Raw genomic sequence first — 52099 nt, forward strand, 5'->3', positions numbered from 1 at the left:
CTGATTGAGAGATTTCTGAAAAAATTAAAACGCACAGCTCTGCTATCACTTCAGACATAAATGAAGACAGAAAACTAAACAGTAGTCACGTTTGAAGTTTTACTTTAGTTGGGCTAGCTGGTATATAATGATGTGCTACGTGGTGGCTAGCTATACAGCTATGGTTAGCATAATATAAACACAGTGAAGCTGGAGGATGAACGCTAACTTAAGGGTTCCCAGTGGTTAGGGACAACCATGCTGTAAACGGACCAAACTTCAGTCAGGAGAACAACTGAGGTAATCCATCCACAATACAACGTTAGTCATTAATATACTGCTGCATGGGCTGGGCTGTAGTTACATCGTAAGGTTTTAAAAACTGAGCTTTAAAATGAACAGTGGTAATAAAAACCGAGAGAGGCCGACAGGGATCACTGACTGTTTTTAGGGGCTTGTTCAGATTAAAAATAGAACAAGATACAAAGCATTAAAACATGTTAAAAACACAACAGCCATATTAAACGCAGAGTAGTTTGGACCCAGAAGCAGGGCTCTTACGTCATCACTTAAAGACCGGATAAACATCATTACTGATCCCAAAAGATCACAACTTTAATGGCCACAATGTAAAAATAGTCTTTAAAAAGCAGCGTTTTCTATGCAGAATTTTGGCCCATTCTTTTTCACAATGTTGCTTTAGTTCATTGAGTTTCTCTAAAGGTCCCACCACTGGGTTTCACTCAGATCGATGTTGCTTGGGATCATTTGCATGTTGTATGACCTTATTTGGGCAAAGCCTCTGCTGTGAGACAGATGGCCTCATAGTCAACTCAATATACATCAACATTTTTGCTAATTGTGGTGCTGTGCATTATAGCCAAGCATCTCCACTTTTGTTTTTCCAAAGAAGATTGTTCATTGTGCATTCAATTAGCAGCACCTGGCTGCTACTTACCATCTTAAATCCTATACTTAGCTTTTTGCAGTACTGAATAGAGTCCTGTGAAAACTTTAACATGACTGTGCAGGCTCAGGAATCAACTATATATGGTGGTTCGAAACTTGTGAAGGCGTTTTACAATCCACTGTTAATTTTAGCTCTTTAAATAGCAAGTTTAAAACTCACCAACACAGTGATTAAAAGTACCCAGAACTTATATAACAACACAAAAATAAACTGAACATTTGTACATCAGTAGACTTAAAGGTTGGAACTTAAAGGACTAACAAAAGTAGCCATCTTCAGTGTCTTTCTTCATTAAGCTCTTTACAGTTAAAAAGAAAAATAAGCAGCTACGCAGTTCATTCTCTTTATTTATGTTCTTGTCTCCAAAGTCAGGACAAAGACCAGATATAAAGAACTGAAATTATGTGTTTTATTAAAAAGTGCACTGAATCAAGCATCCACCTGGACCTGAACAATCCCTTTATCTGGAATGTTTAAGACTCTGTCAGGATGTTGGAGAAATATGAATTATAGCCAACGACATAATGAAAATAAATCATAAAAATCATAGATTTTGTCTCCATGCAAAGTTTGTTTCAACAAACAAATCAAGAGAAATTAAGTTAAAATACCCATGTGAAGAAAAAGTATATCACGTCATGAAAAAACTTACACCTTAGAGTATCATGTATGACTGCTGATATGGGGCTGAACATGACTTTTCTCACACAATATACAGTAATCATGACAGAGATGGAAAGCAATCATATCTCGAGCAAAACAGGTTTAACAATACATTTTTCTCATTCTTGGAGTCCAGCATCCTCTTACTGTTCACAGATCAAAGGACATTTTTGCAGGATTTTAACCACCACCAAGATACTTCCCTAACTTTAAAGACTGAGTTACATGAGCATTTGTATTATACAAGAACAATAAACCCATGAAATTATTCTGATTTTACCCTTGATTTTAAATACATGTACTAAACTAAAAGTAAAGTAATAAAGGCGTGAATAAATAAATACTCTGGTATTAGCTTGTTGGTGTTTCTGTGAAACAGTCTCCTGCCTATAACTGACATCTCATATATATATTTTTTAATGGAAGGACTCAGAAGAGACTAAAATAGAACAAAAAGGTGAGTAAACATCCAACTTACATTTTAAAAAATGAATGTTCATGTTGTTTAGTTTCTGCTGGTGTTTAAATAGGCAAAGTGTTTGCTAGCATTATAGATTTATACTTCTGTGTTGAATCTCTGCAGAGCCTACAACTAAAGCATGATTTAGACTTCCGCGGGAAATCGACGTCCTAACGTCCGTAGTAACCGAAAACCCCTTTTATCCCTACTCTGCAACCTTCCATGCCAGTCAAGTCATTGCGTTATGCAGCAACCTGACGTGTAGTTACATACATGGATTGCTGTGAAGGGTTAAAACGGGGTTCCAAATATGGCGTAACTTATTTGGAACCCCATACAATTCACGTGTTTGTCATTGCCAGCATTTACACTTGTGGCAGGGTGCCTGCGTTACTCTGCAGCTTTGCTGCCAGAACACTAGTTGGACATTCTTGAGCCGATTAGAGTCGAAAAGAAGGCCAAGAATAGTTGTAGCAGGCTGCATTAACACAACATGTAATAGCAGTTCTAGGTAGGTCCACATCAGGTGCAAGTTCATAAAGTGTTTGCTGTTACAACGTAACAACAGCGTATATTTAACACAGAAGCATAAATACCACTTAAAGCAACACTTCTGTCCGCTCTGTTTTATTTTTTGTGGGGTCATCTGCGCACCCTGATGGCCAGAGAAAATTATTTTTATGGGTAATTTTGAATTCTTCTGTTCCCTTTTGGAGATCTAAAACTAATCCATTTATCTGCTCTTGTTGTACATAAATTATTTTTTCTGGGGTATAGCTAGTTCTGAAGTTTTCCCATTTTTTACACATATATTACACATGCACAACCTTTGGGAAATATGTCTTTTTTTATAGTGTATCGTTTGTTTCTTTGGCGATATTGTCCTGTAATCCCAAATGGTACATCGAGCTGGCAGAACCACACATTCTCATTTTATATCTATTTCTTTTCACAGCCTTTCATGATCTGGGAGTGTTTCGATAATTTTGGAGATTTTTTTCTTTCTTTTTTTTTTATTGAAGCCCCATACCTGTAGTCAAAGATAATAAAACAAGCTTTAAACTGTAACAGTACTATACAAGTGTGTTTTTGCATTGGCTTGGAAATAAAGAAAAAAAAGAGTTGAAAGACTCTTATATGAAGAAAGAAATCAAACGATAGTCAGTCCCTTTCACTCGAGACAAAAATATATACTGTTATATCAAGAAAGTGGGCATTACAGCAGAATTCAACACACTGAGAAGTGATCCGAAATCAAACGTGATTCTTAGTGATTATGTGTTTACTCTTCATTGGATCTGTATGTACAGCAGCCACGTAGTGAAACTGGAAACATACTTTGAAAGAAATATGCACTCTAATTAGAGTCATCGTACAATATATGTCACCATGAAACCATAAATATAAATATACATACACATTTACAAAAAGCCGGGCTCTTAAAAGTGCTGCAGACAGTGTAGAAAACAGGCGAAGATAGAGGGTCACACTGCAGTCCAGGGCTTCACTCTGCAAAGGTTTGTGTACATAGTTGCTGGAGGTATTTGATTCATTACTTAGACCCCAGACAAGAAGCTATCAAAATTGGTCTCTTAAACAGAGGGGACCATATTTGGTATAACGGGTTCTTTGTTTAAGTAGGTTGCCCAGTAGACGAGGTTGAAGATGCCAAAGAGAACAGGAAACAAAATCCGTGACAACCTGTCAATTTTGCTGACACTGTTGAAGGTCTTCTTGCTTTCTTGGGCCTTGCCATCCGCTTTGGGCTTGTTTGGGTCCGTTGCTCCGCCTTTGGCGATGGTGGGAAGAGTGCTGGAATCCTTGGTCACATTAGGCGCGTAGTTGGCTACTGCTACAGCGTAGGCGTTATTCTTCTTGACGATGGAGGCTCTCTCTTTCTTCTGTTGAGAGACCAAAAGGATTACCTGGAAAGGCAGCTTTACTTGTCACCATCTGCCCCTGAATTTCAAAATGCATTTACATGAAGAGAGCGGAAACGGTAATGGATCGAGCACATTTTGCAAAGTCAGAATGAAGACCACTTTTATTTTATCCAGGGATGTTCAGTTTGTGGCAGACTTATCCATGAACAGGAGGTCTAAATACTGTCTTCCATCACCCATCTTATATCCCACCTCGTGGTGAAAATTAAAACTTTATGAGGAGACAGGAAAATTACATTACAGTTGCAATTTCAAATGAATGATGAAAGATTTCTTTCACTGCATTTTAATGACTTTTCTTCAAACCTAGCCCTCTGATAATCTGCATTCTCCCTTTCAGGTTAAAGGAAATGATGGTTCATTGCTTCATTAAGCAGCTCCAGAAAAAATTCCTTTTGTTGTCTTTTTATGCTACCCGTCATGCTATATAAGATGAGCCTGCACTTATATGAGCCAGCAACTTTAATTACCACTCCTGTGGTAATTAATTGTTTAGCTAAGACAATCAAGTGCTTTTTATCTTTCTCGTTGTTTGCATGAAGGTATCATTTCTGTTGAGATTTTGTGCTTTCTCACTGTCCAGAACACGTCCTCTCTGTTTTTGTTTTCTCATTACGTTGAAATGATTTTATGCAAGATTTGCTTTCATTTCCCAAAAAAAAAAAAAAATGTCTGGATGTGCCTGGAAAAATGTTTATACCTAAATTTGATTTCTGGATTTTCCTTCTACCCTTGATATAATGTAATGTCGTACAACATGTTTATCAGAGTTTGTACTCTTAGACAGATTTTTCTGTGGTAGTTTGAGGGTTAAGCGCTCTGCTGAAGGGCAAGTCACTATGTAGTTAAATGAGACGAGTGGATTAATGGTACTTTATGTCACTGTCACCCTAGGCAGGGGTCAGCACCTCAGCTGTGGCTGCTGCAAAAAATAAATGAAACTTTATGGAAAAAAAAAACAACCCTAATATTACATCTGGCATCTGTCTGTCCGTCCACGTGTGTGGCTCTTTTTCTCCTGTTTGGTAGGAGGGGCTAAAATGGCTCTTTAGATGTTGAAGATTGCCGACCCCTGCCCTAGGGAAAACAATGGTTGGAGTCAGCGGCACAAGCAAAATTACTGTGCTATGATTTTGTGAACCTCTTGGCTTTGAAATGGCTATTTCAAAGATGGGGACCAGGCCCGCAACCACTCACACTCAGTTCCCATCTTAAAAGACACTTTGGCACATCAAGACAGCAATAAGATGGAGTCAGTCTGCTATTAGTTTGCAACTTTCAGGGTTCAGGTTGGCAGTTACATGCAATCTGTGATAAAAACAATTAGCATTAACTACTTACATTCATTAGTTACTTGGACTCTTGGACTCTAAAAGTAAGTAGCTGATGTGAATTTCAGTTTAATGTGAATTTCTATATATGTAGATGGTAACAGATACAAAGAAAGGCATTGCAGATGAGTTTTGCTAATTGGTGCAGACCAACTCAGATTGATTGCAACATTTTGTCAATCTGTCTGCAATTATAAATTAGACAGCAATTACTTACAAACCTCCACCAATCTGTCTGAGAGTGACTGCAGTCAGTCTGAATCAGATGGTGATTGGCTGGAGACAGATTGCCTCTCACCAGATGACCATACAATCAAAAATGGTTGCCCAAAGGTCGAAGGTGTTGCACATTCAACCTCTGGGGAATTGTAGTAGGTCTGTAGGACTGCCCTAATGTATGGTTTGAAGACAGTGGAACTGACAAAAAGATGGGGGGCCAAAATGCAGGTGACAGAGTTGAAGATATTGAAGATCCTGGGAGTGACCAGCATGGACACGATGAGAAATGAGCACAACGGCTCAGGCTGCAAGGAAGAAGTTCATGGAGAGCAAGCAGAGGGTTGGTGTGACAGCGGATGGACAGAGGATGTGAGGGATAGAGTGAGATGGAAGCAGATGATCCGCTGAACCCTGAAGGAAGCAGCCAAAAGAAAAAGAAAACACACAGACCCATCTTCTCATCACTAATAGAGCCTGTACTCGACAGACTGAATTTTAAAGAATCAGACACACTGCTCAGAATACTAACCAGCTATTTTTGCCTATTCCTATTATTTCTGTGGAGGTAAGCCACATTCGTCACATCCCAACATTTACAAATTTAAATCCCTTATCACTTTATGTTCTTAAAACATTTCTGCCCCCTGTTGATATAGGGATTGTAATTTGAATGTATGGTTTTGCTCGACTAAATGCTATAAAGGGTAAAAAACTGATTTTGTGGAATGACTGAGGGCTTCATGTTGGACCAAAGAGTATGTGAAAGGGCTCTCTGTGATTAAAGCGTGTCAAAAGAATTACACATTATCTGACCATTGATGGGATTCACCTTTCCTAGGCTGAGTTTGGCACCTATTAGCACCAGGGGGGATGAACACCTGACTGCACTTATATTCTTTATCGATATGCTGAGCCTCAGAGTGAGTGATTTTATTATTAGTTCTCAGTAGCTGCAGCATTCTGGCTCCACTCTTGGAAGGTTAAAGAGGCCATTACTGCTGTTTCCCTTTGCTTCCAACAAATGCCTTCAAAGCTCTCTGAGCTCTCTGAGCACTGCCTCCTTCAGCATACAGTACAATGCTAATGAATTCTCTTTGAAGGCGGAGCCTGTCAGAGGATGCGATTTCTTCTTCATTACCTTGTCAGTCACCACGCTTTTTCCATCCCAAGCCCAGCCGCGCTTTGTGAAGTAATTGACAGTAGCAAATTCAATCAAAGCGGAGAAGACGAAGGCGTAGCACACGGCAATGAACCAGTCCATGGCAGTGGCGTAGGCGACCTTAGGCAGGGAGTTCCTTGCACTGATACTCAAAGTTGTCATTGTGAGAACAGTAGTTACACCTGGAAACACACACAAGCAGATAGCCAATAATATGAGCTCTGGCAATGTTTATTAAGGTTTTTTCTACTGTAATACACATTCTGCTACACAATACTGTAATGAAGCAGGGGAACCAAGTGAGACATATGACAAGAAAATCATTTTATTTTTTCTTCTTTCGTATAACTTTTAATATTTCTTCTGGAGCTCAGGAGATTTGATGTTTTTATTTCTTTCTGTGAGCTAACCAGTGCTGAGTCACTAATATTACTTTCACTTGGCTTACAGTCAGGTCAAGCAGTAGCGTAGCCAACTGGATTTAAAAGCAGTGGGGCCTGTAAGAACTGCCCCCACCCCCTTCTCTTTATCTGTTTTCTTTTGCACAGAATTTCCCATCAGCTTCCAACAATTCCCTATATTCATCCTTCAACCTTACAGTGTTAATTTTTGACAAAACTAGGGGAAGGTCTTACTGCCATTGCAGCACACGCATAAAATCCAGCATCTACAACAGTCAGCTCAAATTAAACTGGTGCTAACAATCATCATATATGTCATATATGCTTACCAAACACAGTCCTAGCTGGCACTGATTCTCTATTCAGCCAGAAAGACACTTGGGAAAGGATGACTGTCATGATGCATGGGAGGTAAGTCTGGATAACAAAGTAGCCAATCTTCCTCTTCAGATGGAATTCAGCCGTCATCACTGTATATTCACCTGCAGACGAGAATCAGGTTTAATTACATGATGCAAAGAATTCAGCTTCTTGATTCACTCTGATTTCTTGCCATCAAACATATACTCTTACTGGCCACTTTTTAAGTACATCGTTTCAACTCCTCATTCAACTTGGTGCATTAGGCATCTAGACATAGTCAAGATGACTTACTGATCATCAGAATGGGGAAGAAAGGTAAGTTAAGCGACTTTCATCTCTTACTTTGGTAATTGGTTTATTATTCATAATGAAAACACTTTTCTTTAATCTATATATCTATCAGTGTAAAAATAGTAAAACCGGAGTGAGGGCCATGATGAATGAGTGTGTCAAGTGTTTTAACCCACACAACTGGAAACAATATCTTCTTACTCCAATTTAGCTATGCAAGTGCAAACCCACGCCTTCCTGTGCCTGTATATTCATGTAATTCACATTGTTAAAATATTATATTTATATCTCAAGCTTTAAGACAACAAAGCAGTATTAAACATAGATTAACTGTCAGCAGTGCACAGTGGATATACAGTAATAATCCATCAATACATGCAAAAGTAGGCAGTGAGAGTTCCCGGCCACCGAGCAAAGCCTAATAGCTGACAAGGCGGTCAAACCGTGCCAGCGCTGCAGTATCAGGCAGTCTTTCCAAACAGAAGATATCTCAAAGAGAAGCCAAGATTAGACATGGGAAGAAAAAGATGTGTTACCAATGGCAACAGAACAGAGAAACATAGCTCATTTGCTATGATTTTGAAATGAAGGCCTTGATATACGCTGCCACTTGGCAAGAGGAAAGTCTTTTTCAGCAGTGGGAAGGAGGGGGTAGAAGGGATGTCAATTCCACAGAATAATCCCCAAAGATGTTTTTTTGTAATATTCCCTCTCTTTCTTTAATAGCACTGTAGCTGTGCTGCTTGTGTTTCTAGCAGTTACGTGAAGACTTATTCTGTCTTTGACACAGGCATACATGCTAGCACAGGAATTTGGAGGAATCGAGTGCACTGTCAGTACTCTCTATGGAGCACTGTATCTTCTGTAATTTAATTTGCATGCCGGTCCGGTGCTTGTGTTGTGGAATGGGGGAAGGGGATGTACAAGCAAGGATATGGATGCTGATGAGTCTTCTCTGGAAAAGCTTGGGATCGCTTCACTTAGAGGGAAGACAATTATAGCATGAAGATAGTAATCCTGTCATGTTGCCCACTGAAGCACAAAACAAGTGTAGGAAACAAGGTTCCCTTCTAAATGGATGAGAACACCTCAGTCTCTGAGAACGTGCTATACAAAGGAAACTGAAGGAATATGTGTTATTTGGAAATGCTATAGAAATACTATTCAAACAACTGATGCTATACATTCATTATTTTTGTACACATCATAGCTCCTGTCATGTTGGTCAGACTGAATGGTTTTCCAGGCAAGGATAACATTTTGATAACATTTTATAATTCGGCCCACGACTAAGGCTGTAATTCCCCTGTAACTGAATGGAATTTCAGTATTTTTTTTATTACAAGATGTAATTATAGTTACCTACAATTAGATAAGTACATTAGAATAAAGGGATAGCAAATGATATTATTACAGGAAATAAAGAAATAATTAAACTGTAGGTGCAGCGTAAAAAAAAAAATTCAATGTAAGAAATGAGTAATGGGAAATATTGTTTGTTTTTCTGCAAAATTACCATGAAATTACACAATGTGCAGAAACAGTACATTATTGGCCAAATACTTCTGACTGACAGATTTTTACCCAGTGAGCATATCCTGGATATTCTCCCTTTTTTTCTAATAACCTTAAAATTAGCCTACTGTATTTGTCGGACCATAAGGCGCACCGGATTATAAGGCGCATGGATGCCTGGATGTTAAACTTAATTGTTACACCTGGTAAAGCAGCAGTTTTTACCTCTCAGTGATGTCGCAGTGTTCGTTTGACTTTGGGACCTGAAGCTGACGGAGTTTTGGACCCAGGTTACTCAGCGAGGCTCCTGACCAGTGTTGGGTAAGTTACTTTAAAAAAGTAATTAATTACTAATTACTTAGTCAATATTGTATTTAAAATACTTATCTAATTACTGTGTCAGAAAAGTAACTTAATTACTAAATAAGTAATTTAACTAAATACTTCTTAAAATCCCTATAAACCTTGAGTGGGCAAACAATAGAAATTAAACTCTATAAATAATAAACAATTTTTTTTAAAGACGGAGACTCTACAGTACGCAGCGGTAGCATCTTTTCCACAATGTAGCCTGCAAACATTTTTTAAGCTCACCTTCAGACACTTTCTGTGCTGCTGAAGTAAAATCAAGTTTTGTCAGCTTAGCAGGAGTTGCCGCGGTGTTATCCATGGATGATGAACAAGGATCACTCAGAAGTGTTCGTCTATGCTCTCGTGCTCTCGCTATTAACAGCGGCCGATAGCTTAAATATTACTGTAATATTCTTGTCTGCTTGTTTCAGAAAAGTGAAGAGACGGGAATATGTCCACTTCATAAAACAGCCACACGCTTCAGCCGAGTTCGACATCTTCCGCTTTAGAATACGACTATGCAGCAAACTGGCGCGAAATGACGTGCAGCTACACTACAGCGATGTTAAAGCGGCAGAGTTTACTTCTACGTTTAGAAGATAAATTATTGAAATTAAATAATGATATTCAGCGAGTTTAATTATTTTACAACTGTAATTAAAATACCTAAAAATGAACAGTAATTAGTTACTCTACTTTTTCAGTGGAAAAGTAATTTAATTACAGTAACGCGTTACTTAGTAATGCATTACACCCAACACTGCTCCTGACTACGTAATATCTCCGACAATCCATCAAGCGGTGCGGCTTCGTAGCTTACCAAAGTTGTACTAAAACCTTTTTTGACAGATTTTTGAGCGCCGTGTAGCACATAAAATCGGTTCGCGGTCAGTAAGCACAACCAGAATGCATGCTGTAACTAGTGAGTTACAAGGCATCTCACAATGCTACTGATTTAGTAGTGTTTTTGACAGCTGTATGCCTGCAGCTGGTATCAGCAGAGAAGCCACCATAAACTAAAAGCTGCCCAGCAACAAACCAACAAAATGATGAAGTTAGCACCTTGCTAATGAATATAGTGGAGTATTTAGCAGCTAAAGAGCCAGAAGTACCCCCCAGGAGACCCTTAAGAGCTAAGAGTATGTGATTTGCTAAATGTACAGAAACAACTCTAAATGAATGCTATTTTTAATCAGTACTGGCTGGATGTGTGGGGGAAGGGGAAAGCGTTTTAGGCATTTTAACAAACAAGAAAACACACTTTAGTTAAGCTGTCCTTTAGTACTACAATACTTTCCACACTGTGTGTGAAGTAAAGCATCACTACATTCAGCTCTGTTCAGGCATGGATTTTTATGAATAATGCATTCAACAAAAAGATGTTTCTGAGACAACAAACATATATTTTGAATTGTGAGATTCTTCTAACAGTGTCTTGGTGTATTCACAGGCTTATGCAAGATGTCCGTCCCTGTAAAGCCAGAGAGTGCATTAGTTCGTGCCAAATGACCTAGTTTGCAAGTACGCTACACCACACACTGACACACTAGTAATGAATGATTAATTTAAAGTCAGCCAATCAGATAATGTGGAGTGACTAGCTAAACAAGAGAAACAGCTACTGGCAGGCATTCTGCCTTCCACCAAAGCATCAAACACCATTTAACCTATATAGGAAAATTTGGTCCATGTAAGGGTATTCTTACATAATAAAACTGCAGAAGGGATTCCCTTGATGGGGGATTTCAGTCACTGGGGAAATACTGTGTACTGGTAATTGATACCTAAAGGGAACATTGGTGGAACACTCAGGGATGCAGTAGCATGCACATATTCATTCTCCGGTGTAACTTCAAACTAAAACCCAACATTGCAGCTATAATTTCAGCCTGTATTTAAATTCACAGCTGACTAATTAAAAAAAAGAAAGAAAAACCTAGTCCTTTTTTAGTTCTATTAAAAGCAGAATGATCACACATCTTTCAGTAAATATGGTCTTAGACTTTGATACAAGAACACAGGTTTAGATCTTGTGTTTTTTTCTTCAATACTTTCACCTACTTTATCCTGAAATACATCAAAGCTCCAGCATGAAAAAGTTCCAGAAATGAAAAAAGTAGAACATCTTGTGAGAAAAGGGGGACTCACTCTCCACGCTCAGGCTCATACAAAAGACATCCAACTCCACAGCAAAGCTTTGTAAACCACCCACTCTTTCCTTAAGTGTACCTTTAAAGTCTGCAGGCGATAACCCTCAGGTCAGTGTCCTCCACAGGAGCAAATTTCTCAAACTCTTGCATGATCATCAAATGTAACTCATTCTTTACATTTGTGATAATCCATCCCAGGCATTATTCACATTTCCACTCTGATCTCACTTTCTTCCCTGAGAGGTTCAAAACAGTGCTTTTCCCCCTTTTTAGCTAATTTAGCCCCTGCTAGGGCTGATACATTTTCAAAGGAAGTTTCAGCGTTCTTTAAACTGATGAATCCAAACTGACAATACTTTATCTTTAAATAGCCAGAATCAATCAGTCCATGTACAAACAATACAGATTTAAAAGATGGTGGTGGTGGGTGGGGGGGGGACGACGTCAGTCTTCCAGCAATTACAGCCTACTTTCCCATTCTCACCACTATAATCACCGTGACTTCTATCATCATCTTGCAAAAGCTGCATATCCAGAAAGGTTTCTTCTGTCAGGTTTTCCTCAGAAGTAGTATTACTAAAATTAGATCAGCGCTGTCACTCAGCGACACAGAGTATATTGGATGCTTTCAGATCTCTCATCCTCTGCAATTTACTTGACCTACACCACAGATGCTGCTCTGCTAAATGCTGTAGAAAGTACATTCAGTAATTCTAATTGGTTGGGTAAACTTATTCTTTTAGGTGTAAAGTAGCTTTTAAGGCTAATCAAGACTTTTCTATCATGCCAGTGCCATAAAGGACACGCCTCTGTAACTATGCAACATTAAATTTGACGGCAAACTTGTGGTTCCCAATGTTTCTTATAATAACCCAGTATGTTATTTCACTTTTTACATTTATGCCACTGTATTTTTGGGGGGACAACGCTGCACTTGTATTTCACTAGATTTATTATAAAGGACTACTTAATAATTATTTTGTAAATTTACATAATTCTACTAAAAATGATAAAATTGTAGCCAGCATTATATAAATAAAATTAGTACCAGATAGGACTAACTTTAAAAGTAAAATTATGTATAATTTATAAAACAGTGAAAAAAAATCAGTCAGTAAGACGAGAAGATGCTATAATAAAGCCAGTCCATCACTTCCTAAGCATCTATTTTTTTTACTTTTATTATACTTTTCTCACTTTTCTTTAAACGTTGCTTGTTAAGCCCTTTGTGACTTGTGTTTGGAATAGTGCTATATAGGTACTTTTTGATTAGTTTATGCTTATGCGACCATGGCAACATCCATTGTCACCATGACAACATGCACCATAATAAATTGTGTGTCCGCTGAAGTTGGTTCATCTGTCAGGTCTGTTTTGTCATCCTCCAGGCTCTGCTTCACTCATTCTTACCCATGACATCGTCATTATTTTTATCATTATTGTTGTTATTATTATTACATGACTGCTGCTGTTTATTCTGTGATAAACAGCACTGCGTTAACTTCTCATACCACAGTGCTCCCACTCTGCTACAACAACTAACCAACCACATCCACCCCATCACATCTCACTGCACCGATCAGGCGGCCTATTTATGCTTGTCGATGTTACTGCTGCTCCACTCCACCCAGCCTCCACCTGCTTTGGTTCTGCTCTGTTTGTACACACCCTGGGGGGTATTTATTTCTAAATTAATAACTGTTGGGGGATTACTTGCAATGGTTCCTGCATGTTATTTATCACTATGCTGTGAATTTCATTCTGCTACACGGTACTGCTACAGCAGGCAGCTTTACCAACAGGGGGCCATTTTCCCCAAATAATTCAGATTTCCATTTTTATTTTGCATTATAGTTTATGATAGAATCAAATGTAATGTTAAAAAAACAATATAATAAGGACATAAAAAGAAATATAAAACAGATCTTGTAAATAAAGGTAAATTTTTCTTGTCTTTATGTGAAAACAATCCTCACAAAACCAAGACTAGAACATATCATTCGTCTCACTAACTTAGAGTGCATTAAATACCCTTTATGGCTGATTTGCTTATCACCAATATCACATCATCTGCCATCGCGAAGGCAGATTTCTGTCGCTTCCAGCGTTTGAAGGAAAACAGCTGCCATCATCCTCTCATCCTTTTAGAAGAAGCCTGGTAGCCTCACACTGCCTCGCTATTTAAATTCAGACTTGCGGCATGTTTAGTTACCCCATCTTACAACCAGCTTTTTTGATCTAATCTTTCAAGTTACATCTATGTGTTTCCTACATCTTGGACAGTGATGGTGTCGCTTTCATCTTCACACACACACAAGTTTCGATCTTGTTTCTTGGCATCTGTGTTGGCGTATGTAGAAGTGTATTGCTTCTATTTTTAATCCTCATTATCTCTTACTTTTTTTTTTTGGTATGGATTTGTTTTTTTTTTCTGAACTTTGTCAACGATATGCTTGTTAGAACACTTTTTTGAAATAATTTAACTTGACAACCGATTACCTTGGACAGAGCATATTTCTATTTCTGTGTATAGCCAGCAAAGTTTCAAGACAACATGTTCGTTGCTGCCACGTTTCCCTGTGCTTTAAAAACCCAGCTCAAACTTTAAGACCTGAATGAAAAACATCTATTTAGTCCTTGTATTCTACATATAATCAAAGAAAAATAGAGAGTGTAACAAGAGAACTGTTTTCAGAATTTACAAAAACGCACTGCAAGCATGTTACATGTGTGGATGATGCATAGTTGCGTGTCTGAAAGAAGAAAAAATTGGCCAATATATCAGTTTTTTAAAATCACCAATATCAGTATCAGTCGTGAAATTTGAATATAAGGGCTCTATGCTCCATTTATGTTTTGATGAGCATTTTGGGGGGTAGTCAGTTGATTCGTACAGATGGGGAAGGTATATTTCTGATTGGTCAGTGTCCACCCTAACTCACCTGAACACACACCTCTCAGACCAACTAAAAAATAATTTTTTTTTTACAACCTAAAACCATCCAGAATGATGTAGTACTTACATCATACTTCTTGTCCTTGGAAGTTTATATATAAATAGATGTTAAACAGAAGTTTACCATCTATTTAGTGATAAATGGGACCATAACCACAAAATCAGCAACATGCTTCTAAAAATAAGACCTGATATCAGCAATTGAGTTTTTACAAGCACAGCTGTTACCCCTTGCTTGTTTTCAAAAAACTCCAGGTCTGTCTTTTAAGTACAGTAGTAATGTTAAGCTAGTTAGCCATATACCCTGTATAAATGATATAGTATGCAAGCATCATGGTAAAGCCAATAACATTAGAGCAGACAAGCATACATTAGTGAATGTATTTATAAAGTAAGCAAGAACTTTATCCAAGTAGGTTCATAACTAAATTAAATAGTCCACTACAGTCTACTTTGATGATGAACTTGAGCCTTCTTCTTCCATTTCCTGTGGAGGAGCCATATGTGGCGCGTTCTATCTCTGCAAATCTCCAGATAGGAGATGGGAGGAAAATCCTGATCCATTCCGTGAAATTAACATCCGATTCACTGTTTCTATAACATGTTTTATAGCCTAGTGGATCACAAGTTCTAACTTGCGATTCCTTAAGTGAATGATCGCTGGTAAAGATTAGATCTTGTCATGTATAAGAGTGTGTCTGCTCCTCTGTGTCGGCCCATAATGGCAGCTGTGCAAAGACAACAAACAGCAAGCATAACATTTCTCCAGAGGTGCCACAAATAGCAGCTCAGTCTGAGATTTCAGTTCAAGTCACCCTCGTAGTAAATATTGATGCTGATGATCAGCCATGAATTTGCTACTCAGTGCTGATGTTTCAAGGATTTGTGCGAGGGTCTTGTAAAATAATACAATCTGTTGCTCTAAATCAGGGGTCCCCAATCCCAGTCCACGAGGGCCGGTGTCCCTGCAGGTTTTAGATGTGTCCTTGATCCATCACAGCTGATTTAAATGGATAAATTACCTTCTCAACATGTCTTGGAGTTCTCCAGAGGCCTGGTAATGAACTAATCATGTGATTCAGGTGTGTTGACCCAGGGTGAGATCTAAAACCTGCAGGGACACCGGCCCTCGTGGACTGGGATTGGGGACCCCTGCTCTAAATCCATTTTAACTGTCGTTCAGTCAGCTTAGTGGTCGTTTTCACGCTGACATTCACTCTTTTGTGGCTCAAGATAGACCAGCATGCAAAGATTACTATTCTGTCTGCATTTAAGTCACTAGCCAATGTCTCATGAAGAGTCAAAAGCCTCCTTATAAAACCTAGTAAGCAAGCTACTCATTTTTATGTAGATTATAGATATTTTTTAGACTTTAATGCATCTCTCCACTCTAGTCAGACACTTCAGTTTCTGTGTGCTTTTATGCTAACATACCAAAGGACATCTGAAAGACAGAAGTTGTTCTTCTCTCCTAGAGCATCTCTGTTATGTCTCTGACTGCTAAAGCAGATGCGCGTTAGTTGTTGCTTCTAGTAATGCATCAGCATTTCTTATTTTTTACTGGTAAATGCAAAAAATCCACCCAAATAAACAGCCAGTCTTTGTTCTCCAAACAAGTAAAAAGGCTCGTCACTGCAACAGCTCACTGCCATGCAGCTTTTGGGTCTCCAAACCAGGATAAACACACAATAACAAAATATAGACCAGCGCAGTAGAAAATGCCAAACTCCTGTTATGTCAAATGATTTCCATGCAAAAGCCAGAGCAAAGATGTCTCTGCATTTTCCAAGCCAAATAAAGTGAGTAATATAAAGACAAAACTTAGCAAAGCGTGTCACAGCGGGCTTACGGCCGCCTCCTGCAACATGTAGGAGGTGGACAACATCCTCCCAAACAAGCACAAAATCACAGTTCAGTTTGATTTTCACACTAAAACACACTGGAAGTGAGAAAGATATTCAGGTTGCTGACTCCACAAAGTGGATGCAGTGGAAGGCATACAACAGATTCTTACGGCTTCAGATTATTGCCGTGTTTAGTCACCAAAGGGTGTAATAGAAATACTCGCTGGAACCAATCTGGCAAATGTTCATTATTCTCTAGTATTTGAAAATGTCTGTGGATGAAGTGAGTGAGGAGAAGAAAAAAGGATCAAGAGGCGGATTTGATTCCCAACAGGCTTCGACAGACTCTTACCTGTACTCGATTTGATGGTTTCTTGTCCGACCGTTTGCCCAAGCAGGTCGTACTGGTTCAGCCGAGAGCTTTCTCCTTCCACTACAACAGACTCGGAAGCATTGCGAGTCCAAGCGTAAGTCACCTCTGAGATTGTGTAGGCATCTAAAAAGAGGAAGAGGGTAGACCCATGGGAGGTAAACTGATACGTTTTTCTAAAATCCAAATGAAAAGCCTCCTTTTACATTGTGTTTAAATGATACTGCTGAGAGAAACAAAGCCCCTCACTGCTTTATGATGTCACTTGTAAAACACCAACAAGATATCAATACATAGTGACATTTGCCCTTTTCAGTCAGCCACAGAATTTACTGAATATTGGATATGAGAGTGTGTCTGCTGACCTGAGAATGTCTAATGAAACAGGGGAACATTTTTACTTCAGTACATTCAGTAATTGCAATATTCTGTCAGTCATGTTGCACAGTAACATGTGAAATACTGTAGATCACCACATAAAGAAGACAGGACATCAAGGCATTTCAGACATGACCCACTGAGTTAGGATAATTATTGCTTTTAAAGCAACATCTTGAAACAGCTTAAAGCAAAAAATTCCATCCAAATGTGAAAAAGCATTAGCAGAATTAAATACCCAACAAAAATATTTGGATGAGCTTAGCATTGGTTTCCCCATTTTTCCCAGGGACTTTTCCAATTAGTCCTCTATCCGTAGTGTTGTTTGTGCCACTGCCAAAAAACTGAGCCATGCATTCTAGCTTCACTTGTTCCTGAGGCTCCTCTCTCGCCAAAGGACCAGTGAGAAGAAGGAAGGAAAGAAAAAACAAAAAAAGAAACAAAGCAGCATTTTACTTTTGAGTTCCCTCAGGCACTATCATCATCAGAGTTACTCACAGCTGCCAAATTTTAGTGGACAGGAATGAGAGTCCATGGGGAAATCCTCCAGATGCATTGGGCACTCTGCATGCACAGTTAACCTGCATCCAATTCACAGAAAATGGAGGAGACTTTGCAAATGCATGAAAAGTATACAGCAGAGATAGAAAGAAAAATAAACTCACAAGCCTCATGCACTATTCAAGACACTTCCCATCTGTAATGCCTTGAAACAAAAATTATCATCTTAACTGTAATCAGCGGAGCAAAACAAACGAGGTGCTGCAGAGACCAGCAGAGATGGTGACACTGTAGGTTAGCTCTGTGCTGTTTAAGACAATATCCAACCACTGCAAAAATACACAGTGCTTACAAATGTATCAGACCAGCAGCCAATGTACGGTTTATGCCACAGCTGCCGAAAAATCATTTTTTAATGTATAACGGTTAATCTACCAGGACAGTCTGTTTAAACAAAATAATGTTTTCAGTGCTGAGCTGTAATTCTTATTGTTATCCATGAATCTTCAACTTGGCTATTTTTCAAAAAAGCAGAAAAAATAGTAAAGCACATTATTAGTTTTTACTGAGATGCCAAATTACAGATGTTTGTGTTTCTAAATGGGAAAATTACTTTTACTGTTTGAATGTCACTTCTCAGAGTCCAGTGTGCCGGCACAAATTTAGGTATAAAAACATGAATCTCCTGCAATGAACTCAGTAATTTTTGTTTTTCTGACAAATGGTCTAGATTTGTTAAGCAATTTATTATAATTAATATTATTACAAAAATGTATGTTTCCATTGACTTTTTTGAAATAGCATTCAAGCATAGCAATGAATGCGAGAAACAGGAGGCATAAAAAATACATTTGAACAAATGGGATTCTGTGTTGCTGCTGTATTCACGCTTGCTTTAGCAAGAAAAGCGTTCCATCCACGTCATTTCTCTTTTTCTTTCTCTCTATTTTAGGAAAGTTTGTGGACTCTCGTGTCTCTTAGGCAAATATGAAGCTGTATCCAGCAGCCTGGCTTTGAGAGTTCCTGGGTTCATGTCTCAAACATGTAGTTATCTGTATTTTTGTGCGGGAAGAGGAGGCGCTAACATTACCTAGCCATTTAACAATGGCCCAGTTGTTGTTAGTTTCAGGGTGACTGGAGTCGAGTTTCTATGGCTATGGTGAAAAATATCAACAATCCACATCTAAGTCTATTTCCATCATCATTTTTTTGACTTACTTCTCCAAATCCAACCTGATTCAGTCTGAACTGACTCTGGAGAAGGATGGATCAACTGGAAGCAGCTCTGGCTGTTGAGCTTGTATGGCAGGGTTAAAGACGTGTATTTAAATGCAGTGCTGGGCAGCAGAGAAATGCCTCGTTTAGTCTTTCAGGTTCCAGTGATGATGTGACATTACGTGTAAACATAAGCTAACACATTGCTAGCAAGAGCTTCATGTTTGCCTTATAGATGTAATCAGTGTTTCTAAGTAACCCTCAGTTAGACAGCAAACGTATATTATCCACGCCATTCTCACTGTTTCTGTCTTTTTGCTTCTGTGCCTCGAGTTACCTCATGGTGTACAGCAGAGTCCCGTCATCTTTGATCCTCAGCAGTTTATTAGGCATGGTCATGTTATGTGCCACAGACTTTTTCCCGTTGTGAAAGAAGGTGTCCGGGGTCCAAATCTTACTCGCCATCAGGTTGTTAAGGGGCAAAATATTCATTGGCCCATGGAATTTCAACCTCTCGTCCTTCCAGCTTTGCCGGAAGAAAACATCTATGGTGTACTCCTGAGAAAAGATGAGATATGTTCATGAATTAATCTCACTATATTATTACTTCTCTTATGACTTAGGTTTCCCATGTATTAAAACAAGGCTCATTCCCACTCAAAAAATGCTAAACTGCACACTGATGGGCAGTTCATCACAACTAACTTCACCTGCCAGCTCTGTTGGTAGGCAGAGCTGGCAGGTGAAGTTAACCTTAACCTTTCCCTGTTTCCAAATAGCGAGTCTCCATGAAGGTGAGACCCACACTCGCCCTGTTCCTTCACAGCTTTCTCAGTTGCTGTTTTCCTAAGCTGACTCTGAGGCCAACATGACCCCCTTAACCTGCAATACTGTGTTGTCAAAAGACACCACACACAAGCAAGGATTAAGGGCAGAAATCAGTGCACCGTGAAATGTGTATACGTGTGAATGTTCGTGTCTGTGTGATTCACAGTGAGGGTGAGAAGCAGAAAGAGATACTTTTTTTTCTTTTTACTCGTCATAGTTGCAAAGCCTGTGACATTTAGATGTCGGGACATTGAAACTGTGGATTTTACGGTATAGCAGCTCGGACTCTGAGAGGGCCGGCTTTAGTATTTCAGTTCAGGTCTCATTTTAGTAAAGTTACAGCGAAAGTCATTAAAAAATGTCTGAACGTGAACAGTGTGGTTGTTGAAAGACGAAGCATGAATTAGGTCAGTAAGCTGTGGTTCTTACGACACATAGGTTTAGGCTAACTGTAAATATTTTCTTTGAGCTCTCTTCTAAAACATTCTGCTTCCTTCTAAATTATTAAAAACGCATTCATCCACCTCAGCATCAGACTGGGAAGCCTGGTCCTTCACTTTGATGTTTGTGCACACTGGTTTATTTTGGGTAACTCCTACATAGACCACTGTGATGTCTTAAAGTAAGCACTATGCATTAATCCATGACAAGAATACAATGTTACTCCTTTTTCCTGGGAGCTAAAATGGAGCTGGTTTACAAAATAAGAGCTTTTTTTGGTTGTTTTCCTTTTTAAAAACCTTTTTTGTTCATAAGATATGAAGATAATTCTCATACCAAACATGGCTGAATTTTAAAAACGATGAGGTCATTGTTTGTAATGCCAGTAAGGAAAAAAGCTCAGACTTTAGACTGATCGAAAATACTCAGTTTCATAAATTTTTCCCCCTGGCTCTCAGTGACATCAGCTGAATTTCCATTTCTGGATGATTTCTCAATAGAACCCAGTATGATTTTTTTCTTCATGTCAATTTTCTTTCTACATTTCGACATGATAAAAGCCGTTAATGGTCACAGTAGGCAAGTGAACTAGGTTGTCTTACTTAGTGATCGTGGCTCAATCACACTGGAGCAAAAATAGGACAACTACCTTGCAACTAGGAAACATTTGTGGTTGCCTGGTGAATTCTTTTGTTGTCAAAGACTGATTTCAAGTAGTTGAGGCAACAGACTGGTCACTCAGAGGTTATTTGTGCAACACGTGCCTGTACCGTCAACCTGCCTGTGACCACTTTTAATTGCAAAGTAATTGCACAGGTCTCCTGGGGAGAGACAACCTGTCTCCAAACAGTTGGAGTCCAACTCTTAGACAGTTATATATATTTATTATTCCACCTGTGATAAATAAAACACAATAAAATATAAATATTTTAGAAACTGTTATTTATTAGGCAAATAACAAACAGAATTTTCAGGTTTATCACGTATCAGAAAAACCCAGTAACTAACTATGATGTGACGTCTCTGTGTTTACAATTTTTTCTGCTTTTTGACTATGTAAATGAGAATAATAGATACACTTCAATTGCTGGGCTGGCAGCCTTATGCTATCTGACTCTATCTGTATTTCATTTGTATAGTAAATATAGATTGCTCATTTTTGTGACTAAGTCCCCTAAAGTAAATACTGTTCATTTTTTCTATATTTTATCTTATTGTTTTTCTTCCTTTCGGTGGACCTTATATAAATCTTATATGTAGCCACCTCAGCAATCGACTGAATTGCTCTAGAGTATCTGAATGAAGCAGACAGATAAGATGAGAATATTTCATCCTGTTTCTCATTTTTTATGAGGCATATATCTCACAGCAGAGCCTAAGATAAATAATATATTTTAAACTAAGTAATGTGTTTCCAAACCTGAATATAAGGGACGATTTTAGCAGTGACTTCCTCCTTGGTTTATAAGCGAGGTCATCAGTGACGGCCTCTGCCAGTGAAACTGAAGCTCAGGAAATTTTTCTTTGAGCTGTTTGTCTGTCTGTCCATCTGTTTATGTTCAAGATGTTTTTCAAAGGAGACATCAGAAATCATTTGGCCGACAGATCACCCTCTGGGCCAATTAGCTGATGAGATGTGGGTGGTGATTTGGATCTGGGATTTTTGCCATATGATTTAAAAAATAAATAAATACATTTAAATAATTTTTAGCCTCAAAGATTTATTATTTGGTGTCTTTGTCCCACTCTCTATAAGTGCTGGTTTATGTTTGGCCGAGAGCCGTGTTGTTCACATATTTTTCAGAGACCATTGCATTGAACTTAACTGCTGAATCGATGAATTAATCACTTGGAAAAATGAGCCTTTAGCAATTGAAGGGAGGCTGATGATATGATGCGAAGGTGGGCGCGTGTTTCAGAATGATAAACAGGAAAGCCCAGGATAAACAAAGCAGTGGCTTGAATAACAAGAAGACTTTCAATAATTTATGAGATGAAAATTGTCAGATGAATAGACATCGTGACACAGTGAGGATTACTCGTCCTACTTCAGTACTGTAGTGTTTGTATGTGTTTGTGTGAGGGGAAGACATAATGAAGGTGAAATTAAAAGAAGTATTGTTTCTTCTTGAAGCACGAGCAGGTTGTGAGAGAAATGACAGTAAGCAGAGTGAATAAACGTCCGTTTGCTGCACTCACCATGTCCGTGTCTGAAACTGGTCCAAAGCTGGTAACATAGATGTTTGTTTTCACCTCAGTTACTCTGTCTGGATCAGAGAAAAACTGTTAAAGACATCAAGACACAAAAGAAGCGAGTTTACGCTGAACTTTCTTTCATTTTTAGTACTGTTCAAAAAGTTTGCCACATAGCCTCGAAGCTCGAGGTGATTTACAGAGTATTAAACAAAAGTTTTGATCTTTTTTCTTCCATTTTCAGGAATAGCTACTCAGTTTATCAGTGTATCTATAATCAGTAATTACCTCTCTATATGCAAGCGCTGGGATAAGTGGAGTCATTTCTAGGCTGGAGTCATAATGCCATATGCACAAAGATCTTATACTTTATCGGAGCTTCATCAAGTAAGTGGTTTTTCAGAGCTACATGGAATACTGCTGCTGCTGTAATCACATATTAAAAGCAATTACTAAGCTAAACTCGGGGTGGCTTTTAGTCGTTATTATTTCTATTTGTGTGATGTTGTTTCAGGAAGTTATTTGTCATCATTACCATACAGACAGAACTATATTATGTGCAAGATCACCTCACCTACTGTCAAAGTTTTATCTATCAGGACATAAGATCTTAAAATTCAGCAAACTCTAATGAGTATCAATCATGACATATTAAACCTTGCAACTGTTTATTTGTTCATATTAAATGTTAAAATTCATGATCAGAAAATATTAAACAAGTGTGGCTTGTTTGGAAGAGCCACTGGTAGAAAGCCTCCTCTCTCCAAAAACAAATATGGCAGCATGGATCTGAACAAACCACACGACCTCTGGAACAATCTCCTTTGAACAGATTAGACCAAAGTGGAGCTGTTTGTCCATAATGCACAGCACCATACACTGTGTTTATGAATGGCTGAAGAAGAAAATAATCCAGATGCTGCAATGCTTTGAAATGATAAAACCTTAAAGGAGCTGTGGATGAACAAACGCCTGCAGAGCTGAAGTGTAGCAGCATTGTAAAGATCCAGGTCCAAATTCCTCCACAATGATGTGAGAGACCGATAAGGTCACGTGGAAAATGATTATTTGAATCAGAAGGTGTTCTTAGATTTTCAGACATTGCTTCTGCATGTTGGCTTAGTTCATGTTAAATAGACAATAACATGGTTTTATTTTTGATTCTGATTTTTTTTTGTTATGTCCTGATATGTAAAACCTTTAACTGTAAGAAGGTGTGCTTTCTTTATCACACAACTGTACACGTGACCTTTGAAATGCTCGCTCAACCTCTGTTAGATTACATGTATTGAATCAAAGCAACATGTAAGTTCAAATTTGACCTAAATGTTCACAGCTATGGAAAAGCAAGGCCTCGCATGTTTCCCGTTCCAGTGACAATGTGCAACTGCATCAGCGCTGCTGCATCAGCTCCATTCGCTCTCTCTACACTCTGGCTCTTTGAAATATTTACTGAAGATAAATCTCTTGTGCTTGGTCGATTCAAAAAGCTTCCATGTTTCATACTATGCTCTCTTCTACACAGCGAAAAGCATCTTACATACCACCTAAAAAATACTTCACTTTAAGTAAAGCTCTCTCATGCACAGCAAGGTGAGCTGCCATCCACAATCCCTCTGAGACATATGATAGAAATGGTTGATAACAGTGTCAGTAGTTTGCAGTTTGACTGTTGACTGTTTTGTCTTTAATTACATATTACCAATCAGGGTGTCACCCACATTTCATTCCCCTGCAGGTATGTGTTGTCTCCACTAGTAATAAGTGTTAAAAAAGGCCAAATGTTTCTCCCTTGCTTCTAATAAACATGTTTTCTTCCACCTACATTTGAGCATCGGTGGAAACCAGTCAGCGTTTTGATAACATTCATGCAGCTAAACTACTCTATAAATCACAGGCTTAATATAAAATATTACCACCGTTCACCTGCTTATAAGATAATGTAAATCAGAGGCTGCGGCAGGCTGAGGAGTAATAGGTTCGATCTATTTAGCTAGACATGCCACTGGGTGCATTTATTCATGTAAACCAGGCTATGGAATGAGATTCATCTTTTTTTTTTACTCTACCACAGAGACCTTCATTTGTTTGATTTATATTTTTAAATACATTTGTGCCTCAGTAAAAATGTTCTGTATTACTTTCTCTTGTGACAGAGAATGGTGCATTTTAGCATAAGGGCTTAATGCGCTGTAATATACTGAGTCTCTCAATGGCTGTGACACTATATATCCTGTTTAATCCAAGTGTGCTGGTCATGTGTTGTAATGGGTGAATGTTTCATCTCTATACCATTTACTGAGCTTGCTACGTAATATTAAAAGTATTGTACAATTGAGAATTACTAACAGGAGCCACCATGACACACGATGAACAGAAAGACTGGGAAAATTCATGAGGGATGATTTCGCCACCTGACATTGTGATTTACTTAATCTTTTGACTGTTTAAAGAAGCTATCAGTTATCATGTTTATATTCAATCTGAGCAAATGTATGATTAATAATTTCTGTATAGTATTAGGGCTGAGGGCTGGTTTCATTAGCTATTTATATGATGGAAAAATAATGTTGTCATTTTCTTTGTTCCTGGCTGTTTTTCCTTTAATGGAGGTTAGTGTTTGCCATGAATTTCCTTGAAGTCTCATTGCATTTCTTCACTGTTTAGTATTTTGTAGTTGTTCTTTGTACTTTGTTGTAAATCCATTCTTTCTTTCTTTTTTACAAAGAGTCTTGTCGAGTTGTGATATTTACTATTAAAGCTGATGCTTTTGGCACACAGTACTGTGCAGAGTTCTTGTGCCATCCCTTTTTTCTCCATATTTTGGTTCTGAAGATACTTTTGGGTAATTTTTTTAATTAGTCTTGAGCCAATGACATTGACACTGGCTGCTATTTCTACTCATTTTCAGTCCAGTCCTTGTAGCTGACTATTGTCAGATGACAGTTTTTATTTGTTAAGCCACTTCACATTAACCTATCAGTCACTCATTCATAAAAACCTGCGATGAACCTGTGTTGTGTCTGCACATAACAGAAAACTTAGCAAAGAACCAATTTCCCTAAAAATGAGTGCTGTCAGCATTAATCTCATTAAAATGACATTAACACCATAACCGAATTGACGCGGCAAATCTCCATTAGTGAGTTCACGCAGATTGCCCCGTCTGAGGGGCTGCACGGTGTCAACGCGTCAGCGCGGTTAGCTTGTTAGTGTAGTTATGGTGTTAACGTCATTTTAACGAGGTTAACGCTGACAGCACTACTAAAACTACAATTTATTTTATATCTTTAGGCACTACCAACCTGTCACTAACACATTGGTTCCCATTTTTTGGCTGAATCTATGTAAAATGCCAAAGAAAACACAGACTGACAATACAATATTTTTTTGTTCCACCAAGGTGATTCCAAACGAGCTGTTAGCTGAAAACGTGGCATGTCCTGGTATGGGGTGCACTGTGTTTATCAAAAAATTGGACAAAAGAAGAAGTGGCAGATCTAAAACCCTTTCCACAGCTGATGAACAGTTTCTGAAAGTCATGTCATTAAGAAATCAGGGGAAAATCCCAGCAAAGACCAGACACAGGACCTGAGAGATGGATCTGTCCCTTCAGCTGATCCATCTGCTGTTTACTGAAGCCGCACTGGAAATCTTATCTTAGAAATGAAAGGTGGCTGTAAAGAAGCCATTCATTCTTAAGAAAGGAAAACAGCAAGAAGAGGCTGGGGTATGTCAAATTACACAAGAAATGAACTGAAAATCAAGCCTGGAGAATTATTCTTGATGCAAGTCAGCACTGTATTTATAACAGTTATAAAGCCCATACATGTTCTGTGTGGTGCAAAGGATCAAAGACATTTAAAAAGATACCAGAGGACTCAAAAGAGATAACTTTACAACAGCAAACATCGTGGTGCAAGTACTTTACTGTAGTTTACTGCATATCCAAGTGACCACTAAAATGAAAGATCATGTATATCGGACTTCAAAATAACTGAACAAATAAGGGGCGGAGTTTCAAGATGACTGCTGAGAAGCAAGACTTCTAGATGGATGTTGATGGAGCTTACAACAGAAAGGAGACAGCCTTTTTTCTCTTTTCTGGATTTCGGGAGGCTACAGCTTTTAACATTAGTGATCAGGATTTGTTTTTTGAGGGTTTTATTATTATTCATTGTAATTGTGTTTTTGTATTGGGCGTACTTTGCAGAGGGTGCTTGAAAATGAGAAAAAACACCCTCTTGTCTTGTTGGTTTCATGGAGCTGGCTCTTCATTTTAAGCACATTTTATATGCAAATGCAGGCCCAATGTCATTTATCATGTCTGATTCAGAAAACTATTTAATCAAGTAAAGGATTTTAGCTATACGACTACACACACTCATTCTCACATACACACAAAAAGAAATCACAAACCAGTATCAAAAGCCCCTCAAGAATAAACAAACACAGGTCTGTAAAAACCAAATCCATCACCAAATGGTAGCTGCACTCCATTTGCATTGTACCAGTGGGACAAATTCAAAAGCAAAACTAGCTTTTTTATTTATTTATTTTAGTAGCAAACCTAGAAAAGCACTGCCTTCAGGGGAAATACGTGCTTACTATTTAAAAATATCAAGAGTGCATTTAATGCCCGAGGACATTAGGATATTTTATTTAAGGGAGCAAGGACAATACCTAAAGTTCATTTATTCAGCAACAGTCACAAACACGTGCTTTTCATATAATCTGAATCATTTGGTACAGATGGGCCTGCTGAACCATGTTTAATCAGTAAGACACAACCTGCCTGTGTTAGAGACTGTGCATTGCACTGTGCAACCATCCAAATGTCAACCTAACTCTTGCCAGTTTCAATGGAGATGAAGAGAAGCAGCAAAATGACAGACTGTTAGAGGGAACAGATTTGACTTGAATGAACAAAGCGCTAAAATTTTTAGGAGCAGCACATAAATTAGCATTGTGTAAAAACTGCAACGTTCCTCATCCAGATTACTCCGTCACACAGGTGAGGAAGGAGGGTCAGTTAACCCTCTTCACACGTCGACGCCTGTTGCAGCTGCAGTGAATAATACTGGTGAAGCATTTGGTCTGTGCAGTTATAAACATTTTTTGACATTTTAGCACAAAGCAGTAGAAACCTTGGCATTGGCATCATTTAAAAATCAGAGTCCAATTAGAAGACGCAAGACGTGATTATATTAACTTTTATAGCTTTATATTTTTTATTCAATTCAGATTGGATCAGTTTCCGTTTGTTTCCAGACGGGGTTTACTTGTCTTTGTTGTTTGGAAATGTTTGGTTTCAGTTTAGTTTTTATTAGTTTTAGTCTTTTTTTTACTGTGTAGCAGTATTCTTCAGAATGGGTGTGACAAACTCAAAACATCTCAGGTCATAACGTCAAATTTTAAAGAAGGAATAAAACCTAGAACATTTCCTGTATATTAATTTCATTTTAGTAAGTTTGTGAATACACAATATCCAATTTCCAATTCAAGTTTTTGCCCCATTTTCATTTCATTTCATTTTTTCTGTCCTGCTGAAACTGATTTTACTGACTCCATTTTTCTTTCTAAGAACTGTAACTGACACCACGTACAAACAAAAATCAGCTTTCATTTAATGCAAAATATTATTTGCCACTGGTATGAATGAACTTGTTAAACTTGTTACAGTCCAATAACTCCAGCCGTACTTATCTTATTCGTTTTTAATCTTTATTTCTCTTCCATCAGTTGCATTTGTGTCAACGGCTCTCTTTATCCAACACCATATCATAACAGCACAACAGTCACAAACTGAACAACAACACACCTGCCGCTAATTACGTGTGTCTACCTTAAATACATTCACACAAACACACCTTACTGAAACACACAAAAGTCGACCCCTAGCGGCACGCATAAGATAACAACCAAAACTTGACTCCTGGGGTCCGTTCTTCGTACCTCGCTAAGTAAGTTAGCCGGATTTGAATGTTGACGATTTCGCGTGATCTTGGATCGTTCGGTTCTCCGAAGCTCATCTGGGACTTGCTGTCATAGCAACAGATCCGTAAGCGTAAACCTGCTCGGGAGCAGGTTTACTTTATGTAAACAGGATTAGATCGCGGCCACTCAGGTATGTCCGCTGCAGTTATATGAAAGCAACAGCGATATTTCGCCACTGTTTTACCATAAATAAATATTATCAATGTAACTAAAGATAATGCAGCATTTGATGCTTTTATTGATTTCATACAGATACATACAGGTCATTTCCGAAAAAAAGGGAAATGTACTATTAATCATTCTATGTCATGTATTTGATTATTCCAGATGTAATTCATATTTTAGAGTAGTAATAGTAAATGACTTCGTGTAATCAAGATGAGAGACCACGGCTATAAAAGCGAAGGTGGATTTGGGAAGTCTGTCGCAGCCATGTCCTGTCCGTTTGTACGCGAGCAACCCATTGCGGAAGGTGCAAGATTGATAAGGAGAGTTTATAGAATTCAGCGTATATTGCGGGATAGACAGGATCCTTTAGCTCAGCGCGACAGTGTGCTCATAGAGAGATATCGATTTTTTTGTTATTTACTTAACACTCTCTCTCTCTCTCTCTCTCTCTATATATATATATATATATAGAGAGAGAGAGAGAGAGAGAGAGAGAGAGAGAGAGATATCTCCCAACTTACTGTGCATGCTTCAGTCACCCCTCGCATGGGAACAGGTAAAAGTGATGAAGTGTTATGTAAAACTACACACAAAAAAACCCACAATGTCAATAAATGTCACGGTACAAACAGCCGGGGTGTGACGAGGGGGTGCAGGACCACCACCTGTCTTTATTTGCTCTGCCTTTTTCTTGGTTGCTGTTATAAACAAACAAACAGATTATTGCAGGGTCTCTTTTCAAGAGACTAAAAGCAATATAAGTGATAAATATTACCATTCTGTAGAATATTCTTATATTTCACTTTTACTTGTTCCCATGTTCTAGTGGGTCCTGTTGTGGCTCTAATGTGAAAGAGGATATGATGTAATATAATATAATGTGGTATAATATAATATCACATGATATAATGTAATATCATGGATCACTTACGAGTTTAATTTGTCAGCAACTTTCTGCCAGCCCTCTCTCCTTGCTTTTGCAGCCTTTGCAGTGTTCCCCTGCGTTTTAATTAAACTCTGAAACTCCTGAAATCCCTCAATCAAGAGTTCTTGCTCTGCTGCCGTGAAATACTGAGCGCGCTCCTTCGACATCTTCGCCGACCAATCACAGGGTTGCCGATCAATGTTTCTACTATCGATGCGTAGCCCCTTTTAAGCCACTCAGTGATCTCACATTACTTCATCCAGCTATACTAATCGTCAACAACAGGTGTGTTCGGAGAACCGGATTAGCGAGCTCAAAGTTGGCGCGATGATTTGATCTTGGATGTAGTAAGCGAGGTACGAAGAACGGGCCCCTGCACCTATACCTCACCTGTCACGGACCCGGTTCCAGGGACTCGGGGTCCGTGAGCAGTGTGGACTACTTTTATTATTATTATTATTATGGTTGTTGTTTGAGGGTTGTGTCTTCTGCACTGCTGCTGTCCTGTGTTTGTGTACTGTCAGGTGTTTATGGGTGTGTGCGTGTGTGTGAGGGTGCGGTCGTGGCAGGCACGTGGTGGGTGTGGCCCTGCCAACTGACCGGTCACACCCAGGAATCTCCACACACACCTGGCGCTGATCAAGCCTCGTCAGAGGAGCTTCAAAACAGTGTGGCTGAGAGCTCCTCGACGCTGGATCGTTGAGTGACTTCCCGTCAGTCTCAGTTTAATGTGCAAGGTTAGTGCAAGTCTGCCGTTAGGTTTTGTACTCACGACTGCCTGTTGTATGCGTGTTTCCCCAGGAGGGATTGTGGCGACCAGGAGGCAGCACACGGACAGTACCAGAGATGGGCAGTAACGCGTTACTGTAATCTGATTACTTTTTTCAAGTAACGAGTAATGTAAGGGATTACTATTGCAATAACGGTAATTAGATTACTGTTACTTTCACGTAGGAACGCTGCGTTACTAAAACCGTGCTTTTTTTGCGAGAATGTCTCATTACAGTGTTGTTCGTGACAGCAGCTGTCTGCAGATCAACAATGGACAGTGCGGGAGAGAGTATGAGCATGCAGCGTTTAAAGCGTGGAAGTACTGACCTTATTTTGAGTTTGATTCCATAAAAAGTGACAAAAACATTAGCGTCCGTTGTGCGTGGGAAGAAAACTTCTTTTTACAGCGAAAAAAACCCCTAAACTTACAAGCAAGCAGCGAGTGCGCTACGACGTAATGTGAAATTCACAGAGAAACTCGCGGATTCTTCAACTGACCGCTGCGGCACACCTGCACCAGGGCAAACCTCCGCCTACCCCACTCCTGCTTTACAGGTGAAAATAGAGCAACAGGACCGCTTGTCTATGATTTTATTTATTTTCTGCTGTGTTTTACTTGCATCTATTTGAAAGAGTGAGTGTAAACACGAAAAAATATTTTATTTTAAATGCTGGAATGTGCAGAAAATAGGTTTAAATGTTAAACAAATTTCTTCCAGTCAGAGAATGTTGCATATAATTAAGTTTTTGCTTGATTTTGCTTGATAAAGTTAAAAGGTTTAAAGTTTTAAAAAGAGACGTTTATGCAGAAAAAGTAGAATTGGGCTGAAAGATCTATTGCTTTATCACCTATTCAGGTTGTAAATCGTGTTTTTAAAAAGTAACTAAGTAACTAAGTAATTAATTACTTTTGAAAATAAGTAATTAGTAAAGTAACGGGATTACTTTTTGGGGGAAGTAATTAGTAACTGATTACTTTTTCAAGTAACTTGACCAACACTGGACAGTACACAGGGAACGGAGACAGAGCACGGGATAAGGGAGAAGACACGGAACGGGAGTCGGGATCGCACTGGGGATTTATTGTTGTTTGGATTTACACCACTGTAAATAAACGCACTGCCTTCATCATCAAGTCCTGCATTTATGGGTCCTCATTCCTCTCATCCCCACGGTCTGCGTGGCAGACCGTGACATCACCCTTATCCAAAATATTTTACATTACCAGATAAATCCCAGGTACTTACATCTTTTGCAAATAAGGATAAAAGGATAACACCTGATAACAGGGCATTTACTTTTTTTGCCCTTTTAACTGCTTTGATTGCTCATACCAAGGCCGCTCGCCTGTGGATGGCTCTGAGCTCTGGATAGCTTTAGCTACTTTTAGCTTGTTTAAAGTTTCCATGATTAGGTTTATCGTTGCAAACATTTTCTTGATGATCCTTTGAGATTTAATAGTGAAAGAGCTTCCACGCTTACAACATGTTAATGTTGCACACACATGAAATGGACTGGTTTATAATCAAACATGTGGGGCTGAGCGGCTAATCACCAGTCAGGACTGAGAGCGCTGGAATTCTGGTCATCTCCAGTAAAAAACACTGGTCCCAAACATCAAAAGGACTTTTTGTTGTTGCCTATGGTTACTTCCCAGTAAATGAGAAATGTTCAATTTTAGACAATAAAAACCTTTTGACATGTAACTGTCTCTGATAGGTATAGCTCTGACCATGAAGTCATGGATAGGTGACAAATTTCCGGAGGGGGTGAAAAGCAAATTAGTGGCAGAAGTGTGAATACGAACAGAAGTGAGCTTCCTCACAGTCACACTAATGATGATGAGGAGCAACTGTGTGTTCTCTGTTCACTTTCTGCAGCCTGGCTCGACTTCAGTGAAAGTGTCTGGAAAAAAATGCTGCATTTTCAAAAGAGCACTTGAAACAGATGACAAGTATGAAAAATAAATGTCAGATTAAAGCAGCTAGGATTACAATTTAGTCCACAGTCTAGTTACATTATCTATATCAGAGAAAATACACAGTTATGCACGTGAAAGCCTGCTTTAAGTAAATTTGCTCTAAGTAAATTCTGGAGACATTCTCAGCCTAAACCCACACAGCTTTTCACTCATGGTTAAAGAAATTGTAGCTGCTTTTTTCTTCTCCCCTGAAACCCCACAAAGGGAAACGTGGGTTCATCTTCCCAATCTTTATCATATGATCATTGCTACAAACTGTGAAATACCATATACCTCCCTGGTTTATTAGGCTGTAGTTATTCGTTGATTTGCATTGTGTCCGTGTTATGTCCACAGTTGTAACTGTTTTAAACATCTTTAATGATGGAGGATAGTGAAACATTTAAACTGCTACAGGGAGAAAATCGATTTTATACTATACTCTGCATGTGTAATTAGCCTCTACATAAATGACTGAATGTTTGATGACATTGAATCCACTGGCATTCACGCTGCTTTTCTCTTTTTCTCTCTTTCTTTGTGAATGCTTATGCTTAGACCATGAGAACCGTCAAAGACACTCACCCTTTGACCCTGAGTTTACTGTATGTATGAGTGAGCATGCTCGTGCAGCTGTGAGGAGGCTCTTTTTCAGTTGTTATAAATATGTCATAAGCCAAAGTCCAGTGGAGTGTTAACATGACGTGTTCCCCCAACGCACACACACAGATGAGACATACAGATCTAATGTGTCTGCCGTGTGGAAAACATCTGATGTCGTTTCTGTAGCAAGGTTTGTTTCCTCCGTACATTAATGGGTACAGTGTGCTACTACACTGTGAGCGTTACCAGGCTTGTGCTCCTGTAGAGGAACACACTTCAAAAGTTTCTGATTTATGCTCTAATGTTTTATTTAAGTGTTTTACGTCAGATCGCTGAGTCTGTGTGTTACACAGACACTTATTTGCTGCTAGCTGTTGGTCCAAAAGCATCAGCTTTTTACTGGCGCGATCTTATCAGTCTGTTTTGGTGTATCAAGCTTTTGTGAAATATCAAAAACACAAAGATACATTCTATATTTCTGCATTTTCTAGATACCTGAGCGTTCTTCATACATTGGGGCTTTTTCTGCACAGTAAATAAGCTGGCAGGACTATTACTGTAGGGCCAGTTGAATAGGCTGAGTGCTGCCAAGCTAAAGGAGGTCTGTTCCACATATGGTGGCTCCTGGGCTGGGCTGATGGCCCCAGGAATTTGAATTTCAAATGGCACCAAATCCTGAGGGAGGAGCTCAGCTTTGGGGTGAGGGGCCAGCTGGAAATGCCCAAACATGGAGGATGTGAGGATGACGAGTGGAGCGCTGCTGCGTGCGTGAGGCGATGTGATTCTTCAAACAACAAAATCCAAACGCTGCCTTTTGCAGAAAGTGTGAAGCAAAAAATACCAAAACCCTGTTATGCTTTTAAAAATTTAAATTTATCAAACATTTAAGGGAGCTCTCAGGAAGCTCTTTTTAATGGCCCCAGCATCAGAGCATACACCAAAAGTGTTTATATTCTGATCTAAATATTTTATTTTTAACACTTTTTAATTTACTCATCTGAGAACATCAGCCGTTTATACGTGTAACCATACCATGTAATTCCAAGCCACCTTCCTACTGTGCAGTGCAGCTACAAAACACTAAGACAGCACAAACCAGCTACACAGTGTCATTATCCACACATACAGTGTTTCCTTATGTTTTACACAAATATTCTCACTTTGGTTTTTCCCTAAAAAGTCAAGCAAGAGTAAAACTCTCTGCAGGGTTAAATGTGGCCACTTTGGCTGCTGTTACTTTCCAGGAAGTGGAGGGAAGTATTATATAATCTAAATGTTTTGTGCACAGAGTGTGTTTGTCAGTTTATTCTTGAGGGGATTGCTGCCAAAGGTTATCAGTACTAGAAAAGCTGATGTTAAATGAAGTGTTCTCACTTCAAATGAGCCGTCAGCCGTTAACAAAAAAGACACACGTGCTGTTTCGTAACAGCGTTTGTTCATTTAGATTCTATAAACTGTACGTCTGCACTTCTTCTGCTTACCCCCAAGACCAGGCCGTAGACGGTTGTCATACCCATCCAGCAGGCTGTCCAGGATGCGTGTGAACAGAGTGATGTTGTTTTTAAAGGAATCAGATGTGGCATCTGCATTCACCGATCTAGTAAGCAGAGACATGAAAACAACAAGGGGACACTTCAGCAGTACTCTGATTACATTTTAGATTCAGTTCTTCTCAGCAGCTTGATTTATGAAAAGCACAGGAGTGCTTATTTTAGCTGGCAGAGACTGCATACCAACACAGATATACACGTAACCATGTTTCTCATGCACATGGATGACCCAGTTCCAGCCATCTGATCTGGGAGTCAAAACACAACTGACTATGCAAATCACAGCAGAGATTCATGGTAAATAAATTCAGTTAATGTCCCAGATTAAAGCTCTACTTAATCACCACTGTCAACAGCTCTGGTATAACAGCCTCAGGTTATGGGCATATTTTACTTTAAGCAGTCGCTGGGAAAGTATAAACAATATTAATCATTTTTTCCCCAGCTCTAGCCCTTTTTCCTGTTTGAACCACAATCCTTTAATTAGCTTCACTGAAAGCATTAGATTAATGTAGCCTTCATATTTATGTTACAGGCCAAAATAGCATATAAATATTTGATTTGTTATTTTCAAGTATGTTCTAGGTTGTGTATTAAAGCCATAAGAAACACGATCATATGAGTATACCAAAATGCTGATTTTCTTTTTTGCTTTGTTGGGCGGGGGGTCATAAAAATGATAAAAAAAAATCTAAATTAGCCTGTAGAGAAAACCTACACCAACTAACTGACCCATTAGTTTAAAAAAATTATTAAAGCGAGCAATAAACATAGATGATTCTACACGTGCTAACATTATCTTGCTAGCAGTCTGATTAGCTTGCTAGTTTAGCTTAACTAAGTAAAAGTATCAAATTTAGCCATAAACACAGATCATTGTAGACGTGGTAACATTATCCTGCTAGCAGTTTGATTAACTAGCTATTTTAGCTTAAACAAAGTATCAAATTTAGCCATAAACACAGATGATTGTAGACGTGCTAACATTATCCTGCTAGCAAATTTAGCCATAAACACAGATGATTGTAGATGTTGTGCTAACAAAATCCTGCTAGCGTACCTCACTAGATACACAATCACTACTGGGCCTTACAGTGCAGTGTTTGATATTTGATACATGTTTATATATTGATATATATTTGATATGTAACGTGAGGACAACGGCTAACAGTACATTTCTACAATGCAGCAGCATCTCCCACTTAATGAAATGAGGCAGATAATAAAACAGCAGCAAAATGGCTGCCATCACTGGTAGCTATAGTTACACTGAAAAAAAATGTTAAAAAAACAAACAAATAGCCGACTCAGCTAATTCAAGAACAGCAGTTTAGTATGTTTACATTTTCTTTGCTTGCTTGCTGGTGACAGCAGACATGCTTAGCATTGAATATAGTGGGAGATGTTTGTCTTTAAGGCTTTCATCAACATAAACCTGTTTTAAGAGAGATGATATACAAGGCTGCCAAGTCTGTGTGAAAAAAAAAAAGCAGTCCAATGGCAAATCAGAACAATCCTAATAAATTTTGCTAAATAATACCACAAATGCAGGTAGATTAATTTGCTGCAAGAGTCCAGTTAAATGCAATGAATGCAACAAAGCTCTACTTATATATGTTTATGGGTTATTATGTATGGCTTTATTTGTTGCTCTCTTTCTAGAAACCAGTATATTCTAAATCTGAATACTGAAAAGCACCTTTAATGTCATTAGTATTGTACACTATGTGGGCTTAGTTATAACACCATGTTACAGTTAAGCCTGCTGTGAGTAGTTTTTCTCTATAGTAATGCTATCATTACTAAAGCAATGCCATCCTTATACTTTCCCTAGAGTGCAAAACAACGGGACAAGCAGGGGCATGTCTGAGAGGAAGAGCAAAGTGTCAGCCTCACATGAATGAAGATGAATTTAACACATAAAAAATCTTCTTCAACAAGCTTCAACAAACATGTTTCACCACTTGAGGCAAAAACACACCAATAAGTAGAATCAGGCTAGGAAGGAGGGGATTCGAGCAGCTGGCGATGTGCAAAAGTTAAAAAAAAAGACAATTGACTCCATCGAGCTTCACTGGAGCGCTCACTTGTTGCACTCCAGAGGACAGGAGTTTTTCAGTTTTATTATGAGACAACATTGTGCAGCTCCTGACAACTTCCAAGGTTACATTTCTTTAGTTATTCTTAAACTAAAATGTCATGTTATGCTTTTGTTTAAAATCTCCAGGGAAAACACTACCTAGGCTAGTTTTCTCCTTATATTTGACCTGAGATTACAGCCAGTGATGTAATGCTGTATCACTACTGTAGCACTATAATGCTGCAGCTGTTGCTAGCGACACCTGGTTTCGATAGATTTCTGACAGATCTAAAACATTTAAAAGTTTAATATATATGCTTGCTTATGTCATTTTTTGCAGATTAGGTCTACACAACTTTAGCACATTTTTTCCTTTGTCAGCACATCAAACTGACAATGACAGTGCTGAAAATAAACATCAACAACAGCCTCAGATTAATGTGCTCCGCAGATTTTTTTTCTTGTAGTAGGAAAAGTCCAGATGTCACTAATAATATTAAAAATGAGTCCGTTTTAATCTTTCCAATAAGCCACCATGGTGTGACAATCAAATCACAGCACATAAATAAAATCAGGACCTTGCAACTAGAAATGAAAGTAAAATGACACAGATTAAATCGCTCAAACACCCATATTGGCCTCACTGAGTGCTAAAGATGTTTACATTTACTTGCGTCACATTGGTTTTGGCTGGTAAAAATCCAAATTTTAAAAAAGAGATGAAAGGATTTTAAAGAGTGTTTCACAATGAGAGATTTCCAAGTTCTCTTGGCACAAAACAACACAATAACAATAATTAGCTAAAATGTAACAGCTGATGTATCCAAACAATTTGTTGTTCACCCTGTTAGTCCTACTATCTGCAGTCTGGACGTGGAAAAATGTCTTGAAAACATAAAGGCGCTGATGAGATAGATGACGAAGTCCAGTTTTCAGTATCAGTGTATCAGTGGCATCCTGAAGCCTGGAGGGGAAATCCGTGGCCTTATTTGAATCGCCCCTCCTGCTCCTGATGCTGGCTGCCTCTTTGTAAGCGCCTGACTGACCTGATCTGTCACTCTGGCCAATATCAAAAACACACCTTCACACCTGAGCGTCTAATGTGAGGCGTCCTCACACAGCAGCAGGGCGCAGAGCATACAGGAGAGATTTAAAGCCATCTATTTATTTATGCATTTCAAAACATTGATGTCTATGGGAATTTGTAAATGGAAATGAATAACCACACAAACTGTGCATTGTTTAGCCCAGTCATAAGAAATAAGAGAGGATTACTCAAATACAATCCAAATCATGAGCCTTTTACTTATACCCCCCCCCCCCCCCCCCCCCACCCCCCACCACCACCACCACCACCACCAAAAAACAAACAAACCCCCCTGAGACAAAGTGTGTGATTCTTGGCATATCTTCACTTCAAGGGGTCTCCCATTCAAAACACTCACCTGGTTTTCCAGAGGGCTGTGAGAGCCAGCAGGCAGACGAGGAGTAAAGGAGCGCTCTCTCTGCTCCACATGGCTGCTTCCACACCTACACACAGGACAGCCGCTGCAATGAATGGAGCCTCGCATTAACAGGCTTGACATGCCAGTGGATTTACAGCCTGTATGTGTTCCATACAGTCAGATTTTATGACACTGATTTCCGGGGATTCCCTTCAGAGCGCCGTAAATCAATTAAAAATAAATAAATAATAAACACAGGGAGGGTGGAGGGGCAACTGACAGTAATTAGTATTCACTGAGGCGTCTCACTCCTTCACTCACTGAACATTACTGTTACCAAAAATATGAAGCACCGATTTGAGCCATTTTGATAATACAATCGATTAAAAAATGCGGAAATAATCATTAAAACATGATTAGATGAAACGTGGAAGAGGGTTAGAGGGATGCATCTTCTCTCCCACGCGTTCTTCTCCGAGACTGAATGACAGTATGAAAATAAGCGTTTGTTTTGTGCGTGAGGGCGAATGCAAGGCGACTCACCTCAAGTGCAAAAAGTACCCGCTGCAGCTGAATTCGTCGAAGATGCTCAAGAAAGTTAAAGACGATTCACCGCTCTCTTCCGTCTGAACAAGACCCAGTGAGAGCGAGTCTATCATGAGAGCCAAGCTGCAAGCGCCGATAAATCATAGTCCCAGCCAGCAGCAGGAATGCGCCCGAAATACTTTCAGTGTCCCAGGATTTAATACCAAAAAATAAAATGGCTAAATAGAAAATAATGTCAGTGAGAGGAAAGGTCTCTAATAAATAAATAAATAAATAAAAAAATTAATGAAATGAAGTGAAATGTAAACCAGCAGCAGTGAGAGCTGATCCCGGCTTCAAATCGCCTTGTTCAGCATCCTCCTCAGCTGTTAGAGCCTCGACGTGAATCGTGATAAGCAAGAAGCACATCTCAGTCTCCCTCATCTCTACACAAAACTACAAAGGCTGCGAAGGAGACACGCTGGGTCCTAAAGGCGGTTTGGTATGCACTGAGCCTCCTTCCTGCAGCCTAGACCTTGGAATGTGAGGATGTTGTCTCCACTCGCAGTCAAATACACGGCGGTGATTATGAGTGCAGCTTCGTGGAATTCTTGTTATTGAAAATGCATTTTTTTCTTTAAAAAAATCTTTATCTAGTTGATCATTTCAACTAGATAAAGATATTACATATTTTTGGTGAACGTGTTATAGTAATGTGTGTGTGTGTGTGTGTGTGTGTGTGTGTGTGTGTGTGTGTGTGTGTGTGTGTGTGTGTGTGTGTGTGTGTGTGTTCCTGGGACCAATCTGGACTTTCCACATGTGCTCCAGTTGTTCTTTCAGCCCCTGGTACTCTGGTACTTCTCTGTTTTATCATGCTCCGTTTTTCTGATGTTACCATCCACAGACAATGTCGAATCTAGCACAATTGCTCCTTTTCAGCTACCACTATGTCTGGTTGGATGGCCAGCAGCTGCTTGTCTGTCTGGAACTTGAAGTCCCATGGGACCTTTGCACTGTTGTTCTCAGCCACCTTTGATGGTGTCTCCCAGCGGGACTTGAGGACTTCTAGTCCACATATAGCACAGATGTATCTGTGTACTGTCTCAGTCACTTGGTTGTGTCTCTCAGTGCACGCAGTTCCAGCTCAAAACTTACAGCCTGCTACTATGTGTTGGATAGTCTAGGGGGCAACTTTGTACGGTTTGCAGCTTTGGCCCAATCGGCTGTAGACTTCTGCCTTTATAGATCTGGTACTGCTTGATGTAATATAGCAGCTGGGTAGTATCGGCCCACGTCAGGTGTTGAGGAAACAAGAAAGAAATGGAGCAAAGCATATAAAAAGGACTGGGAAAAGAAAAAAATCCCTTATTTTAAGACATATGTAGAAAGATAAGACCTATTTTATTTATGTTTTATCTGGGTAATTCTTTTATTGCAGCAGTTGAAATTATGTTGTAATAAGTAAATAAATAAATAAAAATTATTACATATATTCTTATTGTCAGACAGATGACTTTCTGCCAGGCAGATGTATTGTATTATAGAGAGTGATTGCATATGGTATCAAAGCTATATCTGCCTATATCGTTACTCTACCTATTATGGAGCTCAATCATTGTATCCTGATACAGTGGGTGCTCATTTTAACCTGGCCAGTGTCATCCTTGAGAGCCAAAATCTCAGACTTCAGGCTGCTTTAAACACCCAGTTTCAGATTTTTTCCCTACTCCTAGCTCTCTTTTATGTCACTCAGAGCAGTTATCCTTAGTGAGCTCTGGCTGTGAGACGCCCCACCCACCTGCTGTTCAAACCTTTTGTTTAGGAGGGGCAACCAATGTTGGCTTAAGAGGCAAATTGTGGATTGGAAAAATGAAGCCAACACAAGAGTGTGTCTGTGTGTGTGACTGTGTTTTGTGACCTAAAAAAATTGCCAGAATTTTCATCAATCATTCAATTTTTCTCAAGCACACTTGAAGTGAGACACTCACTAACCAAGCACATGAAGATAAAAACCACCACTGAATCTCGCACTTTTGCAACATCCTTTACAACCATCAGCCTTTGGGAGCTGTTCTTTCAGTACCACACATGCTGCAGCGAAAGCAGCAGGCATTTTCTCACTACACTCTTTTTCTTTTGCGTAACTACCTCTAAATGCAAGAAGCCCGTGTAGAAAAAGAAATCACACAAAAAACTACCTGAAAATATAATAATTTAACATGACCAACGGAAGAAGCAACCAAGTAAAGAAAAGAGGGGAAATGTCACAACTGAGAAGGTAATTAAAGGCTTTACTGTATTATCTGTGTAAGTGATAAACTATGAATCCTTTGCACTCAAATTGTCTGTAAATTCCTAATAAGAAGCATTTTAAGAGGCACAGAAGCTCAGAGTTTGTGTTTTTGCAGCGTAAACAATTTGTGTGAACTAGGTATTAGCGACAGATGCTTAGACAGGTTGGAAAAAAGGGGCCATTAACAAGAGCTGGTGAGTGATAACCCAGCACATACTCTCATTTAAGAAGCAGCACACACACACACACACACACACACACACACACTGAGTCCTCAGGGGTCTGACCATTATCAAGCAGACTCCCTCTGCTATACTTCAAACTAGAAGGATGTCCCATTGATCTCCCCTTTAATCAATTCTTGTCATGTGATCGATGAAGTGGGTCATCTCAGTAACGGTGACCCCTGGGCCCTTAGTCAAGTCCAACTTAAGTGAGAGGGAAGGAAACAGGAAGCGAGGACCATCGAGGGCGTCGAGGACAAAATAAACAAATTCTTGTCTTTTATTCTAATCAAATCTGCGTGCATGATGTGCGTATGTTCCTTTTTTTTCATCTGAACTTGGGTTTTGCTTGCGCTGCTAGCCGCTGGGTTACATACTCTTACAGCACAATGTTTATTGCAAGATGTTGCATCACCCAGCCCACTGCCGGTCCTGAGCGTGTCCCAATTGGACTCGGTGTGACAATGCATATTGATCGAGCCCACGTGGAGGAAGGTAATAATCGCAGGTTAAAAAGTAGCAGCAAAGGTTTAATTAAAACAATTATTTAACCTGTTGCACGAGGTTTTGTTGGCACTCGCGTGTGAACATTGAAATTCACCTCAGTCAGCGTGTTATATAATGATGTTAAAAGCCAGTTTTGTGCTGGTAATACTGTGATGGGAGAAAGACTAGATATGCAAAGTATTTCATCATTAGCATGATTAATGGAGGGGTGAGTAACTCCAATCTGTTCTTTCGCTGGCACCACAGACTTGCCTATTAACCCTTTGTGTTAGAAGCTACTTGCTTCCAGTACGCTGATTACATGTAAACAGCACAAATGCCAAGGGAGCAATGCAAATGCAGTCTGAGACAAGCAAAGGAATTGACTCATGTGGTTTCAGTCAGCGGGGAAATAGCTCAATGATGATCTGGTCAATAAGAAAACACACACACACGTAGGTGACAAAAAAGTGCTTCTGCTGCTTAGCATTTTAACAAGAGGGGCCAGCCCTCCCCCCGGTCAGAGCAGCTATGAGATGCTTATAGATGCATCTCCCCTCAGAATTTTAAGTCTTTGATATTTGCTTTCTGCAGAACCAAAAGTAAAATGCATTAGAATAAATTGTAAAAGCTATATGAGGAGATATGAGTCACATGTATAGATATAAACCTACACATACACACACACACACACACACACACACACACACACACACACACACACACACACACACACACACAGTGTCCTCTGCTGGAGACATCCAGGAACTCACACCTGAGAAAGTGACTGGAGCAGCATGCAAACATGTCTCCATCAACTGGATCGAATTTTACGCTTTACCCCATCAGAGCACCGCACGCAGCTCGGTTTTGCTTGCGTTTGTGATCACACACACGGCAGCTGAACGTGATATCAGACCGCACAGCTTTTCATATGATTCCTACATGAGAGTGAACCACAGCACAGCAGGTGGCTGTTGACTCCAGTGACATTTTGGGAAGAAAATACCTGAGCCTGTCGTTGACTGTGCCGTTGTCAGTTGCATGTCAGCACGAGTCGATTCACTAGGCAATGCTGGAAATGCTAAACCATTCTTGGGCCTGTTACCTCGGCAACAAGCCATGCATGGCAGAAGAAAGATGTTGTGAGAGAAAAAAGATGAGGAGTCCATGGAGGAGCTCTGACACTCTTAAAGTGATAGGTCACCCTTGGAAATCCTTTGTCAACCCCCCCCCCCCCCCCCCCCCCCCACACACACACACACACATGCTGCTCATGAAAATACCAAACCGGCTGACACACAGCTCTCATGTTCATTGTCGTTCATTGTGTGTAAATTAAGGCTCAGTCGAATTAAATTACAATCCATGGCTTGCCTCTGGTGACCTAGATTCAACGTGTCAACTAAAACTGTAATATTTATAGTGTAATGTTATTGTATCTGCTTATAAAATGCTAAGAGAGGCACAAACAACAAACCGAGTGGGAAGTATAGGTGGAACTAATAACAGTGGCTTTGTTATTCATTCATGTGCAAATGATGGATGCACTAAAACAAAACGGATCGCCCATTCCAAGATGACAGCTCTTTCATTCAAATTGCTCACTGGCTGAAAAAAGGTTCACAGGCCTTTTTCGGTTTTGGGTTCATGGAGCTGCCAAGCTGCCTGAAATTATTCCAGACCTCCTCTGATTTCCTTGTGCTCCCCACACTCACACAAATAGCATAGATTTATTTTTATTAGCTGACTCTTTTTTTCAGATGTGATTGGAATAAACAGATGCAAAGAGATGTGTTGGGTGTGGATAAAAGCCTTTTCAAAGCTTTTTAAATCACACGATACTGCAACACCAATAACAGGTATTATCCTATAATTACAGAGGTGTTTGGGAGTTTTTGAACCCTTTTAAATTAATGGTGACAAATGATCTTAAACATCATCCAACCTTCATCATTTTACCTGTTAAGGGCAAAAGTGTCTGAACCTTTCCTTTGAATGTCTGGTGTGATGTCACTGCGCAGCAATAACTGCAGCTAAACATTTCTAGTTAACTTCCTCAGTACTCATGTTTTTGCATGAATTGCATTCTTCGGGCCATTCCACCACTTTAAGGCCAAACCTTTACCTTTATTCTCCTATAACCATTCCTTGGTAGAGGAGCTTGTGTGGTTTGAGGTGTTGCCCTCATACCCACCGTCTCTTGGGATTCAGATCAAGGACAAATGTCCAGATGTTTTCATATCAAAATTCCTCATATCAATTAGAAATAACGGTTCCATTAATGATAGCAAGTTGTCATTGTAGAGAATCAGCAGCTCAGACCCAAACCACGATTCTACCACCACCATGTTTCACAGATGGGATAAGGTTGTTATACTTGAAGCAGGGTTTTTGCTTTTAGCCAAACAGAACACTGGACATCTACACCAAAACACTTTACTTTGGCCTCATCAACTAAAACTATTTCTGACCTGATCTTTGACAAGCTGCACTGGCTTCATCTTTGTAACCATTGTTTCTCAGCATCGTCCTGATTGGGGCTCAGGAACAGTAATAACAGCCACTCTGAGACAAGCCTTTAACTCTGGTTTCCTCTGTTATAACTCAGATACACACCACTCGCTTACTCGCCGCTATACTCACCGCGTCGGTCGTGTTGTGCGCAGACAGTGACGTCACTACAACACTCTACTAAAGCTGAGGCACAAGTACTCACTGCAGTATGCTCCTGATACATCAGCACTGGTATAGGAGGACAAGAAGTCAAAACTTAAAGCATGGAGATCATGGAGCTTTCTTCTTTGTTTTGCTTTGTTTTTTACCACAAAGTCTCATCTTTTCAAACTGTGTTAACACATCACTTTGTATGATCTATGAATCTCTGAGCTTCTTTACTAATGCATCATTAATTATTATTAAAAACTAAAAATATATTATATACACACTTGTGTCTTAAACCCAAGAGCACCGACCACAGTCAGAGCCATTAGGCCTATTTTGGGCGATTGGCCACTCCTGAGGAGGTTAGCAGTGATGTAAAGCATAATCTGTCCGTCTGTGGATTGATGGAGTTTTGCAGCATTTTAAATCTTGGTGACCATCAACAACTTTCTTAAGATCCTCTTAAATCTACTTTGTTCACTCATGACTTCCACAAATATGTGTTGTGAAAGTCTTTTTCCTGGGTTCCAGTATAGTGTGTTTGGTTACTGGGTTGATTCATACTTTTCCTAGTGTCCCCAGTGATTCGTTGACTTTCCCTGTATGTATTTGTTCTTTCTTGTTTCCACTTCCTGTTTATTTAGTTCTTTATTTTTCCTTCTATGTCTCCTGTGCCTTGATTTTCTGTCTTTGTCTTACTTCCTATTCTGTCTCTTATTTTTTTGCCTGTCTGGGTTCCTTTCTTTGTGATTGTCTGCTCGGCCTTTATTGTCTCCACCTGTGTCTTGTTCTACTTTCTGCCCTCCATGTCCACAGTCTTTCTCTTTGTCAGATTGTCACTGCCTAGGGGTTAGCATATTTTTCGATTCTTTATCAGGCAGAATAAACGCTCACATTTTGTTGTTTCATCTGCTGCATTTCAGTCCTTTCTGCTGCCAACAGGGTCATTGCAATAATACACCGAAATGGGATGCAGGCATTGGCGATTTTATTCATTACAAGTGCGCGTGACAAGTCAGTATCTTTACTGTTGGAATGGCGTATTAAAAGATGTCTAAAGGAGAACAAATCACCAGGTTTAGGAATGGTTATGATTAATCAAAAATAGTAATAATTGCACTTGCAGAGTCCACAAGACTGAAAGGAAAGTCAGAATGAACGGAGAGAGGAGCAGACTTAAAAACAAGCATCACATGCAGGAGCGGGGATGTGATGGCCTCAACACACTTTGGTGTTTGACTGACATGTGCGGTGCAGAAACAACTCAGCAACACACTCCAGACAACCAGAGATGGAGACAAATAAAAGTTCAGCTTGAGTTCATGCTGTATCAGTGGGTCTGATTTGTTCCCCTTCTCTATTATATAATTCAGCAGCTGAATCACAGGCATGCTTAACTTATAAAAATTAAAAGGCCAGCTTCATGACCTTGACAGCGTTATTTACGTGGCACAAGTTTTCTGCTCACACTGCTGCTAATTTCCCTGAGGTTACCAGGGAAACTAAACTGAGTGCAATTCAACGGTCCTCTGTGTTTTGCTGGTCATATTGCATCTTCAGCTGTAATTGTCTTTTTTTAACCGCGGCTAAATTTAACCACTGAGCTGGTGTACAAACAGTAAAGAGATAAAGCGTGGGCTCTCGCACCTGCTTTCTACTGTCACATGCTGAAGAACATCCCAGCGTCACAGTACAGTGGAGAAACAGACACAAAAAGGAACGTTTTTACATCTGGGACCTGTAGGTGGATAGATTTATATTGAGGTATTAAAATAGTATGAAGCTAAAAGAAATGAAGGAGTATATTTGGTGTGACTACCTGAAGGTGGCTGCATGAGATACGAGTGCTGATAAGTGGACAGTACGTGTTGTTTTCTGTGCCGTGTAGTTTATCCATGATTTTTGGGCAGGTCAGTGATAAGCGTCCAAAGCTGTGGGAGGATTGCCAGGGAGGATAAGACCAGCTCAGCAGAAACAGGTAAGTTGCACTGAGAAGGCATTTGAAGCGCTGTAAAGCCGGGAAACAATAGGTTTAGCAGAAAGAATGTGCAAAACCACAGGACAGCCACAGAGGAGTCTGGTTAACAATCTGGAGAGGCAGGCAGTCTGGCAGAGACTGGTTGTTGATGAGCAGCAGGTCAGCAAGCCCACCCAGAGGTGGACCTTTATAAACCCAACCCAAGCTATACTCAAGACACTTGAGTAAAACCAGGCAGACAGACTAGAATCCTATGAGCTTAAAAACAGATGGCTTGTACACATAAAATACCCCATGCACCAAGAGATCTGGGTCAGAGTGCAGGAAGGCACAAGAAAGGAAAGAAGATGAGAGCCTGAACACCGCTACTGCTGGAGCATCTGACAGCGAGTGGGTGGAAGAACAGGTCTGGATAAAAAGAGTGTGGTTAATTGTGGCAGCCAAGGATCTAGGAGGAAATGGTGCCAGCCCCATCAGGAGTCCCCACAAACAGAGAAAGATGCCTTCATGAGACCCATGTATATGTCTGTTTCTGTTCCCGTACCACTCCATCTGTACTGAGGTGTACTGCATTGGCTCTCAGCTTGCTGCTACAGTCCAGACATTATCCAGTTTAACCCATTAAACCTCCAATATTCCATCTACATCCCATCATAACTGCAAAATCAGTAATTAAAGAGAAAAATCTAAACCAAAGTTTCTCCCCAGACTTCCTTTGTGGCCATTTCTTAAAACAAATGAAAATGTTTCTTTAGGACTTGCTTAGCTGTGCTGTAAAAAGGCTGTTTCATGTCAACAAGAGGGTTTTTTGCTACTTAAGGCAACAGATCAAGCTGGAGACAGAACACTGAAACATTTTCATCTTAAAAAGTTGACTTTGTTTCAGATTTACATATCCAATATACACCGAGCAACATCATTCGTTTGAAGCCCATTTAGTCATGATGCTGGGATTTTGTACTATTTAGTTTCTGGTAAGAGTTTCTGAGTTTGGGTCTCTGCTGGGGTTTGAATTTTTGTATTCCTGCTCATTTTCACGTGATCTGTTAGGCTGCTGGATTTCTTAGTCTTGTTTCATGTACTGGTTTCAGTGTAATCGGAGCCTGTAGTCCTGTTTGAGTTCAACTATGTCTTACAGCTGGCTGCAGACACTCACTGTTGTACCTCTCTCCTGGACTCCTCTGTACATATTGTTGGCAATTTGAGCCAAAAATTGCAAATTTGGATTCATCACCCAATAAGAGCTGTTTTGACTCCAGCTCTTGTGTAATTTGGCATACCTCAGACCATTTCTGATGGGGCTTCAGAAAACAGGAGATGGATCAACTGAGGGCCAGATGCATCTCTCAAATCCTGCGCCAGCTCTTTGCTGGACTGTTAGATCATGTTCAACTATCTGTAATAAAAAAATTATAGATAGGTTTTATGTTTTTTTGTTTTGTTTTGGGGGGTTTCAGCATTCAGAGTACATTTACAGTTTCTTTTATGCCTCAGATCTAAAAATTACCATTATTTATCTGACAGGAGAATGATAATAAAGTTAGTAAGTGTTCTCATTATGCAGTTTCTCTTGGTGTCTTGTCAACAGTAGTCATCGGCTTTGCATATCAAGGGCTGTGACATGAAACTGGCAAAGCAACTCACCAGCTGCTGCTTTCCCAGCATGGACACGTGGAAGGATTTGTCTTTTTATCTCTGCATCTTATGGTGACATTTTTCAAATCTATTTTCAGTTTTGTTCTTTATCTTAATGCATAAGGGATTTTGTGTGTTGCTTCCACCTGACACAAAGGCAACAGATGTGTGGATTACTGGATATGTGGCAACTCATGTAGGTTTAGGCATCTTTGATGTTGGACTTTTATCAAATACAAGCCTGCGAGAAATATCAGGTAACCCGAGCTGTTACTTTTTTCAATAAGGAAAAAATACTTGTTGACAATGCTGCCAGAGCTCAATAAATTAAACCTCATAGTATTCACCATTAACAGACTCGTTTAAGAAACTGAAGTTGTCTGTAAATGAAGTTAACAGCTACTTAGCACAGCAGAGAATGGCCATAGAATTAGTGGCTTTTTCATGCTAATGCTAATCAAAAGAATGCATTTCCAGCCTTAGTTAAAACCTACAATTACATGAAAGCTTATCACTTTACCCCTCTATCTAGCATGCATGTTTTTAGCTAAATGCAGCTAGCTTATCTAAAAAGTAGCCTAGCTTAGAAAACACTCTGAATGGTACGGTCAGTCAGTCATTGTTTTGTTATTTAACAGAGAAAAAGAACATGGTACTTATACACTGGTTATTGTGTACATTACACCTTCCAACAACAGTCCAACAAAGTGATGCATTCTCATAAACTTAAAATTAGTCCATTAAAAATACATAAAAGCAGTTTGTGGAAGCCTTCATGTTGCCCTGCAGTCTTGGATACAGTTGCCAAGATGGACGTCGCCATTCAACCTAATCACATTTTATGTTAGAGACGCTACCACTGACCACATACATAGCATGGCGAGGAGAGGAAAAGCAACCTGTCAGATTTCAGGTGCCTGAGAGGCAAATTTTAATTTGTACCTGCTCATGATGTTTTTCCACGTGAAGCAGAAGGCTGTTTTCACACTACAGCTCAACTGATGTATCTGTGGGCCGATGTTATTGGCCTGTATTAGGTATTTGCTGATATATAACAGCCAATAAATGAAAATAACAAAGAATAACAAGAAGAAATACACTTTAACCATGTTTCAAGTGTTGATGCTAAGTAGTGTGTCCAGCAGAGGGCACGGCAACTTCCTGGTTGTCAGCATGTCAGTTAGGAACACCTCAAAAAACAACTATCTGCTCCAAGGATAGTCGGGCGGGTTATGGAACCGTGTTTATGTTTTGTGTGTTGGAAAGAAAAAACAATCAACTAATGTTTAAATCAACAAATATCAGTATCAGTCTTAAATATCGGTTAGGTTCTATTTCAAGTCCTGACAAACATAACAGGGTTTTTCCTGACTGAATTATTCTCTCCTTTTAATTCATTCACTGTCCGTTATTCCCCGTGAATCACTAAGAAACTGGAGAAAACATAGACCTGAGAGCCAGATGTTTCCCTCGGGAGCTGGAGGAGACCAGACAGAGGTAAAAGACAAACAATCAGGTAATAGTCTACCTGTACAATCATTCCCTTGGCTAAGCACCAACCTTTGACAGAAGTGACTTTTACACTTTTTATGGTCTTTGTCTCCTTTTTGCATCACACACGTGACACGCTTTCATCGCCAGTTCCTAAAATAAAGCTGCAACATGCAGTGAGTATTTCTCTAACATGTTTAATCGTGTTCGTCCAAAACAGTGCATTGCATAAGGACCGGTAAATGAAACGTTAGTTCAAAAAATATTTTATCAGCATATTGACTGTAACAACCTGACAGGATGACAAACACTTCAAGTTGGAGTACAGTAATGTACAGTACCGCAGTACGTTGTCACCATCTAGATAAACTCACGGTGGCTTCACTATTACACAATACACACAGTTTCACAAGCCTGTTTCACTCATCTCATCCAGTGCAACTGAAATTTTGATCAAATATAAACACAATACGAGTCCGTTAGTCTTTAATTATGAGCTTGACTGATTAAAGTGCTAAATTCTTACACAATGGGAGGGCGTTGTAGAAAATTATGAGTCCTTTGGTGCAGCAGGAAGCCGTGTTAAGGTAGTGTATAGAATATATGCCTTGTTCTATGCTTTTGCATTATTGCTTTTGTTTGTGGCTTATATAACGGTCTAAATATTGCTGTAATTGGTACTTCTGTTATCGAGTATTACCATAAATAATATTTAGAAATCATTGTTCCACATCACTGAGACCTATGGGTGCATACAGCACCAGCAGATTAGAGGTGGATTTTTTAGGCTTTTTCATTTTCTGTGTTGTGACACACCAAACAGTTGGAATCATGCTGTCCTTCTCCACCGGGAAGATTAATAACCGCCCAAATGACTCACACGGGTGCTAGAAAGTATAATACAAATGAGAATGTATTATCCTATTAACTGCCAAGGGCCTACATGTTAATTATCTTGGCCTGTGGTAGTCCAGAAACTGGGTTAAGTGAGACCTTATTGCGAATGAAACACAGGCTGCATGAGCAGCGTGCTCAAAGGGATATGAGAAAAGATTATGATGAATACAAATCACTGATTTCACATGTGATGAATACGGCACCCAACAAAACAACGCACATTTCTACCAGTGCACAATCTGTAGTTGAAATCTATCCAACGAATGGAGATACTGATGTCGTGACGTACTTGTGGCATTAGTTTAGGGTTGACCCAATAACCTGAGATATATACCCAAATTCAGGACTTAACAAGTCAGTCAGTTGTTTTCCGGTTGCAAAGGTATTCTATTTACATCAAACAACCCGAGATGCCCACCCTGAATCACTGCCTCCCCTTGACTGCAGGATTTGAAGGATTCTCATCTACGACGACAGATGAGTGATAAGAATAATAACACGGAGGGCAGACCTTCATTGTTATTATGCAAATCTCTAGAGAGTGGCTCATGAAATGAAATAAATGATTAGGCTGGTGGAATCAAACCACTCTCAGAGTGTGGCTTCTGCTGAGCACAGTGAAATGCTATCAGTACATCTCTCCCATTAGAATCACAGAAATTAGACACTAAAGCAAAACCAAATCACCCTCTTTGTCCAAGCTGCACCTCGGCCCATCTAAAAGTACCATCTGTGTTCTGAAGTGAAGAAAATCATGGCACGCTGCTCCCTCTAGTGGAGCATGTCAGGAATTAGACACAACCTATTACATGTCCAGGTCTCTTACTTTAATGTGTGAGTGCACGGTCCTTCATGAACTCGTTCAAATGAACCCAAAAGACTGTAAAACTTTTATACAATAATATTTCATGTTGATGCAAATAAAACAGAGATTCCACATGAAAAAGGACGCTTTCTGACGTGCGCTTTGATTCCCCTGTTACTGCATTAAAGAGGACTCACAATAAACAGCCTTAAAGGTGAGCTGCAGACATGTTCAGTTCCATATGATTGGAATATCTAAGGAGGCTAGAATGAAAGGTTCTTACAAGTTTCCACTTTCTGCTACCTTTTAGCAAATGAATATTGTGATTTTCACTTCACTACAGTTATGTATTAGGGGGTGTTACAGTACAGCACAGTTACTAATGACTCAAACCCTTTCATTCTGAGCCCTTTCACGTTTCAAGGTTATATTATCGGCAAATCTTAATTCCTATCACGTGGCTCCGTTTAATTTAAATCAATACCTGAGAGGTCAGTCAAAAAGTTACAGATAAGAGAAATCTTTAAAAGTGCAAGAAAATAAGTGAAACCAGCTACAACAACAGTGCATCAATGTCAACCTAATAACATCATACAGTCTAAGTTATTACATACCACACATGTGACCTTTGAACTATTGCATTTTTTTGTTAAATACATTTATAGTTTTTCTCTGCAGAATATCAATAAAGGAAGCAAGTAGTACTTTTATTTTGAAAATGATCTGCAACAGTCAAAAAAATTGGAAACGTATGGGGACAGAGCCAATCTTTCATTTGATTTCTGCAAGGAGTTAAAGTGTCCACATTCGTGGAAAGCGTCTCATCACTCTGCTCATTACTGTAACTTACTAACTCAGTAAGCAGAGGGCTGCCTCATCCTCTGTGAGTTTGTGTAGGAAATAAAAGTGGGTTCAGTTGAGCCACTAGAGGGAGCGTGACGCCATGTTTTACCTCAAAAGTGCTCTGAAGCGACAATAAATATACCATTTTGCCCAGTTAAACTGCACTGTGTGGTTTTTCAGGAAGCCTGATGATGATCATTTGGGAGTTTGAGCTCAGGGAGTGCTCACACTTTCCACA

General features: G+C 39.4%; 1 protein-coding gene across 2 annotated transcripts; it reads right to left on the minus strand.

Moving 5' to 3' along the window:
* Positions 1–1278: 1278 nt before the first annotated feature.
* Positions 1279–39143, minus strand: LOC134645971 (gamma-aminobutyric acid receptor subunit alpha-2-like). 2 transcript variants are annotated; one of them, XM_063499632.1, is made up of 10 exons: positions 38564–39143; positions 38021–38105; positions 34427–34542; positions 22528–22595; positions 19397–19617; positions 17842–17924; positions 16948–17091; positions 7455–7607; positions 6704–6906; positions 1279–3973 (listed from the first exon to the last, which is right to left on the minus strand). In XM_063499632.1, exons 2-10 carry the CDS (start codon positions 38089–38091, stop codon positions 3665–3667), a joined length of 1368 nt encoding a protein of 455 aa, XP_063355702.1. In that variant the 5' UTR covers positions 38092–38105; positions 38564–39143; the 3' UTR covers positions 1279–3664. The 2 variants fall into 2 exon arrangements, with proteins under 2 accessions (XP_063355702.1, XP_063355694.1); XM_063499624.1 differs by having other exon boundaries at positions 38021–38123; positions 38564–39141.
* Positions 39144–52099: the final 12956 nt, after the last annotated feature.

This window comes from Pelmatolapia mariae, linkage group LG2 (assembly GCF_036321145.2).
Source record: "Pelmatolapia mariae isolate MD_Pm_ZW linkage group LG2, Pm_UMD_F_2, whole genome shotgun sequence".
In the NCBI taxonomy this organism is placed as follows: domain Eukaryota; kingdom Metazoa; phylum Chordata; class Actinopteri; order Cichliformes; family Cichlidae; genus Pelmatolapia; species Pelmatolapia mariae.

Coding starts and splice junctions, on each gene's coding strand:
- LOC134645971 (XM_063499632.1), bottom strand. CDS start 38,091: ATGTGGAGCAGAGAGAGCGCTCCTTTACTCCTCGTCTGCCTGCTGGCT. Junction 19,618..22,527: donor CAGTTTCAGACACGGACATG/GTGAGTGCAGCA, acceptor ATCTTTTCTCAG/GAGTACACCATAGATGTTTT. Junction 17,092..17,841: donor TCCACTAAAATTTGGCAGCT/GTGAGTAACTCT, acceptor TCCTCTTTTTAG/ATGCCTACACAATCTCAGAG.